Source organism: Microcaecilia unicolor, chromosome 2, assembly GCF_901765095.1.
Source record: "Microcaecilia unicolor chromosome 2, aMicUni1.1, whole genome shotgun sequence".
Lineage (NCBI taxonomy): Eukaryota > Metazoa > Chordata > Amphibia > Gymnophiona > Siphonopidae > Microcaecilia > Microcaecilia unicolor.
Window position 1 is genome coordinate 355,065,357 of NC_044032.1, and position 72,089 is coordinate 355,137,445.

Consider the following 72,089-nt stretch of genomic DNA (forward strand, 5'->3'; position numbering starts at 1 on the left):
GGAAGTACTTTAAACCTTTGTAGGGAACTACACTGACCACCCTTATATGCTAAATCCTTCCCTACTGAGTAATAACATTACCAATTATTATACCAACAGTATTTAGTACCAAAGAAATAAAAGTATATAATAGAAGACTAGGATAAGCAATTTCTTGTTTATAGAAACAAAAAAGCAAAGACCAGTGAGAAAACAAATGCAAAGTCAGCAGGTTAGATAGGGGAGACTGCTACTACCTGATTCCTCAGAGAAGATCTGACCCCCTTTCTGCTTATTTTTCAGTCATATTTATAGGTCAAACATCAGTCATACAGAAACATATGTACGTGACTTTTTGATATCATGGGCTTTCCCTTCCACCCCAGCTCTTGTCCTACCACATATGGTCTTCCTCCCTTTGTTTGCATATGTCAGCATCTTCTTACCATCTCTGCATGTTCAACTGCCACTTTCCAGAGTGTTCAAGAAAAACAGGTACATTTCACCCACTGTCTCAAAAATGTTCCCATCTGCTCACACCCCCTTGTCTGGTTCTTCACATCATCAATATAGTAACATAGTAACATAGTAGATGACGGCAGAAAAAGACCTGCACGGTCCATCCAGTCTGCCCAACAAGACAAACTCACATGTGCCACTTCCTGTGTATATCTTATCTTGATTTGTAACTGTCACCTTCAGGGCACAGACCATACAAGTCTGCCCAGCACCATCCCCGCCTCCCACCACCGGCTCTGGCACAGACCGTATAAGTCTGGCCAGCACTATCCCCGCCTCCCAACCACCAGCCCTGCCACCCAATCTTGGCTAAGCTCCTGAGGATCCATTTCTTCTGAACAGGATTCCTTTATGTCTATCCCACGCATGTTTGAATTCCGTTACCGTTTTCCTCTCCACCACCTCTCGCGGGAGGGCATTCCAAGCATCCACCACTCTCTCCGTGAAAAAATACTTTCTGCTTAATCTATTCCTCCCCAATGATCAGCAACCAACGTGCCAAATATTGCCCCGCTGGCTGCAGCAAACCTACACCAGCTTGCAGACCATTGGGGAGGAATGGTGAGCCTCGTCCAACATGCATTTGCATGCTAGCAGGCCCCCCATTCCCCCCCAATGCAGTAGCCTGCCCCCCACACCCCGCAAGAGCAGGAACCTCGAATCAACACTCCCCCAGCTACCTCCAGTCCCTCCGACCCCTACCCTGACACAGGTTCAGGGGAGGCTGGAGATCTGGTGGGTCTCCAGTCCCCCTAACCTCCTCGGCATCCCCTCCCATGAATGGAACCCTGGTAGACCAGTGGGTCACGAGTCTATCCCCTCCCCACCCCACCCCACCCTTGGTGGTCTTAGCAGCCCTTCCCCACCCTCTACTTTTTGACAGTGCAAGTCCATTACTACAGGCCTTCACTGGCTCTTGATAAAAAGCATGTATCGCTTTTAAGATACGCACAATAGTTTACCGAATCCTTTTTGGAAGTGCACTTGGAATACATGAGAGAGTTAGTCAATCTCCTTCTGAAGAATGCAAACTCAATAGTGTGAAATTACCTAACTCTCTAGTACCCAAACTGCCAAAAAATATTATACAAGCCAAGTTCTCTTACTAGGACTCGAAACTATGGAACTCCCTACCAAAAAAAACTAAGAGGCATCACCCAATATTTGAGCTTTAGAAACATCTAAAAGCATTCTTTTTTAGCAGACCCCATCATGAAATACTCCCTGACCAGAATTTATCCTCAATGCAAAATGAATCCACATAGAACAACCTCTACTTGGTAAACACAATCAATAAGAACCTCGATGACACAAGAACAGCTTAAATCGCAGCACAAATCACCACACCCTGAAACCCTTTCAAGATAAATTGAATCTCTCAAATTTCATTCGATTCTGGGACCTGCAACCCTAGATGCAGGCCCCTCTATAGAAAAAGCATGGTTATCATTCTTTGATGGGTAACAGAGAGAACACATCCAAGAAGACCAGAGGAGCCTCCACAGAGAGTCAAAGCAAAACAGCAAAAGTAGAGGCTGACAAATGTGCAAACCAATAGGGAGATAATATCAAAAAATGTTTATTCAGAATATTCATATCAAGGACCCGACATGGTCCGTGTTTTGGCGCCAAAGTGCCTGCCTCAGGGGTCACAAACAACTTTCTCTGAGAAGAAGCTGATTAGCTTGAATAATTCCTTTATGTCACATGGTGTTTGCCGATCGGTTGGCTGGTCTTTTGTTCTCTCTGTGGATTAACTTGTTTTTATAACCACGTGCATACATAAAGGAATTATTCAAGCCAATCAGCTTCTTCTCAGAGAAAGTTGTTTGTGACCCCTGAGGCAGGCACTTTGGCGCCGAAACACGGACCGTGTCGGGTCCTTGATATGAATATTCTGAATAAACTGTTTTTTTTATATTATCTCCTTATTGGTTTGTGCATTTGTCAGCCTCTACTTTTGCTGTTTTGCTTTAACAGAGAACACTTCATAATGAAAATATGTATTAACATTTATGGTTATCCTATCATGCCAGACACTATCAGGCTTATTTTCGAAAGAGAAGGGTGCCCATCTTTTGACACAAATCGCAAGATGGGCATCCTTCTCACAGGGTCGGCCAAATCAGCATAACTGAAAGCCGATTTTGGGCGTCCTCAACTGCTTTCCATCGCGGGGACGACCAAAGTTCCTGGGGGCATATCGGAGGCGTAGTGAAGGCGGGCCTAGAGCGTGCCTAACACATGGACGTCCTCGACCAATAATGGAAAAAAGAAGGGCGTTCCTGCCGAACACTTGGACGACTTTACCTGGTTCTTTTTTTCTTACGACCAAGCCACAAAAATGTGCCCTAAATGACCAGATGACCACTGGAGGGAATCGGGGATGACCTCCCCTTACTCCCCCAGTGGTCACCAACCCTCTCCCACCCTCTAAAAAATAGTTTAAAAATATTTTTTGCCAGCCTCAAATGTCAGACTCAGGTTCATCGCAGCAGTATGCAGGTCCCTGGAGCAGTTTTAGTGGGTGCAGTGCACTTCAGGCAGGCAGACCCAGGCCCCCCCCCCCCCCCACCAGCTGTTACACTTGTGATGGTAAATGTGAGTCCTCCAAAACCTACTGTACCCACATCTAGGTGCCACCTTCACCCGTTAGGGCTATGGTAGTGGTGCACAGTTGTGGGTAGTGGGTTTTGGGGGGCTCAGCACACAAGGTAAGAGAGCTATGTACCTGGAAGCTTTTTCTGAAGTCCACTGCAGTGCCCCCTAGTGTGCCTGGTTGGTGTCCTGGCATGTCAGAGGAACCAGTGCACTACGAATGCTGGGTCGTCCCATGACCAAAGGGCTTGGATTTGGTTGTTTCTGAGATGGGCGTCCTTAGTTTCCATTATCGCTGAAAATCTGAAACGACCAAGTCTAAAGACGACCATTTCTAGGGATGACCTAAATGTCAAGATTTGGGCATACCTGACTGTATTATCGAAACGAAAGATGGACGCCTATCTTGTTTCGATAATACTGCGAGGACGTCCTCAGGAAAACTTGGGCGCCCCTTTCGATTATGCCTCTCCACGTAGCTAAGTTACCAATAACTCATATAAGTCACTATATAATACTGTTTATAATTCAAATATGTAAGCCACTTTGAACCAATGTGTTTGGCAAAAACTGTGAGACACAAATATCACTATAAATAAATAAATCAGCAGCAATAATTGCCACTTAACAGGCAATTAGACACTAATTGGCTTTGTTTAATAGTAGTAGTAGTAATTAGAATTAGGCATATTCTATAAAGTGGTGCATGTAAATTCTAAGGCATGCAGCCAAAAGGGGGCCTGGCCACAGGCGTGGAATGGGCGTATTGTTGGCGTTGCAAAAAATTATGCATGTGGTTATTGAACACCCAGGCACTGCGCCTAACTTAGGTGCTGGTATTTACACCAGGTTTTACTTGGCGGAAATTCCCACAACTAAGTTTAGGTGCACGTAAGGTCTCCAGTCATATTCTATAAACCGCGCCTAAGTTAGGCGTGATTTATAGAATACACCTAGATAGAAATTTTTTTCATGCCAATTTTTCAGGCACCATATATAGAATCAAACCCTTGATATGCTATTGACCAAATTCTTTCATTGCACTCGAGTTGTCTTGACTATAGAACCCTTTGTGATTGCTGTTTAATAGTTTAAAAGACTTCAAATAACATCCATTTTGAGAAAACAGCTCTTTGCAAACCCGAAAAGTGAAGCACACATTGGTGTCTGTTTTCTGTGCCTTTAATATAAAGGTTTTTGTTTTTTTAAACTTGGAAGGCTTATATTTAAATGCAGGAAACAGGCTTAGGGGCTTGCATAGGCTTCCTTCTGCTTCCAAATTATACAAAACCCGGCAGATTTTAAAGACAGAATCAAGAGAAATCCTCTCGTCATACACCCCAACACTTGCTCTGAGCTGGCATTATTTTTTCAGCGGTAAGGCCGGGTTGGTTTTGTGTGTTCTCTGAGCATTGGGAGGGAAGAGGAAATGACCTCATTAACACCTGTTTCACTACATTGGCATGCTAGTTGCATTAATCTTTGGTGCGTTCTGTATGTCATGAACCATTGTCCTTACTGTGGTTCAGGGCTCAAGTCCTCCTAAAAGCTGACAGACCCTGTTTGTGTAATACTGGCCTGAGCTTCAGATCAGTACCAAGCCACATGATCAGTTGAGAAACCTAAATGCAAGCTAGAATGAGGAATGGGCGTAGGTGGACAGACAGATTAACATAGTGCAACATCATAGTGGGCACAGATGTTCTGCAGTTGCAGAACCTGATAACTCCAAAGGAAAGTGATTTTTGTATTCCTAGAAGAACCAATATTATTATTAGCATTTCTAGGTAAACTTATTATTAATCTTTCTGAGTACTAACCAACTTATTATCATATATCCAATAAGTGCTAACCACGATATTATCATAGCCAATAAGTGTGTTTATTGTCGTATTACCTATGAATAATTTGTTGTCACCATGAAGGTATAAGAGTGATTGTATTTCCTACTTCTACGGAGATCTGGATTGCGAATACCTTTGTATATCAACCGTTCTCACCAACGCAATTACCAATTGTATCTGTATTTGGTAAGTTACTAATAAAAGATTTGAATTGCTTGCTCAACTGCACGTAGCCTCGGGTGATTTATTTCCCACTAACAAATTACAAGTGGCTGGCCCATTGGTATTTGGGAGGAGGGATAAACTTCACCCTAAAAGTCAGTTCGTCTCCCACGCTAGAGTTTCTGCATTCACAACTGCGGGTGCTAGTTTGGGGCTAAACGCCTCTAGCGCCTGTGTTTGGTTCTGAGCATCGGCCCATCACATATGGGCTTGCAGACGTGGTTCTGGTAATTGGTAACCCATTGTTGAAATCTGCCTCTCTACTTGGACTGGAGGATAAGCCAATAGTCCACAAGGGGGAACCAGAGATGATCCAGTTGACTACAGATGTACGAGCCTGATTTTGATGCCAGGTAAAATGATGGAAGCTGTTGTTAAGAAGAAAATTACTGGTCGTAGAGAGAAACAAGGCTTATTGGAGAAGATATTAAATAAAGGCCTCACAAGCCTAGGGTACCAACTCAGTGGACACACCTATAGGGGCTTACATCATAGGCCAACCACCACCTCCAAAAAAACCTGCAGAATGTAATCACTGTGTCTGCAGTGAAAAATGGAGGGTGGTATAATAATAATAATAAATACCTATACAGTATGCACAAGTCATATCTTGAATATGTATTATCAGAACAATAATAAGACAAAAGGAAACTATATCGCGGGAACACCATTTGGGATAGTCTGAACTGCAAAACATGAAGTACTTAGCTGCATTCATGAAAATCATACGTTTCATCAGCTACGCTGTACAGTGATTGAGCACATACAGGACAATGGTAGACGAGGTGATATTTCCAGGGTCTTACACCAAAAAGAACAAAGATGGATATATCATTTACATACAACATTTCCCAATGGTCTGAATTGCACAATGGAATGGGAAGCATTTTACTAACATCTTAATTGATTGAGGATTAAGCACCTTTAATTGATTTGTCTCGCAATACAGATTTTGCAGGAAATGACGTCAATTCATTAAAATGTGCGTCCGTTGGAGCGTCTTTATAAGCAGTTGCCATTTTGACTTGTTTTGTATGCAATATGGAAGATAAATGTTTATGCATATCCTCTCCTGATGAAGCAACGAAACAGTGAGAATTCTACAACTGTCGAGAGTATCTTTACAACTATATTTCGTGGGAACTTTCTGAAGCTTCTTCGATATCATTCGAGATGCCGAACTATTTGTCTTTTGATTGAAGCTAAGTACTTTATCTTTTGCAGTTCAGACTAGCCCAAATGGTGTTCCCGCGATATAGTTTCCTTTTGTCTTATTATTGTTCTGATAATACATATTCAAGATATTACTTGTGCATACTGTATAGGTATTTATTATTATACCACCCTCCATTTTTCACTGCAGACACAGTGATTACATTCTGCAGGTTTTTTCGGAGGTGGTGGTTGGCCTATGATGTAAGCCCCTATAGGTGTGTCCACTGAGTTGGTACCCTAGGCTTGTGAGGCCCTTTATTTAATAACTTTTAAGATATAACCTTTTACATATGCACTAGTGATATTGTTTGTTATTTAGAGCATTTATTTACAAGTTTCTTGCTAATTTTTTGTTATTGGAGAAGAGCCAGCAGGGATTTAGCAAAGTGAAGTAATGCCTTGCCAGTTTCTGAGAATTCTTTGAAGTATGAATGAGCATGTGAATAAAGATGAACAGTGGATTGATGTAGTCTGGGTAATGCCAAAAGTCATACAGATGCATTTGCAGGGGTGTTTTCTGTGCAAAAAGGATTTACTTTTCTTTGGACAGCAGGTTTTGCAGCATCACTATCCTTTTTGAGAGGGGGGAGGAATTCCCTGCTGCAATCCTGTTTTGATAGGTTCTGTTGGAAAGAGAAGGGAAGAAAGCTGCCTGCAGCAGCTGAGGGCATTGTGCTACAGATTACCAAGATAGAGGGAGGGTGAACAGTAGACAGAGCATGAGAGTTTGAGAGGCCACATTTCACAATTTGCAAGGCATAAGGGAGAGACAGAAGTGGAGTACAGCTTTGGGAAGGGGCCTTTTTTTTTTTTTTTCAATTGGTTAGAGTGGAGGGTTAGCCTAGTGGCTATAACATAAAGCTCAAGACTGGGGAAGTCAGAGCTCAGACCCAGCTTCTCCTACCGACATCCCTGTGTCTTTGGGCAAGTTAATTCATCCATCTTTATCTTAGGTACAAATACACACACAGTGAGATGGGGTAATGTTATACACTTGGGGGTAGTTTCACCCTATCCCACTGTGTGTGTGAGACACAGGCAGGTGTAAATGTGTGTATATAGTCCTTATGAATATGTGCATATTTTTAAAGCACAATGATCATGATACATCATGATGTATCATGGGAGGGAGAAGTGGCCTAATGGTTAGTGCAGTGGGCTTTGACCCTGGCAACCTGGGTTCAATTCCCACTGCAGCTCTTTGTGACCTTGGGCAAGTCACCTAACCCTCCATTGTCCCAGGTACAAAGCTTAGACTGTGAGCCCTCTAGGGACAGAGAAAGTACCAGCATATAATGTGTACAGCACTGCGTACATTTAGTAGCACTATAGAAATGATTAGTAGTAGTAGATGATTCTACCCCAGCTTGGCCTCTGGGATTATCCACACCTATACATAGGCATGTTATTGTCTGTGAAATGACAAAAAACAAACACCTTTTTCATACGTTAAAATTCACAGAAAAGCCTTTAAGTGACCTTTTTGAGCTACTGGAGGCCATTATGCAAGTCTATTTTTAGAAAAAAATGTGGATATTTGCCTTTTTGAACATTTCACAGACTATTATAAAATTCTCTACAGTATGGATTTATATAAACAGAAAGAAAGAGAGACAGATGTAGAGCTACATCTACTGTGTTTGAGAGCGATAGCTTGTCCTTTCTTATAAACACACACAGTGATTGGCTTCAGCACTTCAAGATATTTTCAGGTTCTGCCTTCCTTGGGGTTTTTGGGAGAGCAAACTGGTCACTAGACCCTCTGTGCAGTAGACAGGACCTTGCCTCTAATAAAAGGGAATCACAGACAGGCTACACATTCAGTTCATCCAGCTGCAGTAGGTCCCTTGGTTACCAGTTTACTCCGGGCGACTTCCTGGTACACTTCTTTTCTATCACAATCACTTTGAACATCTTCCTTTCTCTGAGACCCAAACCAGGCTACTTTATTCCAGAGCCTCTTGACTCCTACACTTTAAAAGAACAGTCTTTGTTAGTGTCCTAGCTGTATGCAAACTAGGCCCTTGCCACATTCAAACCTTATGCCATAAATTCCCATATGCTTCTCTGACCAGCTCTGTGTGTGTGTCGGGGGGGGGGGGGGGGGGGTATTTTTCTATTGAAAAAAGGTTATGAATTCATAAAACACAGAGACTGAGCCCTTTTAATTAATAGGAACTCAGTTAACCAGCCTCCACACCCTGAACAGGACAAACTTCAACGTGATTAACAGCCTTTCCACAACCCCCCACTGTTAAGCTCAGTTCAAAACAAAAGTATAAAAAAAATTACAAGGAAACCTTATTCCAGTGTCCAAGGTAAGTACTTTGTCCCTCTGTGGACCTTCCACCCCCCCGGCTGAAGTTTCTCATGCCAGGCATTCCTTCCTTTTCCTCAGGCTGTGGTCTCCTCCTCCCTTCGCCATCTTGTCCCCTCTCTCTGTTTAAAGACCTCTAAACTCCAAACCCCTCACTGCTTATTAGGATTCCACCTCTCAGGGAGCTTGGGTCCTTCTCTTGCCAATTAGCACAACTGGCCTAGTCCGTCCTAGTCTCCACAAATATGGGCACTACTTCTTGTTGGAGTTGAGGGTTCCTTGCCCCCACTCTTCCCATTAACTTCCAGCTGGGACAGAACTTCCATAACTAGCCCTCTTTTTTCAGGAATCTTAAAATGCTGACTTGCCCAGGCTCTCTCAGAGCTATAGTTTCCCTCCCCTTTCTTTGCTTAAAGGGATCCTTTTGTCAATTTTGACTTAACCAGTAATCAGGGAGCTAGAGGCCCCGCCCCCCCCAATGACAGGTTTAAGATGTGAAAGCCCAGATTGTGCCCTAACACATATATACCAGAGGCGTAGCCACACCTCGATTTGAGAGGGGGCATATTTTGCCCCACCACTCTTGATCTCCACATACCTGCGCTGGTGACTCCCCAAGCCCTGCCAGAAGCAGCTTTCCCGCAACCGTATTCGCTGCCATGCTACCTGCCCTGCTTTCCCACCCCACCTCGCTTGCTTGTTTTTAATGAAATTGAGCGTGTGTAAAGCTCGTGAAAGCTAAATTTCACTAAAAAGGAGCATGCACATGGGGAGGGGAAAGTAGGGCTGGCAACCCAGCGGCAAATATCACCGCAGGGAAGCTTCTGCTGGTGGGGCTTGGGGACCCCCACCAACCAAACCAGCAGACCCTGGGATGTCCCAGGCCCCCACTGACATACACACTTATTTCTACGGAAAAGAAGCAGTACACCATAAAGATGTCTGGACACAACTTCTAAAAACATATTTATTTTACTTCATCAATGTATCCATTTCTGGCAATAAATAAAATCAAACTGTTAACATTCTAAAAAGAAGAAGAATTTCAAATCTGTGCATCATATAATATTTGTGTACAAGATTATACAAACAAGATCGCTTTGAAGATGAGGTTCTTTACAAACTCATCCATTTATAAATATTGCATTGCTCTTAGTTTATCGCCTAAAGCTCTTTCCTCATTTTATCTTGCAATTCTTCTCTAACTCAGTGAGGACAAACCTCAAAATCCATTTTCAGGGAACATTAGATCATTATTTCATTTTGTTTTTAAGCAGAGCACTTTGTTAATATTAAGAGAGGCTTGGATCATTAAAAACATTCCTAACTTAAAACTTAGGAGTTAATTCTATAACTTGGTGCCTCAATTAGGCACAACAACATGCGATGAACACCAAAGTCTTTAAAGGAAGTTAGGTGCATCTAGACGTTATAGAATAGCGTACACCCGCTTTGGCCCATCACAAGTCAGGCACGATTACTCATGCCAGGTCAATGGCTGGTGCAAGTGGGAACGCCTCCATGCGCCATCTGCAACCAATAGTATTTTCTAAGTTGCATGTGTCGCTTGGCGCCACACCTGTAACACACCCCATACGTTCGTCCCCTTTGCAATTACACGGCATAGCATGTGGTGCATATTGGTACATATGTGGCATAAATTTGAAAACTTTTCCTGTGCAGTTACACGGATAACACAAAGAAGAGGAAGAAATCTCTACAAATCAAGGCACAGAGTAGGGGAGGACCAGTATGGTTCCAACTCAAGGGTAAAAAGCTATTTTATTAGTCAGACTCGATGCAGATCTGCCTTTCAGTGCCTGCCTTAAGAGTCAACAAATCAATCCAAATGGATGTGGATATCAGTGTACACAAGGCCACGTTAAACAACAGTGTCCTTGGTAATCCAAATATCAGCTGTTGTTTTAACTCGCCTTGCAAAGTGAGTGAAGTTTGCATGCACTGGTATCCACACCCATCTGGTCTGATTTGTTGACTTCTGAGGCAGGCATCCTTGTGCCGAAACGCAGATCTATGCCGAGTCCGATTAATAAAATTGTTTTTTTTTTTTTTTTAAATCTTTGAGCTGGAACAGTATTGGTCCTCTTCTACTTTTGTATTTTTTGCTCTGTAACTGTATGTGAACATTTATAGAATTACCTCCTCTATGTTCTTAGGCAAGATTCCATCTGTCTCTAGACTGGACCATAGGTTTTTAAAAATCTGGCTGAGTACTTGAGATGTGTCACTGTCATACCAGTAACTGGTAAACATACTGTCCTCTGGTGGGTGATCTTAAAAAACAAACAAATGAATTGCAAATTCTCCCTTGGCACTACAGTGGTTGCGTCTGGAACTCAATCAAACTTCTTTTTCTAGATACTGACCCTGTTGTCTGAAGGCAAATATCTATAATGCTTTCCTTTGCAACTGGGAAAAAGTTCTCTTTGGAAAGGTTTCAAAAATATACCCCGTATGCACAACTTCAGTAGATAACTGTATTTATGCAGTTACAATGTCAAGATTGACAGGACATGTGTAGCTTCCGAACAGTTAACCTTTATATCAAGTTCCATCTCAAGACTGGATCTGTCTACTTTACTGGGATTCAGATAGTTCCAAAAACTTTTAATGCATTTATAGATCTTGCACATGAAGAACAATCAACATTTCAAAATCTATGTGACGACCATCAACAGATCACAGAAAAGAGGGGAAAAAAAAGGGAGAAAAGCAATGCAACAATAATCTAGTTCCTTCCTTCAGATATTGTGTCAAAGGTAGCCATAACAGCCCTTTACTGGGATTCTTGATGATCTTTACCAACATTAGAAAGGTAACTGTTATGCTCTTCTGAGCTTAGTAGCTTACCACTCAAATAAGACGAGATCTCATAAAGCTAAAAACACTTTGAAGCCAGGAGAGGCAAAGTTATAGAAGGTTCCTGAGTTTTAAGGTAATGAGCTTACCACTGAGTTCAACAGGAGACCTAAAAACCAAATCTATCTTTCTTGAAAAAGTAGAATTGTTCAGAAAAAAATTCACATGCCATAACTTATGTCACAAAAAGTTATCTGGCAATTGCAATCTTGCGAAAGTATACTCATTTTCTTGCCTTTGTGGATACTGCTAAACATTGGCCAAACTATAACTTTCAAAAATATGCCACCATGTTATTTTTGTATATAATGCTTATTTAAGATTAATCTGGGGATTACAGATAGAAAAATAAAATATACAAATTTTCAAAGCTGTGAGAATGGTCAATCATACACGAGAAAACTAACAGGCTAGTATGCAAAGGCAAGTACACATTCATCATAATTAATCTTTTTTTGTGAGACACAGTTACTAACCTGCCCGGAGAGCAGTATAAATTTTACAGCTGCTTGTATAATCTTTTTTTTTTTTAAGCACCCATCATTCTTAATCAGGACTTCTTTTTTAACTAAGCATTAAGGTGAACATGCCAAGATAAGCCCTCAATTTTTTAATTGATTTTATTAAAAAAGATTGGTCTATTAGAGTTACAAGTACTGCATCTTCTGAAACAAACCAATATTGGACCTAATTTTAGGGCAATTTTCAAAGCTATTTACCCAGGAGAATTAGCCATCTGAACAATGGCCATCCTTAATTCAACTAAAAATATACACCATGGTCTTTCACAGCATGTGCACTTCTAGTCAGGCTATCAGACGTGTTCCTGGAGGCATATTTAGATCACGGAAGGAAACTAACAAATGCAGTTTAAATTTTCAAATTTACAAGTGCTACTTCCTATTGATGTTTCTCCTGCCCAAAAAGCAGGTGCAAATTCTGAAGGTCTTTTCTATCCAACGCACTATTTTCAAAATACCAAAGTCTCCTAGGTGGGCAGTTTAAAATTTGAAAGGTGCAATTTTTAAAGGCAAAGCTTTTCTTTCCTACAAAATGGAAACAAGACTGGATATAGTGCAGGTAGGCTATAAGCCAGTATTCCACTAGAGGCCAGCTGTGGGGGTGGCTTTACAATCACAGCAAGGTTCATTTAAGACTCTGTGAAACCACAGAACATAATCGTATTTTGAGAGGGAAAAAAAAAGCGAGAGACCCTCACCACTGCATTATGCAAGTCAACCATCAAAATAAATATTTGTTTTTATAATGGAAAAGAGGAAGGATAGCAAAACACAAACAACTGTAAAACATTTTGAGCTATCACAATATTGCAACTCCAGTGTTCTATAACATGGGGCCCTATTACTAAGCTGCGTAGGTGCCTACATGTGCTAATCCGGAACTACTGCCCGACTACCGCGTGGTCCAGGTGGTAATTTCATTTTGTACGCACGTCCAGTAAGCGCGCTGGAAATTTTCCTGTGCGTGGCGCTAACCGGGCGGCAATTGGCATTGTACGCGTTCTGATGATTATCGCCCGGTTAACGCATGAGACCTTATCGCCAAGTGAATGGGTGGCAGTAAGGTCTCAGGCCCAAAATGGATGTGCATCAATTTTCATTTTGCCGCACATCCATTTTTGACCCATCCCCCCCCCCCTCCCAAAAAGGCCTTTTTTTTCAGGTGTGCTGAAAAATGGACCTGCACGTGTCCAATACACGCGTCGTCAACAGAGCAGAACATTTTTTGTCGCACCTTAGTATACAGGACCCCTAAAGTAGGTGTGGGATAAGAAAAAATACCATGTTATCCTGGAAGAATAAAAAGCCTTATGATGATTTGATGAGAAAAAAAATGAAAAAAGTATGCCAGTGCTCAGATTCTGCCCTCTGGTTAGAACTACGAGTAAAGCAAAGAGCAGAAATATCTGTGCATCAATTCATTTACTCATGGCCCATTTAGCGTTAACCTCTAATCACTACAAATTAATTCAAAACAGCGATTCCTAACCTGGTCCTTGAGGTTCACCCAATTGATTTGGACTTCAGAATAACTCTAAATCGATGTACATAAGCTGCATTCACACACAGAAAACAACCGTCTTTGACTCCCATTTGAAAGCAATATCTCAATTTTTCTTGGACTTTGATGTCTGTGTAGGTTTGTGCTCAGACTTAAGTTATCAACACACTTCAATCATCACTGAAAAGCTGCTACGAGTTTGTCTTTATTGCATTTACTTTGGAGAAAAACCACATCTAGAATAAATATAAATAAATAAAACATCCTTCCTACAGACCCTGTTCTGGTTTGCCAAGAACAGAAAAATTGAACCCAGGCACTTTGGGGAAATTGATTTTTTTTTCTCCCAAACTGTTAGCAGTCAGAACTTACATTTGGTAAAATGTTGTGAGACATTGCTAAAAGTGTATGAGTTAACAACCAGCCTTGCCTCTCAAAGCTAGGCCACATATAAAAAACAATGAGGTAAGAAATTTCTAGAAGGAAAATAAGTCCTGGAAAAAAAAATGCTTCTTTCAAAAAATTCTTCCACAGCTGCAAAGTCAGATCCTTTATTGCTAATTGTAAAGCAGGTTGTGTGTATTTTTGCTCAGTCATTGTGATGTGAGTCACTTATTGCAGTTCATTTCAATTTTTCCTGAATGGCTGCTACATGGCAGGTTTTTTTTTTTTTTTGGCAAGTGTCATAGTTTGTCTGCACTGCAAATATTTTTAGTGAACTTGGTGCTTTGTAAAAGACAACAGTTTTGACAGTGTCGGAAATGGCCACACTCCACATTAATTCACCGTATCCCTTTCAAATCTGTGGGGTATTAAAATCCTCAATTTGGGTTTTGAGATGTGCCAGTTCTGATGTGGAAACCTGTTTAGTTGGTAGGCCTCAACTGAGTTCAAGTAATGTCACGTGTCATTCGATGGCAACGGCTTTTGGTCATTACCAACCTGTGCCAAATCAGAGATGCCAACCTGTAGATCTGTGAACACCACTGCCATTCCATGAAGCCATGCCTACACAAGAACGATCTCTGAGCTGGAAGATTTCTCACTCGCACTGTCCATAAACTGGAGGTGAAAGGTTTGTATAGCTAAGTAACCCAAGTGCATTTCCTTTTACTGTAGTATTCAGCAGCTGGAAGAGGTTGCGATAGGGCTATGCAGGTAGGTGATGCTGCTTGGAGAAGCCACAGAGACAGGGAAGCTGAAGACAAAGGGTGAAGTAGGTGTAGAGGATTTGCTGTGTTCCCGCAGTTTGCCCGAGGGGCTGGCGGCCTCCACAGCACAGGAAGTGGTCAGGACCTGAGATTCAAACTGCAAGAGCTGGCCCATGAAGCTGAAATTGGGGGAGATGATGCTCCGGCGCTGCTTGACAAAGTCAAAGGCCTCCTCCAGCTTTACCCGTTTCTTCATCATTAGGTAGGCCAAACAGATCGTGGCGGAACGAGAAATACCAGCTTGGCAGTGCACAAGGACTCGTCCATGGCAGTCCTTAATGGAATCTATAAAAACAAAAAGCAAGAAAAGGGGTTCATATAATGTCAGCAGGCATGTAGAGATACCATTTTATGATTAACAGCCTAATTCACTAACTTTCTTGCTCTCATTCTGGGTCTGTGGTGGAAAAAGCTTATTAAACTAGAGCTGAAGTGTTGGTTAAAATTTAGATTACACCTGCACGTCAAATAGTGGAGATTATATTTGCCTGTCTTAAATTTAGAATTAACAGATATGATTCATATAGCTCATTAATTTTCAGTGGTATTATATGGAGACTGCAGCTTAAAATCTTCTCTAACTGTTCTGGAACTATCCCTAAGTGTCAGGGTGTTTTGCTCAGCTAGAGGGATAGCAGTGATATTCAGCCGCTGTCCACATAGCTAAACAGATCTTTTCCTAAAAATATCTTCAGGAATGCATATGAATTTGCCTGCATGTACAGTGGGAGCAGCCATTTTAGAAATACAAGTGGATAAAATGACTGTCATGAATTCTCAGCTTACACGTGGAAGTGGCAATTTTGTAACTTCCAGGTGTATGCGGTGGCACTTCCAGGGGCAGCTGCCTCATTTTACTAAACTGTGTGACTGCCGTCATTTACATAGTGAGGCTGCTAATTTAAATTTGTTTTCCTTTTTGGAGGCAAATAAACAACAGGGGATTGACTCCCTTAGGTGGTCTTTTACGAAGATGCACTAGAATTTTTAGCTCACGCTAAAAAATCAGCTGGTGCTAAACGCTGAAATGCCCATAGGAATATAATGGGCATCTCTGCGTTTAGCGCGAGCTAAAAACACTAGGTCACCTTAATAAAAGACCTCCTTAATCCCTTGTGTAAAGCTATGGCCGAAAAAAGCACTTTTTAAAAATCTGTGCATGGCTCTGAGCTGGTATAAAATTTAAATTGGGATATATTTCCCCACAGATGTGTACCCCCCTTTGTGCCTCACCTCACCACCACATTGCTGTTTGGTGTGGCTCTACATGTGTAAATAATGGCTTTCTAGCTTCACTGTTTACCCGTGTATGTGATCTATAGTCCACAGGGGAACAGGAAGATCAAAACAAAGTAGAGGGAGACATGACTCTCAGGCAGGGAGAATTCAAGTTGAAACTCTTTTAGGCACCAGAGCTGAAGAACCACATAGGCCAGTGTTTCGACAGAAAAAACGCCTGCATCAAGGGTCACAGGACTTAAGAGGAGATTATAACGCCGATTTTTAAAAAGGGTTCCAGAGGAGATCCGGGAAATTATAGACCGGTGAGTCTGACGTCAGTGCCGGGAAAAATGGTGGAGGCTATTATTAAGAATAAAATTACGGAGCACGTGCAAAAGCATGGGCTGCTGAGACAAAGTCAGCACGGATTTAGTGAAGGGAAGTCTTGCCTCACAAATCTACTGCATTTTTTCGAGGGGGTGAACAAGCATGTGGACAAAGGGGAGCCGGTGGATACTGTATATCTAGATTTTCAGAAGGCGTTTGACAAAGTGCCTCATGAAAGACTCCAAAGGAAACTGGAGAGTCATGGGATCGGAGGCAGTGTATTATTATGGATTAAGAGCTGGTTAAAAGACAGGAAGCAGAGAGTAGGGTTGAATGGTCAGTATTCTCGATGGAGAAGGGTAGTTAGTGGGGTCCCTCAGGGGTCTGTGCTGGGACCGCTGCTTTTTAACATATTTATAAATGACCTTGAGATGGGAGTAACTAGTGAGGTAATTAAATTCGCAGATGACACAAAGTTATCCAGGGTTGTCTCGTCGCGGGAGGAGTGTGAAAGATTACAAGAGGACCTCGTGAGACTGGGGGAATTGGGCGTTCAAATGGCAGATGAAGTTCAACGTTGACAAGTGCAAAGTGATGCACGTGGGAAGGAGGAACCCGAATTACGGCTATGTCATGCAAGGTTCCGCTTTAGGAGTTACGGACCGAGAAAGGGATCTGGGAGTCATCGTGGATAGAACGTTGAAATCTTCCGCTCAATGTGCTGCAGCGGCTAAGAAGGCGAACAGAATGTTGAGTATTATTAGAAAAGGGATGGAAAACAAGCATGAGGATGTTATAATGCCGTTATATCGCTCCATGGTGCGACCGCACCTGGAGTATTGTGTTCAGTTCTGGTCGCCTCATCTCAAAAAAGATATAAAGGATTTGGAGAAGGTGCAGAGAAGGGCGACGAAAATGATAAAAGGGATGGGACGACTACCTTATGAGGAGAGGTTAAGACGGCTAGGACTCTTTAGCCTGGAGAAAAGGCGGCTGAGGTCTACAAAATAATGAGTGGGGTAGAGCGGACAGATGTGAAGCGTTTGTTTACGCTTTCTAACAATAATAGAACTAGGGGACACAAGATGAAATTAGAATGTGGTAGGTTTAAAACAAATTGGAAAAAGTTTTTCTTTACTCAGCGTGTGGTTAGACTCTGGAACTCACTGCCGGAGAAGGTAGTGACGGCAGCTGGCCTTGCTGAGTTTAAAGGGGGTCTGGACAGATTCCTGAAGGAAAAGTCCATTGATCGTTATTAAATTTTGGGTTTTTGCCAGGTTCTTGGGGCCTGGATTGGCCACTGTCGGAGACAGAGTGCTGGGCTTGATGGACCTTTGGTCTTTTCCCAGCGTGGCAGTGCTTATGTACTTATGCTCGTCTCTGTATGGTACCTATAGGGTGTGTTCCTCTTAAATAAAGCCACAGTCTAAACCCATGTGAGTACCCCCCAAAAAACTATGTTTGAAAAAGCTGTCGTCACAATGAATTTCAACTGCCTGAGAGTCGTGTCTCCCTCTATTTTTGATCTTATGTGAAATATCTTAAGGGAAATATTCCGGAACCTAATACAGTCAATGGTACTAAGCCACGTAGACTACTGTAATGGAATCTATGCGGGATGCAAAGACCAAATCATAAAGAAACTTCAGACCGCCCAAAACACAGTAGCCAGGCTAATATTTGGAAAACCGCGTTGTGACAGTGCCAAACCACTCCGAGAAAAACTGCATTGGCTACCAATCAAAGAACGTATCACTTTCAAAATCTGCATGACCGTTCATAAAATATTTTACGGTGAAGCACAGGGATACATGACAGACCTCATCGACCTGCCAACCAGAAACACTACAAAATCCACACGATCATTCCTAAACCTCCACTACCCAAGTAACAAGGGACTCAAGTATAAATCCACCTATGCATCCAGCTTTTCCTACTTAAGTGCACAAATATGGAATGCATTGCCAAAAGAAGTAAAAACTACGTTCGGCCATCTAAACTTCTGGAAAGCACTAAAGATGGAACTGTTCAGAAGAGCATACCCCGCCAACCTAACATAAAAAACCTGGACAATTGCGACACAATGTAACCAAAGACTGCGATGAACAGTACTTGTACCTCATTGCACCACATTATCACTTTGTATTCATTCATACCATGTGTTTGTTCAGACTGGAATCGGCTAACGCCGCTAACGGTAATATGTAAGCCACATTGAGCCTGCAAATGGGTGGAAAAATGTGGGATACAAAAGCAACAAATAATAATAATGTGATCTATAGCACATGTGTAAATTTAGGTGCCATTCCTACATGGGGATGCTTTTAAAACAGAGGCTATGGGGACAATACTAATAAAAATCACCAAAAGTTAGGCTTCAAGATGTAGAGTAGTAAGTGCAAATTCCATAACAGGCATCTGGACGCCCAGATTTTATTATCCAATACTAGCGCAAGTCAGTATTTATGAGCCAACATTTAGGCAGACCCACTTAACACCATGTCAAGAGCAGCCATCATCGTCATCCTGTCTTGCGAGTACTTTGAAGATTTATACTCCTACGCATACAACGCAATCACAGAATCGGAATTTATTTGACCATCTTTTCGTCAAGTGAGATTAGATACATATAGGGAAAAAGATTTTTATGATTGCAGCGCCTAAATTGTGGAATGGTCTACCACAGCAATCGAGTCATGCTCAATTAGTCCTTCTTTCCTTTTAGGAAGCAGCTAAAAGCCTTCTTCTTTTTTTTTCCCTTCCCAATAAGCTTTTTGATGCTGGATGATTTTGATCTGTAATGATTTGTAAGGACTGTTTTGTGTATTACTGGAGTGTTGGTTTTAGTCATTATGTAGATTTTATTATGAATGTTATTCTTGTAAACCGCCTAGAAAAGTAGATGGTGTGGGTTATAAATTTTTTAAATAAATACAGGTGCCTAAATGTGGCACTTTAGCGCATAACATAGGCCCCGATGTTTAGAACCAAACGAGGGCGCCTGAATTTGCTAACGCAGAATGCAAAAGCAGCTCCAGCATTGGGAAGAACGTGTCGACAGATACCGCAAATAGCAAGTGGATGCCATTTAAATTAAGTGATTTGGTGTTCCCTCTGATGCTCAACGAACAGCGCCCTGAACAAGGCGTTAGGTGCCTGAAGAAGCAATGCCTCTTTAAAGAGGTGGCTCCAGCATACGGCACAGCATTTCGCTTTGATACAGCAGTGTCAGCATTTTCATGAGTGCTCCCTTGTGTGATGGACACTGGTGTGGCCACATCAGGAAAAAAAAAAAAGGGTACATACGACCACTAATCCAAGAAAAACCTCAAGCATTTGTGGCAGATAAAGGGGAGAGAGCCACACGAGCTCATAAAAAGCATGCAGAGGTTCACTTGTTCATCCGCACTTCCTGGCAGCCAGCAGCTCTTCCCCCTCCTTCCCCTCTGGCATACGCACAGCTCTTCAGTGCATGCCCAGGCACAATCCTCCTGCAGAATTCCCTAATGTGCAATGCTAACATGCCTAAATTTGCATGTCATTAGAATCGAGCATTAAGGAGTTCCTTCCCTGCGCTGTTGTGGCAGTATTTTTCCAGCGCTGTACTTGAGCATCTAGGTGATGGTATTCTGTAAGATATACGCATAAATGTGGGACTGCCCATGCCACATGCATAAATTTAGAATTAACAGATATGATTCATATAGCTCATTAATTTTCAGAGGCATTATATGGAGACTGCAGCTTAAAATCTTCTCTAACTGTTCTGGAACTATCCCTAAAAGTGTCAGGGTAGAGCTAAGGGTGTTTTGCTCAGCTAGAGGGATAGCAGTGACATTTAGCCGCTGCCCACGTAGCTAAACAGATCTTTTCCTAAAAATATCTTCAGGAATGCATTACGCGCTTAAGGCTAGATTCAGTAAATGACGCTCAAATTTAGGTGCGGGAAAAAATCCGCACAGCGGGCTAGTCTATAAAAAGGTGCCTTTAACCAAACAAGCAAAAAGCAGCCTGTATCTACAATTATGTTAAAGGACACTGATGTAGAAAACGACTGCAGAAATGATTAGCGACTGGTTGGAGTGGGACGAAAATAAATACGGAATTTCTGACAGATGAGGACATTATAAAGACTGTTCAACCACATCAAACAACCAAAGTGACAACGAGGATGATGTGCAGACTATGAAAATTACGTCTGCTGAAGCAGTAGCTGCTCAGATTTATAGAGGAACGTGCTGCTGAACCTTTAGAAATCATGCATCTAAGCGAATGGGTGATTTTGCAAGGAAAAAAAAATATCAGTAACCTAAAACAGCTAAAGATTACCAACTTCTTATTTTGTGTTTTGTTGATGATGGCTGCAGAAATACTGTAAATACACGCAGTGCTGTAAATAAAATTTTTCACATTTGGTCTTTGACACAATAGTATTTCACAACTGTTCCAGTAATAAGCACACTGATAGTACGCGGTTACATAGCCATGACTCCTGAACACCGTGTACTAATGGCGCGCCATCTCTCTTGTCATCCCTCTTCTCCTCCACTGCTAACTCCAGGCTTCGCTCTTTTTCTCTCGCGGCACCTTATGCCTGGAATAGACTTCCTGGACCTATACGTCTAGCTCCATCTCTACCTGTTTTCAAATCTATGCTGAAAACCCACCTTGTCACTGCTGCTTTTAGCTCCTAGCCACAATTGCCCTCCCCTTGTCCCTTTCTTCCTTCTCACCAATTACTTCCCTCACCCGTAACTGTCTTGTCTGTCTGTATTATTTAGATTGTAAGCTCTTTTGAGCAGGGACTGTCTCTTTGTATCAGGTGTTCAGCGCTGCGTGCGTCTGGTAGCGTTATACAAATGCTAATAATAATAATAATAATAGAGTGGATTCCCATGTCCAACTTTGGATGTGTGGACTTACGCCAGCTGAAACCTGGTATAAAATTCTCCAGAACTCCAACTGCTTGTCAACACAAGGGGCAGCTTTCAAACTGTACTGTCTGTGGGTAGTTTTCACTTAAGTGAATGTCTGCACACAGACCTACTCTATCAATGCAGATACATTTGGAAATAGAAGAGTAAATGCATAAGTCAGTCCTACTGCCATAACTGCTTACCCTACCCTATTGTGCAGATAAATTTATATATGTAGTTATTCTATGCACACAGTTTACCAGCATCAAAAAGGGTGCTCATGGGTATGCTTCCCTTTGCATGCAAAAGTGCAGAGAAATGAGGGCACTCATGCTCATAAGTGCCCTAAGCATTATTCTATAAGGGCACGCCTAAGCGCTAGAGTGCATAACTGCAGGGGTCATACACATGGGCGGAATATGGGAAGGACACTAAATTATATGCGCAACTTAATCTGAGTCATGCATGCCCTTGCTGCATTTAAGAGCTCACAGTTAAGTACATAAGAATAGCCATACTGGGTCAGACCAATGGTCCATCTAGCCCAGTATCCTGCTTCCAGAAGTGGTCAATCCAGGTTACAAGTACCTGGCAGAAACCCAAATAGTAGCAACATTCCAAAACCTCAAAAGAATAACAAGATTCCGGAATCATAACGAATAGCAAGATTCCATAAGAACCTCAAAGAGCAGCAAGATTCCAGAACCCCATGCTACCAATTTCAGGGAAAGCAGTGGCTGCCCCTGTGTCCATCTCAATAACAGACTATGGACTATTCCTCCAGGAACTTGTCCAAACCTTTTTTTAAACCCAGGTACGCTAACTGCTGTTACTACATCCTCCAGCAACGAGTTCCAGTGCTTAACTATTCATTGAGTGAATACATATTTCCTCCTATTTGTTTTCAAAGTATGTCCATGTAATTTCATTGAGTGTCCAGTTATGAGTTGGCGGTGTACACCTAAGGTAAGCTAGCATTCTATAACAGCAACTTGGTGCTCAGATACCATTCTAAAATAGGCGGTCACCTTGCTACATCACAGACCCTAACAGGACGTGTCCAGTTATAGGGTGCATGTTTTTGAAAAAAAAAATCCCCTTCCGCGCATAAATCCGTTACACAAAAAAATACCTTTCAAAATTGCTTTTGTAGAAAAAAAAAATGATGAAAATTCTGTTTGGTTCTCTTTTGGCAGGTGCGATATTGAAATTTCAATAAGGAACTGAAATGCCGGCATAAGATCAGAAATTCATCAACACAGACTCTATAGTGTGATTTGTTTACCTCGCAGAAACAACTTCAAATCAGGGTTCATGTTGAACATATGGTTCTCCATGTGCTTAAGTTGGAAACAAGTTTCATGTTATTGCGCTGGACTATGCCAAGCTGATTACAACTGAACGGTTTGAGCTTTTGGGGATTCTATACTGGTGAACGAAGAAAGCATTGTTACCTACCTGTAGCAGACTGTTTTCAGTAGACAGCAGACTTGATCAGGCACAAAGGTGTGTGACCTTGTAAGTGAGCCACCAGGATAGAATTAGCACTTCCAGAGCTCAGTGTGAAGTTGAGAAAGTGTGGCCCTTCCTGTGCAAAGCAGCCTCCTCAGGCCCTTCAGTTAGTTCCACAGCTTAAGGAGTGAAAACTCTCAGGAAGGACGTCTGACCAAGTCTGCTGTCTACAGGAAACATCCGATACAAGAAAGAAACGATTTTTTTCTGCTCACAAGCAGGATGGACTCAAACACACAAGTGTGTGTCTCGCAGGCTCAGGGCTGCTCATCTCGTCATGAATGGTCCACTGCTCAGGAGCAGCCTAACGGTCAAGCACATGTAAGCGTTGCTAATGTAGACAGATAGATTGGCAGCACAGTCTTGCCCCTGACTGTAGACTGGTCCAAGCAATAGAATGAAGGTATGAAGCAAGGTCAAGTTGCTACTTGGCCTATAGAATCCAGTAGATTTTAGCGGTGCCTCAATGGCTGCAGTGATGAAATTTTACGTTATGGTTAATGGAGCACCAGTCTGTAAAACAATTGGATGTAGAACGGTAACCAATTTGCTTAGGTACTGAGATGCCAACTCTGTTTGGGGGGGTCATAGAAGACAACCCAATTGCATAGATTTTCTGGATTTCCTGAAAAATAGGAGATATTGTGCGAGGAAGAATGGAATAGTATTTTATTTATTACATTTGTATCCCACATTTTCCCGCATAGCAGTAGCCTCAATGTGGCTTACAGGTTCCGGAGAGGAAAGTACCAACAGGGTGCAGTATTATGTGATAGATATTTCCTCTGTCATTGCAAATGAATGCCCATCCTTAGCGGTCAGTGGTTGGAAAGTAGAGTGAAGAGGTAGGTATTTCCTATTCCCTTCCCCTGCAGAAAGAGACGGTATCTCTAGTGAGCCAGAAAAAAAAGTAACCAATGGCCAGCAGATCAAGCTAAATATATATTAGAAATGTCGGGTCGGTATTCAAAAGCACTTATCCAAATAACAGCACCCCCCAAATGACAACAGATAAAGACCAAACAGTGCATCAGGGAAAGAGTACGCACTCTTTCTGAAAGACTTCTCTTTGAAAGGAAGGCACACTATTTCACAAGAGTTCACACTGTTATCAATATTGCCCCTGAAATGAAAATGAAGATTAACAGGCGTCATGATGACTGGGATGTGAGCAGACTGAACCCGCTGGAGCTCCCTCCATTCATAGCAGCAAATTAAGCCCAGTTGCAATTTTTTTGACTGTAAATTCTGCGATTAAATAGCCTAGCAGTAAGCAGACCGACCAAGGAGTGATCTCTGTACTCAGAGCTGAGGGTGTATCCAGTGAATTGTACAAGGGGTCTGCTGAGATAATGAAGGCAGTGGACTCCAAGATGACAGCGGAAAAGGAACATCCGGTTATCATCATGTTGAAGAAAGTAACCCGCCACCCACACACTGTGTGACCATGGTCCTGGAGGACAAGATGTCACAATTACAGTCAATTCCTCAATGAATCTTTTTACCATATATGTGTGCAGTAGAAAATTTCCATAACAATTATATGGTCTTACAGTGCAAATATTTCTCTCTGATCTGTGTTCGTTCTATCTCAAATTAAACACAGTAAGAATCATAAGAGACTGTCATTGTAAGAGGGGAGGTCTCCAGATGAAGCAACAGCAAAACGGGTCCCCGTAGGGACCTCTACCCGGGACTTACAGCGTTCATAACACTCAAGATACAAGAGAGCAGCTGACAATCACTTCAAGCTATCCAAAAGCTAAGTAATAATTCTCTACATCCAGTTGTTGAATGATAAAATTATTGTTAAATAAAACATTTTTTGTTTTGTTCAACAATGGCAGAAAGGAGGTTTTTAGACCAGTGATGACTTGTTTGACCAACCACACACACAGGAGACACATTGTTCCAAAAATGTGGTTTAAAGTCTAAATGAGGTATTTTCCTCCTATTTTTCATTTTTTTTCCACTTTACTATATTGAGATACAACGAACACAGGTCATAGAGAAAGATTTGCAGTATGAGACCATATAATTGTTATACAATTACAGTCAACCCTGCATGAGTTGAGTCTTTGGCAGTACAAGCCATTAAATTAATGAAAACAGCACAGGAAATGGCGACAGGGAACTTGCAGGACCAAGTCAAATCAACTCAAGAGGCAAAATGCAAAGCTGAAAGAACGAATTGACGACCAGGAAAATAGGAGCTGCAGGTAACAATTTAAGGGTTCCTGGCCTTCCCAAAAGTATCAGGGATAAAGACTTGCTGGTAATTTGCAAGTCAGAGGTACCAGAAGGAGAGGTGGAGCTAATTTCAAGTGGAGCAGGTACACAGGCAGGGTTCTTAGACATTGGAAGGAGGCAGGACCAGGGAAATAGTTGCTATCTGAACTTTGCAGACAAAGCAACCATCATAGGAGCACAGTGGGCTGCAAAGAACTAGGTGGGAGAAGTATTAGCGTTTAATGGCTGACAGAGGGGTGTGTTTATTTTGGTGCAGAAAGGCTTAGGCTGGTGAATCTTTAGGGCTGGGGGAGATCATGGGGAAAAGATGTTTTTACTCTGTAGCCTATACACATCCCTGCACTATGGAATTCCCTTCCGCAGTATCTCTGGTTAGATAACTCTTATGCTTTTTTTCATAAGGTGTTAACTTTTTTTTTTTTAGCCTTCGGGGACTGCAGATAGTTTTATTCATTGTATAGAGCTTGGCTGATGCATATTTGTTTTGCATGAGTGGTACGACTGGTTTAGAACACTGTGGTATAGGGGTGAATGTTCTGTGTGTTTGTTCTTTCCTATTTTAAACTATGGCATTACTTGCTATTATTTGATGAATTTTTACTGTATATGTAAACCGCCTCAATTTGCTTGCAAGGTAGGCGATACATTAAATTAATAAACGAGAAACGATTATAAAATTCTTCCCTCTGGGGCCAGTGTTATATATGCTGGTGCCCAGGGCACAAATTTGTGAGGGGACCCCAAAAGCATAGTGACAGGCTGAATTTTCTTCAGCTCTGAGCAGAGTTTGGGGGGGGGGGGGGGGGGGGGTTCTTGTGGTCTAGGAGCCCAGGACAGTTGTCCTGTTTGCATCCCCTATTGCCGGCCCTGCTTCTCTCAGGTTGTGGCTTTGGTGTGTCAATACGGGAACTATCAACCATAACAGGCGAGGATTCTAATATTACTATCAACCCCTTGCTTGATTGCCATCCTCCAAACCCTTTACCTGCGGGATACAAGAGGAGGGGGGGTGGTTAAACTTTATGCTGCAGAATCTTGGCCTGATAGATACTTGGCACACCTTGCATCCTACGAAGGTGGTATTTACTTATCAATCCAATGCGTACAAAGCTGTATGCCAGATGACCACATTTTAGCGCCTGTGCTTATATTTTTGGATATTTGTCAGGCAGATATCGAATCCACAACTGTTCCAGACCACACTACGGTAGAGACAGAGGTGCAGCTGTCCCTTTAGCAAAAGCTAAGCTTTGCAAGTTTAATCCTATACTGTATCAAAATTAAAAGTTCCTCAGCTTCTTTTGCACGCTTGTATGGATTACAATGATAATGGGCAGCCTAGTGCGATTGCACTGTGGAAAACTACAAAAGCGGTCATGCACAGAGATGATATTTCCTACACTAACCACGACCAAAAGGAACACTGTAATTACGCCAAAGCATGAACAAACTAGCAGTTTTGTTAAGGAAATATCAGGCTACTTTAACGCGAGCGGTTTCCTATCTGCTACAAAAAGCGTGGGCTCACACAGATCAATGAGCAGCATAGAGTATTCTTGCAATCCAGAGGTGGCCGGTTCAAATCCCACTGCTGCTCCTTGTGATCTTGGGCAAGTCACTTAACCCTCCAATGCCTCAGGTACAAACCAAGATTGTGAGCCCTCCTGGGACAGAGAAATATCCAGTGTACCTGAATGTAACTCACCTTGAGCTACTACTGAAAAAGGTGTGAGCAAAATCTAAATAAATAAATAGTTGGGGGGCACAAGACAGGCATATTGGCGAATTTAGTTTGCCTCAGCAAAAGGGAAACAAGTAATCGCTAGGTTACAAGTTGTGGGAAAGACAGTGGAGGATCCACAGGCCATTACACAGACCTTTCTGGAGTTTAACACATTATACTCCTAACAGTGGAGGGGGCCTGTGAGGAATCTGTTTGGGGACTGAAGATACCTAGGAATACTGAGGCAGAAATGGCTTTGTTGGATGCCTCAATTAGGGAAGGGAGAATAGAACAGCTATTAAGGGAATAAAAATGGCCATGACATCTGGCTCCATTGGCTACAGTGAGAAATGTTATAAAATGCTTTAGATTTGGTATCCCCCATATTGTATGGGATACTTCAAGAATACCTAGAAGAGGAACAACTAAGCAGGTATCAAAACAGAGACCATGTCATGGTGATCCCAATGCCTGGAAAAGATCTGGAATGGGTGGGGTCTTATTGACCAATTTCTCTAATCAACCAGGGCCAGAACCTCTTGACCACTATCTTGGCTGCCAGGCTTAAGGTACTTCCAAAACTGACCCATGCAGACCAGACAGGATTTGTGCCTGACAAACATGCAGCAGTAAATATTACAGGGGTCTTTCACAAAAGTGCGCTAGCGTTTTCAGTGCACGCTAAGTTTTAGTACAGAGAGGCGAAGTTATCAACATGGGCTAACAAAGTAAATGACGGCCTATAAGGTCCATCCAGACTACCCAACAAGATAAACTCATTTTACATGGTGTGTGATACCTTATATGTACACCCGAGGTTTTTTTTGTCCTTGCTTTTCTCAGGGCACAGACCATAGAAGTCTGCCTAGCACTGTTTTTGTACTAAATTCTGAAGCTAACAGCGAAGCCCCTTAAAATTTTACACTCCAGTTAAAATTTACACTCCAGCCCATCCCAATCAATTCAGTCACTATCAGGGCGTAGACCATAGAAGTCTGCCCAGCTACCGTTTTGTTTCCCAATTACCAGCGTCGCCACCCAATCTCCACTAAGATTCCATGGAACCATTCCTTGTAAACAGGATTATGTTTATTTATTTAGGTGCATTTGTACCCCACATTTTCCCACAGGAGCGGGCGCAATGTGGCTTACAATAATTCAAGAGGAAAAAATACAATGCAAAGATGACTCAGGTACAGAATGAGACAGGCAAGGAATGGAACAGAGGAAAACACAGGGTGAAAGACAGGGGCAAAGCAACCGGCAGATAACCATGCACAGTCAGGAAGGGAGAGAGGTTAAACATAGGAGTTGCCATTGGAATAAGCTTTGGCGAATAAGAATGTTTTTAAAGACTTTTTGAACTCTGTTCCTCCTGAAGAAGCCAGGTGACAAAATATGGATCTATATTAAGGACAGACTTTAATCCGAGAATTTTAATGCTGGTAACAGAAGATTTGGTGAAACGTTTAATCTTTAGAGGTTGAAAGAGGAGGGGGTGGTATCCCTCATGAGCACTTCTCATACAGTCCTGATAAGAAGGTTTGATTTTTGATATCCCTATACAAATGATAATATTTTGGCTCATTTCAAGCTACTTCAAGACACCAAGTTCTGAAGCACAAACAAGTTTGATATTCACCGATTTGAGAACATTTCTGTGGACTTTGATATTGTTGTTATAGACTGTGGTTAGGTCTCAGGGATTGATTTTTGAGATTATCTTTAGTGCATCAGATTCCCTCATTTCCTCTCCTTAGTTTGATAATGGATTTTAAATGCTTATAGCAGTTTGAATAAAAGATTTTGCATATTCTGTGAATGTATTACCAGTAACAAACATTTTTTGAGTTATAGTTTATGGTTCTGGTACCTATATTTTGATTTACCCCTATATTTTTAGTTCTAATGGAGAATATTTCACCAATGTTAGAAAGACGGTGTTCATCCTGTATCCAATATTTCAATATACATTTCTTGGTGAAAACTAACATTTTATATACCAACAGATTACCTTTAGTGAAATTGCCATAAATGCCCTTCACATACAGCAGCAAAAATCAGGGGTAAAAGCGGTATGTAGAAAAGGTACAGAGAAGGGCGAGGAAAATGAGGAAAAGCTGAAATGGCTTGAGCTCTTCAGCCTGGAGAAAAGACGGCTGAGGGGAGATATGATAGAGGTATATAAAATACTGAGTGGAGTGGAATGGGTAGACGTGAATCGCTTGTTTACTCTTTCTAAAAACACTAGACTAGGGGACACACAATGAAGCTACAAAGTAGTACATTTAAAACGAGTCGTAGAAAATATTTTTTCACTCAACATGTAATTAAGCACTGGAATTCGCTTCCAGAGAATGTGGAAACAGCTTAGCAGGGGTTTAAAAAAAAGATCTGGATAGCTTCCTAAAAGAAACGTCCATAAGCCATTATTAAAATGGACTTGGAAAAATCCACTGCTTATTTCTGGGATAAGCAGCATAAAATGTATTGTATTGTTTTGGGATCTTGCCAGTTAATTGTGACCTGGATTGGTCACTATTGGAAACAGAATACTAGGCTTGATGGACCTTCGGTCTGTCCCAGTATGCATTTCACTTATGTACTTCTGTTTGACCTATCAAATCCATCAAATAATGTACAGCTTTGTATGGATGGCCCTACATTTCCAAAGAGCCTGTATGTAAGTGTTTTGATCTACTTTATATTTGGAACCCAGTGTACCATCGCTCACCTACCTTATAGGAGATGCACAAGACAGCACTAATGTCTGCTCACTTAGGAATAGTCTCACACACGCATTACGGTACTCCAACATGTTGGCACTATTCCACTCCTGCACTGTCCTGATGCAAACGTACCTATGTATTCTATCGCTTCCATGAACCAGGAGCTGATGTCAGCCTTGTGGTTATCTTCTACTGGAATGCATTTGTACTGAAAGTGCCCTTCAAAGTGATTTGGACAGTCTGGCGAGACATTCAAGAGGGCTGTAATCCGCAGCGTGTCCAGCATGTCTCTCCTAGCAGCGTGGTATGCACTGCCCAGGAAGAGGAACGGAAGGATTTCCACAGGGCCAGCCTGTTCCAGAGAGAAAACAAGAAACCCAAGAGCTAGCATTAAGATTGAGGAGATTAATAATGCATCACGTCTATCTTTATCTCATCGTTCCTTCTGTCCAGGGCATAAGAGGAAGAAATGATCCAGTTCCACCTTCCAGAATTCATCATTTTCCTTGAATATATTAATTGAACCATTCATACTATATTTCAATATAACTAAATATTTCACAGAAATATAAAATATGATCTTAAAATATAAAAAATTCAGACTTCTCAGATGTTGTTTTGTTTCACAAAATATTTGTATACTCTGCCCAAAGTAGCCCGATATTCAAAGGATTTATGCTCCTAACAGAGTTATGCTCATAAAATCGGCCTCTTTGAGTAAAAATGTATGCACTCAGAACTAGTAAATTTTCAAAATTTCACTAAACTCTTAAATTTAGGCTACAACAGGGGGCAAATTTTAGAGCAGGAAAAAGAAGTTAGGAGTTTAGTCCTAATTTCCAACACCAGGCTCATAAATTTAGGCAACAACTTTTAAACTCCTAAATTGTGGTGAATTTTCAGCTGCAAACGTATGCTGAAAATAAGGCATAAATTTACGAGCTCTGCATTTTCCGAATATTGGGCTTAAGGCATTTAATAGCTTCACATATGGATAAAATGACAATATTGCCATTCACCAACTGAATGTCACCTTTCTGAGGAAACTTTTACACCCTGATCACTTCTTTCCAATACATTCCCTAGAATCTATTGTTTGTGGTGTACATTTATCTTGACAAGATTGTAAGCTCTCCTGAGCAGGGACATTCCCTTATATGCATCTGTGCCAAGGTTATGTACACTAGGTAGGGCTTTAGAATCCATAAGCAGTAGTAGTAATTAGTAGCAGCAGTTGCTTGGTAGGAAGGCAACTGTAAAAAAAAAAAAAAAAAAAAAGGATTCCTGCTGCTTTGCTTATTTCCTGTTTACAACAACAAGACACCTTCCTCACCTCTGTACACAGAAAGATATGAGAAAGGAGGAGGAGTCTGTGTTGTATGTAGGTGTACATTTCAAAAGAAGCAAAGTGCAAAATACCACAAGCTCTCAGAGCGAAACCCCTGAGCCTGTGCTTAAAACAGTGTGCCCCACGCCTGTTTGAACTGAATTTCACTCCATTTTGCAGCTCAGCAGTGTTAAGAGTCAGGTTTGAAACCCTGAACTTTTGGGGCGGAGGGAGAGAGTGCTTGCTGCAGCATGACCACCTCTTCCCCGAATTAAATGTTTCATCCTGTACTTCTCCAGTGTCGGCTGTACAAGCTTCCTTTTAAAGCCAAACCACTAAGAAGTATTTCCACACTGCAAATATGTTCTGGACATTTACCATTTCACCAGCCCCATGTAAATGCAAATTAGTTTTTTCCCCGTAATCTTTTTATCATAGTACCATAGTAACTGACGGCAGATAAAGACCTGAACGGTCCATCCAGTCTGCCCAGCAAGATAAACTCATTTTACATGGTATGTGATACTTTATATGTATACCCGAGTTTGATTTGTCCTTGTCATTCTCAGGGCACAGACCGTAGAAGTCTGCCCAGCACTCTTCTTGTACTAAAGTTGTCCAATATGGAAAATTACTACTACTACTTAGCATTTCTATAGCGCTGCCAGGGTTACGCAGCGCTGTACAAGTTTAAACATGGGGAAGGACAGTCCCTTCTCAAGAGAGCTTACAATCTAAAGGTAAAAAACTATGTAGTCAGTGTAGGTATCATGAATGGGGAAGGTGGTTAGGCGCCAAAAGCAAGGGAGAAGAGATGGGCTTTGAGTAAGGACTTGAAAATGGGCAGGGAGGGCGCATGGCGTATGGGCTCGGGAAGTCTGGACAACTGCATCCCAAAGCGCTTTCTTACATGCTTGGCCTTCTCCTGCACAAACCCGCATCTATTGTAACTCTTGCCGAGCACCCCAGAAAGAACAATGGCACGGAAGACAATAAACTAATGCTATCACCTAAGGGACCGGGTTGCAAGAAAAAGGTATATGCATAAAACTGTGTCTCTAGTCCACTTAGAATGCCTCACCAACAGCAATAAGGTAAAATGGCCAAGGACGTGCTGGAAAGGAGGTTCTAGAACAGTGCTTCCCAAACTGTAGGTCATGACCCTAAATAAGGTCACATCACGAACAGATGGGACTGCAGAAACAAAACTGCTCCCCTTGTCTCTGGACCCCTACCGTGGGGCACCAGGATGTACGTGAGCTAATAAAAATTCACAGTTCCTGGGCCCTTCTCCTGTGTGTGCTTCCTCTTAGAACGGAAACCTCTTCACAGTACTGGAGTCTGTGACACATTAGGTCCTGTGCTGACAGCTGCTGTTCAAGTCGTCATGCTTTGGATATAAGTTGAGAGAGACAGAGAGTAGCGGAATGGACATTTATTTTGCTTTCATCATTATCTGGGATCATGTGAATTTTTAAGAATTAAAATGTGGTCATATTGGATAAGTTTGATGAGCACTGATCTAGAACAAGGATTCATGGCAGGAGGCAGAAGGGGGGGGGGAGGGTCAAATCACACGGAATACTAGTTCATAGAAACATGATAGAATAATCTCTCGGTGGATGCAGCACAGGAACCATCAGATACGGATATGCCTATATGTTGGTGTGCATTCAGTTTGTCAATTTGCCTTAAAAAAATGTAGTGTGCACTAAATCGATTTAAAGTGTTTTAAGTTGATTAGTGTGCATTAAAAAGTCTTAAATGTGCATTAATAAAGCTTTACTCAAATGCATGAAAAGAACCACAAACACCTGAAAAATCAGGGAAACGGACAAAGAAATGAACATTTTTGCCTTGTGCACATCCCTAGTATCAGAAGTCAAGAGCGTACCGGAGGAGCAAAGAAAAATCATTTGTTGCAGGAAAAAAAAACCCGAAGCTAAAGCAGGAGAATGAATAATGTTTGCGGTACAGCATCAGGAAAGTGAAATGGGCAGAGTAATCATTATCAGTTATACTTTAGCTCTTCACTAGTAATCTACTACGGAAATTAACAGATATTGCAAAGGGTTTACCTGGTCGTGCAGAGGAGTCCCACAGGAACTGCAGCCCATTTCCACAGGCTCCACAACAACTGGCGTGGAAATGCTACTGCTCAGGGATTTGGTTTTCGCACAGAATTCTGGATACTCAGAATAAAACCTCTCATAGCCTCCTGTAATTCAGAAAGAAAGGATTCTAAAGAGCTGAATTCTCTGAGAAGACGTTCATTTCAGAAGCGTGCACAGATAGGTCTTTACACAGCGTTGTTCAGATGCACACATTTTTATGGTTATTAACACGTCACAGGAGCAGCAAAATCACTGAATTACATGGAGCAGAGGTGCCAGTGGAAAATGGATGTCTTACTGCCTCTTTGAATCCCAAGGTTTCAACCTTGCACAGCTGAGAGTGTATTATTGCAGCATTCTCTTAACATACCACCACGGGCCTTAGCTGTGGTATTTATTTATTTGTTTATGTATTTATACCCCACATTATCCCCACAGACATGCAGGCTCAATGTGGCTTACATAAACCAGAGAGAGAGAGAGAGCGAGAACTCCGGATGATATCTGATACAAATGAGAATAGTAGAGTAGAAGGTATTGAAAGAAATATTATCCCCATGCACATATGTTAATTACCATACATTATCTCTGTGAAACGTAAAGGATTTTTTTCTCTTCTGTTAGTAAGCAAGTGGGAAAATACACAGTGGTACATTTCTCATTGGCATAATAGGAGAGCAATGGCCCAGATGCTTGCTTGCTTCTGCTACTATCCTATTGAAAGTGCTGTGGGACGGGAGATGGGGCACCGGGGCAATGGCAGCAGAATCACCGACTCCTGCTGCTCCTCCAAAGCCTCAGATGCCCGACATGCAGCACAGACTCTTGAGTAAAGAGCTATGGCCATGCACGCCCCTGTGCAAACGAATGGAAAAATTCAAACATAGGAACCCTTGCCAAAAAAAAAAAGCAGTACCACAGCATTTGTGGAGTGCGGACCATGAACAGTAGGGCTAAAATCACTTTGGTATTCTAAACAAAGGCCTGGCAGGGTGGTAACCTACGCAGAGTGGCATATAACCCAAATCACCTTACCAGGGGCTGGGCCACTATGGCCTTTTATCAGCCATCATTTACTTTGTTGCTAAGAACATATGATCTGATTTCTGACTTTTCTCAACTTCTAGTTCAGTGCTTCCTAAATTAACCCCAATTTAACAAGTGAAACAGTCATGCGATCTTAGCTCTATCCCCATGTCCATGCTTCACTCCATGCCGACTGCTGTGGTCAACTTACAAGGCTGCTACGGGCCAGGCCCGGTCTCCCATCAACCTGCACAGGCTCAATTATGGTTCTGTTGGCCTAATGGGCTGATAACACTACTCTCCTGATTATCGTTTGCAGCTGTGATCGTGACCCCGAATGAAGCTTTGCGGTCCCATTTCAGGTCATGACCCATAGGTTGGGACCCTCTGCTCTAGCCTCACTTCATGAATAATATAAAAAGTGTAAAGCTTTGGGGCTGCAAGCAGAAAGAAGTACTGTGATAAGGCATCAGTCAAGGGCCAGCCTTCTGCTGCCCTTGGCAAACTGTGACGGCTGCCCCTTCTTCATTCCCTTCTCCCTTGGTTTCTAAGTTGGTTGCATAATGAGAACATTTTCAAATAAACTGCCATATTTCTCATTAGATCACGGATTATCAGTGGACTCTGTGCCTATGAGTAGGGCTGTACTGAATATTTATATTTGATTCGGCCGAATCATTATTTAAATTTGAATACAAATAATCCAGGGCTCTACTGTGATAAATCCTACTGAAATAAATGTTTGATCTCTGATTTCACATTGCTTCTTTTATTATTTGTTATGTTAAAGCTCAATGCCCATTACTTATATTCAGACGAACAATAAAATATGGTATTGAGTACAGATGTACCTATGAGGCTTTAAGTTTCCAAATGTTGTAATATAGTTTTTAAGATCTCTAAACCCTTAAGAAAAAAGACGAACTATTTGACAATAGAGAAGACCTAGTGGGTTCAAATCCCGCTGCTGCTCCTTGTGTTCTTGGCCAAGTCACTTAACCCTCCCTTGTCTCTACACACACACACATACATTACATATATATATATGTACACACACAGTTGGCCAGCTGACTCAAAGCTGTTTTTGATGTATGAAGTAAATGTGAAGCAAAAGTCTAAACATGCCAAACACAAGTTATTCAAAAAGAAGCAGATTGAGGGAGGCTATTAGAAAACTAAAATGTGTCTGAATATCTCTCAGGACATTAATCAGGTCCATCATTTTCAAAGTGGAAACGTTGTCAGGCCATCCCTCCAAAAATCAATAGTGTGGGTCAAGGAACCTGCTGAGGAAGATTGTTGTGGCCTAAGATTGTTTTAGAAGAATTACACTGATAATTAGCTAAGACTGAGGAAAATGTTGAATATTGAACAATTTGATTACTCCACCAACCTGAGCTGTTTGGGAGAATGGCAAGAAGGAAGGCACTGCTGAAGAAAAGATATACGATGTGCCACAGTGTTTGCAAAGAAACACCTAGGGAAGAGTACTTGCATATGGGAGAAGGTTTTGTGGCCTAATGAGAACACAAACATCTGCTTTGGTCTCAACGCTATGCTATGTGTGGCACAAAACAAACACAGCAAGTCACCCTACCAACACCATCCCTACAATGAAGCATGGTGGTGGCAGCAGCTTATGTTGAGAGGAAGTTTGCAGCAAAGAGGATGGAGAAGGCATAAGACCTTAAAATTGTTTAGAAGCTTAAAAATTCTCGGACGAGTCACCAAGGGGCCCTTTTACTAATTGGCAGTAAGCCCACTATGGTCTTACCTCATGCCTATCTGGAGCTACCGCTGGCCCAACGCAAGGCCGGTGGTAGTTCCACCCCCAGTGTGCAGCATTTCCAGTGCTAGCGGAAATATTCAAAAAATATTTCCACAGGGGGTTACCCGGCGGTAATCGGGGAGTGCTGTGTGTTACCCGGTTACTGCCGAGTTAACGGGGAGCCCTTACCGCCATCTCAATAGGTGGCAGTAGGTGCTCCCCACGCCATGTGGGTGCCATGTGGTAAGAGAAAAATGTTAGCACATGGCCATGTTTTTTTTTTTTCAGCCTTTTTACCCGCTGCAATAACAAGGGCCTCAACTTGTGGCAAAAACGGTCCCCGTTGCTAGCGCAGGGCCCTTTTTTTTTTTTACCACAGCTTAGTAAAAGGGCCCCCAAATGAACAGTCACAGTGTGGTATTACAAAATATTTATTTTGGTGTAGCACAATTGTTAAAGATTCTAGCCAGCAAAGAAGTGTATAGTCCCCTATTCCTGGAAACCCAATTGCTAAATTCATTAAGGACTTCTCAGTTGGCTGCTCATTCCTGGGAGTTCCCTGATCAAGATGTCCATTGTTCTGACTTCATCAGCCAACTCGCTGCAGACGTGGCCCCTTGCAACATCTGTGAATAGTTGCTTTGCTTTGGAAGATAATCCTGTGAAAATCACAGGAAACATGGATAGTGCTAAATACGGGCAGGGGGGAGGGGGACGATGACGACCACACCAATTTATTCTGGTCTGCCACAGACTTTAGGCTACTAGGGAGAGGATTTACAATGATCCTAAGGACAAAGCAAAAAAAACAATGAAGTAGCTCAGCAGGAGAAAAGGGAAGGACCTTAATTGGCCCAGATAAAAGGGCAGACCTGACTCCAACAGAAAATCAAGACCTTAGTAAAGGATGGCAAATAAAAACAAGCATAGCCCATTCAGTCTGCCCAGAAAGGTGACTAGGTTCGTACCTGCTGCTCCATCACCCTTTTCACATATAGGACCCTGTTTACAAAGGCACGCTAGCATTCTTTAGCACGTGCTAAAAATTAGTGCGCACTGTGCAGGTGCTCCTAGAAATATTGTGGACGTCTACACAACTAGAATGCGCTAAAGAACGCTAGCGTGCCTTTGTAAACAGGGCCCTTATGGTTTTAACTGCCACTCCGTGCATTGTTTTTAAAGTATGAAAGTCATTTAACTATATACTTCTATTTCATCCTCTTGATATTTATTTATCATCTCATTTATACCTCACATTTCCCCAACTGAATCAGGCTCAATGTGGCTTACATCGCACCGCAGAGGCAAACGCCAATGCAGTAAATTAATCTAATACAATAATAGATCTACAATTGAAATAATAGGGAGGAAGGGGAAGGAATGAAAAGAACAGGGGAACCAGGGGGAGGGATGGTATGTACAAAGTTGTCAGTAGATTGAAGTGTATCAGGCAGTGGAGACATATGTTGAGTCCTTGGAGCAGGCTTTTCTGAATAATATAGTCTTAAGAGATTTCCTGAAACTCAGATGGTTGTGGATGATTTTTATAGTTTTTGGTAAAGAATTCCATAAATGTGCGCTTATAAAGGAGAAGGATGAAGCATATGTGGATTTATACTTAAGCCCGTGGCAGTTTGGGTAATGAAGATTTAGATATGAACAGGATAGTCTCAATGCATTCCTTGGTGGTAGGTTGATTAGGTTAATCATGTAGTCAGGGACTTCTCCATAGAGAATTTTGTGTACAAGGGAACAAATTTTAAAGGTGATTCAATCTTTGACAGGAAGCCAATGTAGTATCTCACGGAGGGGTTTTGCACTTTCATATTATATATACACTAGTAAGAAATGCCCATTTCGGAAAAAATGAAATGGGTGCTAGCAAGGTAATCTCCCCCCCATCCTCCCTCCCGAGTTCCAGACCCCCCCTCTGTCCCTCCCTTCCGAGTTCCACACCCCCTCTCCCTCCCTCCCTCACTCACTTGGTTGCGAGTTTCTGAGGAAAGTTCGCAGCGCTCTCCCCGCTGCTGTCACTGAATCTCTGGAACTCGTGCGTTGTGCCTTCGCCGCCCCGCCCTCGACGTCATTCGCCGCGAGGGCGGAGCTACAGTGACTGCAGGCCAAACCGGATATCTCGGGCACCTCATCGGAACATTGGAGGTGCCTTTTATATATATATATATAGATAGATATATAGGATCCTCTCAGCTTATTCTATGCCTTCTTGAATTCTGTCACAGTTTTTGTCTCCATCACCTCCTTATACAGCTTGAACTATTCTGCCAAGAAGAATGGGCAAAACAGTGCACCCATCCTGCTTTGCAAAGTCAGTAAACATTGATCCTAAAGGACTCATGGTTGGGCAGAGTAGAGGCAGTGGGCAGGAAACAGTGGGGATCTTTCCTGCCCTCAAAACATGCCACTGGACCGCATGTGCCCTTTAAGGTGGGACGAACCTCTGGGCCCTCGGACACTGCCTGGTTGCCCATACAGTTAATTCATTTACAGCCCGCCAATACCAATAAGACAGTTCATAGCACATTGCAACCAAGAAACCAGAACCAAATACGTTTAGGAAATATAACTAAATCCACTATAACAATATCAAATTTTACAAAATAGGAACCTAATTCCGATAATATTCCTTATGATCTAGTTCCTCATCACATATTTATTAAAAAGAAGTGTCTTCAGTCCTTTCCTGAAGTGACTGTAAATAGTCAAATGCCTCAAATGCTATTCCTCTGGGACTAGGATGACCCTCCTGTACAGTAGAATTGGTCAGTCCGCCCCTGACCACTGAAATAAAAGTTCATCCTTCCTTTCTGCCCCACCTGTATAGCTCCTGTCCCCCTCCCCCACCGCTGTCCTTACAAAAGGAAAAGGCCCCTCTCCTCACTGTAAAGTACCACCTCAAGGCACTTACTTGTTCAGGTTCCATTAGTTTTCCTAAAGCCCACTCTCCTCTGTAACTATCACTGTCCTCATTTCCCTGTTATTCCACATACTCCTTCAGGCTGGGAACTCTCCATTTCCTGTAATGTCTACCTTGCATTTAAACATTCACTGCACCCATGTGTTCTCTACATTCATTTTATACAACTAAATCAAAATATAAACACCCGTGGCTACTTATGAGCTTGAGAGTGATAATTCAGCAGCATCCTAATCAGCTTTGCAAATAAAGCAGGAAGACATTAAACCCATGCTTTTGGAAGGATAATTCGGGCTAAAAATTTTATTCTTCACACAAACTAGCAGCAAAAGTACAACCGGCTAACAGTTTTATGCGAAATTAAGCGGCCTACAAAAGGGAGAAAAAAAAAAAAGACAATATTTTCAAAGATTTGTTTTTACAGCTTAAGGTTTTAAATAAAAATAAAATGCACCAGACACTCTTAAAACAAACGCAGTCTTTTACTAAAGCGCGTGCTAACGATTAGGACACGCTAAATGCTAGAATTGCCGTGGGAATATATGGGTGTCTCTAGCTTTTAGCGCATCCTAATTATTAGTGCGCCTTAGTAAAAGGCCTCCAAAATGAAACGTCTGCGTTAACATGGCCAAAATGACATTATCACGAAATATATATGTAAGCACTTTGTGACTGCCAGTATCAAAATGGAAAACTGGTATATGGACAGAGGCATGTGTTTTATAAAGCAATATGCTGTAGAAAATGCTCGTACCGGTCACAGAACTGAACAATTAGCTGGAAATAGATAACTGTTATTTATCAAAATGAATAACAATTATTTCTGAACCGGAAAACATACCTTCAGGCTTTAACATCCCACACGGATTTCAAACAGACTGGACAGCTATCATATAAGAATTAACTCCTGCTCTAAATGTATATTACAACCAGGGGACAACCTGAAAATAAAAGGACTACTGCTATCTGCAACAATAAAACCAAAAGGACACATTTCCCTCCTGAGCTCAACATGCCCTTCTCCCAATCAAAGTGTACATTTATTTCATACTATTCCTTTGGTGCCATGGTACCTTGAAATCAATTTAAAAGAAGTCTTTTTTTCTTGTTTATTTAATAACAACAATGGAGGCTTCAATTTTGCAGAATGTTAGCGCTGAGTGAATGGCAAAATGTGTAGAGGTATGTGATGCCTGGCATTTTAGTCTCTTTTTTGAAAAAAGAAACAGAAAAAGATGTTATTGCTTCCTCTAAGGATATTAGGGTTGCCCTGTTCCTATGTCTCATAAGCTCTTTATTTCAAAAATACGGAAATGAACATTATCTCAAGGAGACACACAGATCCACACAATTTAGAGCGACTAACATAACCTAGATTAACTCCAAAGAGTTCCAGTATGGCCTGCTACATTATTTCATAGTTGACTATTTTGATTTTGTATTTAAAGACTAGTCTTTGAGCAGGGACTGTCTTTTTTGTGTATGGTGTACAGCGCTGCGTATGCCTTGTAGCACTATAGAAATAATAAATAGTAGTAGTAGTAGCTTAGGGATCGGGTATCAGCAGCAGAACAAAAAGCCAGGGCATAAATATATCATGAAGAAAATATGTTTGTGAACAAACACACAAAAGAATGATGACGAGGGCCATCAACCACTACAGGATGAAAAATATGTATTCCTATTTCCAAATGGAAATTATTTTAAAACTGTAACGTGTGGGGAAATAATTCATTAAAATGTGCGATCCAAGCCCTTAAATATTTTCATTTAGTAATGCCAAACCTAGGACTGCAGTAAAAGCACACACTCTTATTACATAACCCAGATGAACGGTTATCCTCTTTACTGCTTAGCATTCTTTGCACCCACAAAATATTAAACAGCTCCTAAAGATTTTCCTCAATCCTCTTTCAACACCACTTGTTCCCGTAATTATGGCTTTACCAAATGTGACAGCTGCCTGAATACACAGCGGGATTAGCCTGAATGAAGAGAATCCCAATCAAGTAATTTCACATGCATTCTGCAAACATACTCAAATACGTTCATCAGTAAACAGGGAAGAACTTTGAAATTTCCTTTTAATTTTTCTACAATGGATATTTCGACCAAACAAAAAACCTACACAAAAGGGGAAAGATATGCATTTTGCCTATGCAGTTCAATCAAAGGTCATCTTCAGTTCTACAACAGCTGACCGGCCTGGAAGCAAATAATCCACAGATCGTCCTATGGACCAGAGAAAAGCGCATAAAATGATAATAAAACGGTTTTATTATTAAGTGCAGAAATGGCTAGTTTAAAAATATAAAAGCTAAACAATTATTTTGATGTGCCAAAAAAAAAAAAAAAAACCAATTAAACCGCTCAGCTATGCAGCTGGAAGAATGAATGGTATGTGAATGGAGAGGGAGGGAGATAATAGATTACAACCAGAGAAAGCAGCACAATGAATTCTGGAAAGCCCATTCTGTTTTCATGTCATTGGAAATTGCTGGGTTGGTGGGAAACAGGAACTGCCCGCCAAACAAAAGCAATTCACAACCGTGTGGTATGATGTTTCTCTGAATAGAAAATTTAAGATACAATTCCGAAGATAATATTAATAATTCCGATTTACACATTTCTCAATATAATGGCTCCTTCGGGTACAACAGGAAAAATAGCCCGATCTAAATGAAAATGGAAGCCAAGTATTGTCAACTTTAAAAAAAATATATATATTTATGTTTCAATCATTTTTATTAAGTTGACATAATCAACTGTAACATTTCACATTACACAAGTAAGTTCCATAACAGCAGTTGGCATATCTTCACATTTTGTATTTTTATTAATATTAGTAGCTTCCCCCCCCCCCTAAACTACTCCCCCTCCCCGTTCAAAAATATATATTCATTTTACGGAAACAGGAGCTAATCTCACCCTAGCGTCTCTCATTCTCTCCATCACAGCAGCTCGAATATATTTATACAAACTGGACAGTACGAATGCAATACGAGGAGTTGACCATGTGCTCCCACAGATACACGCACAAACTCGTTTATTTCTAGGAACTGGAAGGAGGCTGCAAACTTTTCGAACTGCTATTAAAGACTAGCTAATTATTATTGTTATAACCATAAAAAAAAATTGCAGGAAGGGGGCTTTGGGGTCGGGCACAGCCGCGAACCCCTAGATGTGCGCGCCCATTGCTAGGAAGTTCCATCCATCCATCCCCCTCACCTTTCAGCAGGCAGATGTCCGTTTCGTCGCTGTCCCGGCGCAGCGCCCGCACCACCAGCGACACGGTGCTGTCCTCCCGCAGACACTCCGCCCGCGCACTCCTCTCGTCGTACACGATCACCGCCGAGTAGTGGCCGGCGCGCAGCCGGCTCCACACCTCCTCCTGCGCGGGCAAGATCTGCTCCAGGCTCACCGAGCCCTTAGCCCGCCGCCGCACGATGGTGTTGCAACGCACGTTGACCGAGCCGCGGATGGAGCCGGCACTGTGAGCCAGGAAGGGTCTGCAGTCTAGTAGTAGGCACCTTCCGGACCGAGGCCCCCCCGCCGCCGCCGCGCACTGCCCGGGGACCCCGCACTCGCCGCTCCTGCCGCCCTCCAGGTTCAGCAGCCTCTTCAAGACGCAGCAGTCCATCTCCCCCAGCTCCTCGATGGTCACCATAATAATCGTGTGCGGGCCAGGGATCCAGCAGCGCTTCACTCGAAGCGTGCACTTTAAAAGCGACGATGAAAAAGAAGCAGAATAAGAAAAATACGGAGGCGATCCCTTTAATCTCTCTTTCCAATAATAATAATAAAGAATCTGCTTCAACAAAGACGTGAACAAACGACAATTCGCGCCTTGTGATTTCCTGGTTTATTAAAAACAAACAAACAGATTCTCTTGTTGGGGCTTATGAATTGAGTTCCCCCAACCTACCGACCACTGCACTGCCTCTGCTCTCTGTCCTGGTGGTGGTTCGGTTGGAGAGGGCAGATTATTATTTATTTATTTTTTTACTACAGCGACGCAAGACTCCGCCCCTACTCGGCTCCTCGCTTCCCTGCTGTCTCTCTCCATTCTTGCCTCTATTTTTTTTTTTAATTCTCATTTTCTCTCTTTTGCTCTTTCCTGAATGGAAGGCCGGGAGTCACGCGTTCCATAAAAGGAGCATGACGTAACGATCGGGGAGGTAAAGGTTCTGTGGCCGCCGCTTCCATTCATAAAATGAAAAGCGAAGACCTGTGCGCGCGAGCCGGAGAGGAGCTTGGCTCGGGCTTTGTGAATGGAATGGAACTGGCGCGGCTTCGGCCTTGCAGAGCTGGCTGGTGGGGGGAGGGGAAGGACTGCGGTAGCTTCTGGCTCGCGCCGCTACAGCGCAGCCGCGCGTCCCGTTCATAGAAACAGAGACAAAGGAAACGAGAGAGAGCAAGCGGGGGGACAAGAGAAGGGGCTTCTTTGCTCATACAGGCTGATTGCATTGCAGGACAAAAGAAGGAGTGGGTTTCTATATTGAACATTTATGTTGCAGGTGCTTTCTGACATGGGATTACTATTTGATTTTAGCACAGGCAACTGCGTTCAAAATGTACTCAGGTGAAAGTGGCAAAGAGAAATAAAAGAATGAGTGGGGTGGTTTCTCCGGTCCATGACCCTACACAATGCAGCATGGGGAAGGGGCTGGAGATTGGTTTGTTAGGCCCCCGCCAACCAAAAATCTGTTCTGCTGCTCTTGACCTGATTCGAGCTTATTTGACAATGAAAAAAAATGGCCTGATATTTGAGGGTGGATCTGGAAGTTTAAGGCCACCTCATCCCGGAAGAAATATGCCCCATACCACACCCTGTTTGTCACCTGCGGTCTGTCTTTAAAACGTTGGGTAGTCGGTAGAATTACTCTTTAAATCTAGTTTATGTTTGAAAACAAAAATCGAGTTGATAATCCCCACCTCGTTTTTCTTCTGAATGCCCCATCCCCCATTAAACTTAGCTCATTCCTCCTTTCCTATGTATTTATTTATTTATTGGGATTTATTAACCATCGTTATGAAGAGATTCATACAAGGCTGTGTACAGTAGGTACAGTGTAACATAAAGCATAATTTTTGTTAACAGCATAATAGTAAAATAATCAAGAATAAACATAAATACAATTATGACCTAAACTTGAAAACAGTAAATTGAAACCTAATTATAGAACTATTGTGAAACAGTATCAAAAATATACACATTTAATAGCACTGGAATGCAAATACCAGAGATACAATACAATGTTAGCATAATACTAATGATAATACTTATGGCCCTGAAGGGTATCTGCTGTTATGAACTGTGCTGTTTGGCTGATTTTGGTTTTATTCCAATACAGTTATTTTGAAGCCCAAACGGTTACATTTTATTGTTTTTCTTTAAAGTAAGAAATATTTATTTATTAATGTATTTATACCCCACATTTTCCCCACAGACATGCAGGCTCAATGTGGCTTACATAAACCAGAGAGAGAGAGAGAAAGAGAGAGATCTCCGGGTGATATCAGATACAAATGAGAATAATAGAATAGAAGGGCAAGAAAGAAAGAATACTAGGACTAAACAGGATCCGCATATGCCAGCTGGCAGAGGCCAGAGTCCTACATTGTTCCCGGTGAAAATGCTCTGGTAAACAGATGCGTTTTCAGCGCCTTGCAAAAGGTAAGGTAGTCTCTCAGACTGGTGATGTCTCTAGGAAGTGCATTCCATAGTTACGTGCTGATGAAGGGAAAGCTTGACGCCTGAATAGATCCATGCTTATTTTCCAACTGGGGTAGTGCAAGGTGAGATATAATCTTGAGGACGGGTCAGCATTTCTGGCTGGCAAGTCAACCACGTTCAGCATGTAACTTGGGACAACCCTGTGGAGGATTTTGTGAATATGGTGCAAACCTTGAATTCAATGCGCTCTTTGATCGGAATCCAGTGAAGTTTTACAAGAAGGGGCTTCGCGCTATCGAACCGGGCTTTATTGAAGACAAGCCGCGCTGCCGTGTTTTGGACAGTCTGCAGTTTTCGCAAGACAAAGCCCTTACACCCTGCCAATGTACCATTGCAGTAGTTCGTATGACAAAGCATCAATGATTGTACCATATTTCTAAAGAGTGGTCTCTAAAGAGGTGGCGAACTCGCTTGAGCTAGTATAGAAAAATGGCATACTAAGCCTGACAGCCTAATTACAGTCAAGAAGTGCTTCTGTTTTGAAAAACTTGAGTCTAAATTATTATTTGTCATGTTCAAATACAGCCACAAGCCACAGCATTGGGTGGGAAAGTGACTCGCCCAGGGTCACACAAAACCAGCAGCACCCTTTTGTTTTATTTATATATATATATATATATTTTTTTTTTTTGGACTGTCAGAAATACAGTTGTTACTTCCATTTGTCACTGCTATATATTAAGGAGAGCAATGCTGCAATTGTCATTGGTCCACTTTTATCTCTTATTTAAATTTACTCATCTAACCTTTGTATTTATTTATTATTTAGATTTTGCTCACACCTTTTTTCAGTAGTAGCTCAAGGTGAGTTACATTCAGGTACACTGGATAGTTCTCTGTCCCAGGAGGGCTCACAATCTAAGTTTGTACCTGAGGCAACGGAAGGTTAAGTGACTTGCCCAAGATCACAGGAAGCAGCAGTGGGGTTTCAACTGGCCACCTCTGGATTGCAAGACCAGTGCTCAAACCACTAGGCCATTACAACTCTTATTCTGAAGACATTTGTCAAACAATCAAAAATGGCATGTAGTTTTTTTTTTTTTTTCAATAGACTCACTGCCAACATGGCCAGTGTTTTGTAATGTGAGGCACTCTATGTGAAAGCTTGTTACTTGTCATTGGACTACTACCCTGAAGGTGGAAGCGAAACTCTGGCCATGTTGGCAGTGAGTCCGTTGAAAACAAGCTAAGTGCCATTTTTGATTGTTTGACAAATGTCTTCGGAATAAGAGTTGTAATAAGAAGATGAGTAAATTTAAATAAGAGATCAAAATGGACCAATGACAATTGCAGTGACAAATGGAAGTAACAATGCTATTTCTGACGGTCCAAATATATCTATATATATAAAAGGCACCACCAACGTTCTATGAAGCCTCCAGCCGGAAGTGTGAAGCGCCAGAGATATCCGGTTTCCCCAGGAGTGAAGGAAAACAGCACAGCACGAAATCCCTCTCTCTGTAACAGTGAAGGACTCAGAGGGGGAGGGGAGAGAGATGCCCTCACTCTCTCTGTAACACAAACACAGAACAGCAGGAAACTTAACACTGAAGGACTGGTCTCAGAGGGGGGAGGGAGAGAGGGCAGAGGGCAGGGACACACACACTCCCACATGCACACTCTGAAGAAAACCTTGCTAGCCCCCATTTCATTTGCATCAGAAACGGGGCTTTTTTACTAGTATATAAATAAATAAAACAAAGGATGCGTAAAGATTTTGAAAGGCTGGGAGTTGGTTCATATCATATTTTGGTTTCCGTGCATATATTGTATGTGCGCCCATTTAATTAGGTTTCTACTCCTTCGGCAGCTCCACATCTCTCTCAGCAGCAGCTCTCACATAGACAAGGCTCCTGGACGGTTTCTTTTTCTTCTCATTCTAAAGAATTGAATATGCTTCCACAAACACCTGCAACTTCACCAGGCTCTCAGGGACTTTCCAGTCCTCAATCTCCAGGTCCTCAAAGGTCAGACCAACAAACCAAACCACCTTCTGTTGAAGAATCTCCACAAAAGGAGGCCCAGTTCTTTCTCGTCGAAGCATCATACTGCAAATTTCTGGTCAAATTGGCTCACACTCTTCCTTCCCAGGCCACACAAGCCAATGAGAAAGGTCATTCACTAAATATTTGAATACTACAAAAGAGGCTGTTGCTTTGCCTCTTACTCAGGTTCTCCAGGACCATCATAAAAAGCTCTGGATGACTCCATATTCTACTCGACCCACACTGAGCATTAGAGAATAAATACAAGGTGGAAGCTGTTCATGGACACGGGAAGCAACAACCATATCATGCATCCTTTGTAAAATCTGCAATGTGTAAAAATAAGATGCAGAAAGATTTCATTAATTATCCACCACCAAAAGATCTTAAATGTATGGATGTTATGGCATGCAGATATTTTCAATCTGCTATGCTTTCTGCTGTATATCAGTACATATTTTCCATTATGTGGAGTACCTTTGTACAATAAAGGATATTCCTGCAAAATTATAGGATGTTATCCCTCCAGACAATACTCATCTTTTCCATAACTTTATGGCTAATCTGGAGGACTGCTCAAAACAGATGATTCAGGCAGCCCATGACAACTATGATACTTCTGTCAGAGGAGCAGCTAATGCTATTGCCACAAGATGACTTACCTGGTTGCTTTCATCAGGTTTCAGTGAGGAAGTCTTTGAAAAGGTGGCAGATGCCCTGTGTTCAGGAGACTCCTTATTTGGCGATAAAGTTAAAGAGTTAATTCAAGGACAACGAGAAGACAGCACTACTTTGGATACATTAGAGCAAGATAAGCATCAAATTGCTAAATCCAGCTACAAAAAGGTTCCTTATTCTTCACATCCTTGTTTTCAACAGCTAAAGACTCATTGTAATCCACAATCATCGTATGCTTCCAAAACAGGTCAACCACTACCACAATACCAATCGAGTCAACAGAGACAAGTGAGGTCAGAAGCCTCTGGCTCAGAATCAGGTCAAACTGCCCTCTGTTTTTTGACACTATTCGACTTCTCGATGTTCTTGTGGGAGGCAGAATTCAGAGATTGTATGCTGCTTGGCTAAAAATTACAACAGACAACTGAATTTTGAAAAACATTCACATGGGTTACAAGCTAAATGTTTTCTATTGACCACCTCTCAGACCACCACACTGTTCCAATTTACATCTCACCAGAACCATTTGTTTCAACAGGAGGTTCTCGGGTTGCTACAAGCCCATGCCCTTGTTGACAGTGTGTTTTAAAATAAAGACAAATCAAGCAAAACTTGTACAGAAACACTAATTTTTTTTTTGTTACATTTGTACCCCACACTTTCCCACTGTAGCAGGCTCAATGTGGCTTACATGGGGCAATGGAGGGTTAAGTGACTTGCCTAGAGTCACAAGGAGCTACCTGTGCCTGAAGTGGGAATTGAACTCAGTTCCTCAGGACCAAAGTCCACCACTATAACCACTAGGCCACTCCTCCACTAATTCAAATAAGCATCATTGTATCATAGGGAACCTAGTATTAAAGCAATGAAAATAATCAGAAATTATTCAGTTCAAGTCCACTATAATTAGGTGTTCCAATTCTCATAACATAGAAGAGAATAGAAAGAAAATATTAATTAACTAAGAAAAGATCCAGGTATGTGGGCAAAGTACTTTAAAATTCCCCCATTACTGTAAAAATTGACACACGTATGTACATTTGATGATTAATTTAATTTTAGTTTGTCATAATATCAGATAGAGTTTGTGAAATAAAGTTTTGAAGGCCAACACACTCTGCACTGCAAAACACTTAAGCACAAACTCGTGCAGAAACACACTCAGAACCTTACTGTACCATAACAGCACTAACTCCCAGGACGCAAAGAGAAAACAACCTTACTGTGAAAAGGCAGCCCTGTAAATATTACACAATACCCTAAAACCCCAATACACTAGTGAGAAAAAAAAAGAACAGCTACAGATCTCTACACAAAAAACACATGCTAGCCTAGCAGAATAACACACCTTACTCACACATGTGAAACACAGATAGAGTATCAACAAATATGAAACAAGGAATCACAGACCAGTAATAGAGATACAACGGCAAAAATCTGAACTGGAAAACGAGTCAGACTCTGCATATACAGCAATACTAGAGAAACAGAAATGGAAATACAAAATATCAGAGATGCATATTTTCCAAAGCTGATATGTTCCAACTGATAAATTCAAAAATAAATAATTTTTTTTCTACCTTTGTAGTCTGAGCATTTTATTTTTACATTTGATTTGGTCTGTGTCTCTTCTACTTTTCCTGGATCCCCTGGCCATTTTGCATTTCTTCTCTCTCCATTTCTGCCATCCATCTTCTCTCTGTGTCTCATCTGTCCTGTCCAGCATCTCTCCTCTGTGTTCTTGTTCTTCTGCCTTCTTAGCATCCCTATCCACCCTTTTCCAGCATTGCCATGTGTCCCTTATTCTTATTCCATGCTCAGTTCGTCCCCTTCCTCCCATACCCCACTGGTTCTCTCTCTATCCCCTGACCCTTGTGGTCTGGCATAATTCCTTCTCTCCGTCTGTGGGTCCAGCACCTCTCCTGTTTCACTCCACACCCCCCAATCCAGTTTCTGTCTCTTCCTTCCCCCAGTCAGGTCTCTGCCCTCTTGTGCTTCCCTTTCTGGCAGGTCCAACCACACCCCCACCCGTCCAGCTCATCTCCAACTCCCTCCTGGCCCTGCACATCTCTATCTCCCTCTAATTCTCCCCCTCCTGGTCTAGCACATCTCCATCTCCCTCCTGGCTCCACACATGTCCATCTCCCCACAATGGCCCCCCTACTCCTGGTCCAGCACATGTCCATTTCCTTGCAATGCCCCCTCCTCCTGATCCAGCACACATCCATCTCCCTCCAGCCCAGCGCACATTCATCTCCAGCCCCCTCCCCAGCCCAGCACACTTCCATCTCCCTCCAGCCCCGTCCCCAGCCCAGTGCACATCCAACTCCCTCCAGCCCCATCCCCAGCCCAGCACACGTCCACCTCCTTTCAGCCCAGCGCACGTCCATCTCCCTCCAGCCCCCCCAGCCCAGCACACGTCCATCTCCCTCCAGCCCCAGCCCAGCACACATCCATCTCCCTCTAGCCCAGCACACAGCCATCTCTCTCCAGCCCCCTCCCATCTAGCACACGTCCATCTCCCTCCAGCCCCCTCCCCAGCCCAGCACTCATCCATCTCCCTCCAGCCCAGCGCATGTCCATCTCCCTCCAGCCCCCAGCCCAGCACACATTCATCTCCCTCCAGCCCAGCACACGTCCCTCTCCCTCCAGCCCAGCACACGTCCATCTCCCTCCAGCCTCCTCCCCAGCCCAGCACATGTCCACCTCCTTCTAGCAGTCCTTCACTCCTCAACGGGTACAACATATTTCTCCCTTCTCCCCCCCCCCATGGGCCTTGCTTCTCACCTAAAATCCAGTGTCTCTTCCTCCCTCCCTCCCTCCCAGATCCACTAAAATTGCTTCATCCCCTTCTCCAGCGCCGACTGCGATTAAGACAAGCTGCTGTGGCTGGCATCGGAGCCTTCCCTCTGCTGGTCTCACCTTGGCACCTTCTGGTTGAGGTAACTTCCTGTTTCTGCATGGGCAGGACCAGCAGAGGGAAAACTCTGATGCCAGCAATAGCAACGTGTCTTAATTGCAGCCGTTGGCTTTGGGGGAGAGAATGAAGCAACTTTAGTGGATCCGGGAGGAAGGGAGAGATGCTGGATTTCAGGTGAGGCAAAAGAAAGAGGGACATGCCAAGGCCAGCGTGGCACCAGGCCCCTAGGAGTGCGAGGCCCTGTGCGACCACCCCTGTCGCCCCTGCCTAAGAGTGGCCCTGTGGCTTTTCTTACGTGCTTATGACCATAATATCAAGACCTGGTACAGCAAGAGATACATCAATAATACATGTTTAAAAAAATATTCTAGTTCATACTATTTGAGCAACTTTTGTATATGTTTCTGTAATAAAAATGTTTGAACTTCCACTGGAGTGCACTAACTGGTTGGAAGTATTTTTCTTTAATGGGGTTTTGCAAGAGGGGCAGAGTTTCATAAAAATGTATTTTGTTGGATTTTTATGTGCTATGTATATCCTCTGACCAGTCATTTCTGTCAGAAGCAAACATGAATCTTTCACAAAATATGACAAAAGTTTGCAGGTTTTAGACTATTTCTCTGCAGGCAAACAGTCATCCTTTCCAACATAATCTTTTATATACAAATTAGAAAATGACTGTTGCCAATGTTCTTTCTCCTTGTGCCTCACATTCAATGAGCTTTCCCTAGCTTTGTGCAAAGTGACACAATCACCTGCAATGTATCACAGGAGTCTGAGTCATTTGTCAACTCAAAGAGCTGCTCTCTCATTACCATTCTGTCTATTTTAAATGGTATATTTTCAAAACAAAACAGCATCAGAAATGTATTAAAATATTTGTCAGACCTGAAATGCTGCATGTCCTATTTTATACCTATGGGCCACATGACTAAACTTTAGTTAAAAGGGCCCTTTAAAGAGGTCTCCCAAACCACAGAACTTGGAAATGAAAAAAAAACCCTGCCCTGCATTTCAGGTCTGACAAATATTTTCCTACATTGGCACGCAGATGTGGAATGCATTGCCACTTGATCTGAAGTCTATTCACGACCTAATCAACTTTCGAAAATCATTAAAGACTTACCTTTTCAACAAGACTTACCGTAATAATCAGTAATAGGATTTCTAACACATCGCTAGTCACTTGATATTCTGACTGTTTTCTTGTTTACTGAATTGATTATATGTATTGTTACACTTACTCTGTATGTATGTAATTAACTGTGTATCTACTCTTGAACGATGCTTGACATGATGTAATATTGTAAGCCACATTGAGCCTGCAAATAGGTGGGAAAATGTGGGATACAAATGCAACCAATAAATAAGTAAATAAATAACACAGCAACAGGGTCATTTACTAACAGTACACACTAACATTTGTTATTTGCCAAGATTCATTACATAAAATGGGCCTTGCAGCAAATAACATGGGTTAATGGGGTTAGTGCACACTGATAGCAGATTACCCCTAAATGACGGCAGAAAAATCCTAAAATGACTGCTCCAGTCTTCCCAGCAGTGATCTGTCTTACTTTGCATACAACTCCGTATGGAATGCAACATCCACACCTCCTCTTTCCCTTACCTAAAGTATTAAAGAGCTACCACTGCCTTTTAGAATTGTAGTGTTCACAATGAATAAGTTAAGAACTTAAGAACATAACAATAACTATACTGGGTCAGACCAATGGTCCATCTAGCCCAGTATTCTGCTTCCGACAGTGGCAAATCCAGGTCACATGAACGTGGCAGAAATGCAAATAGTAGCAACATTCCGTGATTACCACAGTATGTTCTCATAGATCTTTGATCTTCATCTCGTATGATTTGTGTACAAACTCCATACCATATTGCCTTCCATTCTCTGGACCAACCGTAGTCTATTTCTTTCCTTTTTGAGATATGGCATCCAGAACTGAATATAGGGTTCTAAATATTACTTCCATTCAATTCTAAAAATGATATGATATAAGCAGCAGTAAATTTCATAGAAAAAGAAAAAAGGTACTGGGTTGGAGCTAAACGCAGTCTTTACCTTCTAGTCTAGCTGCAAGGGAGAAAAGGAAGCAAGTTCAAAAAAGCTCCAGGTTGGTAGCCTCAAAGAACATCACTAGCGGTTGTAGGGAAGCCATACTGAGAGTTTCACCCACTGCTCAGAAACACTGTCATATGGGTCCTGTAACACCAGTTAGTTTTCCCATTTATTCAGTCCCCACTACGAGCAAACACTGTTCATTACAGAGAATTATTTGTCCTCACAAGTCCATCAAGTTAACTCCTATGAACTCTGCAGTAGGCCATAGGGAGCTAGCCATGCAGCCCTGTCCAGCATACATTGGCCCTTAAAGGCCTAGATTATTGCAATGCTATGTATCATGGGCTGCTTTTAGTTGCAGTCAGAGCATTACAGATAGTCCAGAGGGCTGCAGCACAGCTTTTAATTGGTTACAGACTGAGGGAACACATATTTTCTAAACTTAAAATATAACATTGACGTCCAAGTTGTTTAAAGTGTTCAGTTTAAAAGCTACATGGTAGTTTCGAAAGCGTTGTATGGCTTTAGTCCATGTTATTTTTGCTTTGAGGACACTAGGGTTCTTAGTTGAGCTGGAAGAAATCAACTAACAATCCTGATGGTACATGAGACTGTCAAGTACTCTTAAGACTTCCCTTTCGTACTTTGGACTACAAGTGTGGAATGCCTTATCTCAGAAACACAGAAAATAATGGTCGATAAAGACCATATAGCCTATCCAGTCTGCTCATTCCTACCAACTATTAAGCTCTACAAACCCTTCCTCTGCCTTAGAGATCCTCTGTGCTTGTCCCATGCTTTCTTGAATTCAATCTTCATTTCTACCACCCTTTCCACAAATATGTCCTTAGATTACTTCTGAGTTCCACCTGTTCACCCTTATTCTGTGATCCCTGCTTTCAACTGAAAGAAGGCAATCTCATGTGCATTAATACGATGGAGGTATTGAAGTGTTTCTATCATATCTCATTTCTCCCGCCTTCTTTCCAAAGTACAGTGGTGGAAATAAGTATTTGATCCCTTGCTGATTTTGTAAGTTTGCCCACTGACAAAGACATGAGCAGCCCATAATTGAAGGGTAGGTTATTGGTAACAGTGAGAGATAGCACATCACAAATTAAATCCGGAAAATCACATTGTGGAAAGTATATGAATTTATTTGCATTCTGCAGAGGGAAATAAGTATTTAATCCCTCTGGCAAACAAGACCTAATACTTGGTGGCAAAACCCTTGTTGGCAAGCACAGCGGTCAGACGTCTTCTGTAGTTGATGATGAGGTTTGCACACATGTCAGGAGGAATTTTGGTCCACTCCTCTTTGCAGATCATCTCTAAATCATTAAGAGTTCTGGGCTGTCGCTTGGCAACTCGCAGCTTCAGCTCCCTCCATAAGTTTTCAATGGGATTAAGGTCTGGTGACTGGCTAGGCCACTCCATGACCCTAATGTGCTTCTTCCTGAGCCACTCCTTTGTTGCCTTGGCTGTATGTTTTGGGTCATTGTCGTGCTGGAAGACCCAGCCACGACCCATTTTTAAGGCCCTGGCGGAGGGAAGGAGGTTGTCACTCAGAATACTTATTTCCCCCACTGTATATTAATAAATACCTATACAGTATGCACAAGTAATATCTTGAATATGTATTATCGGAACAATAATAAGACAAAAGGAAACTATATCGCGGGAACATCATTTGGGCTAGTCTGAACTGCAAAATATAAAGTACTTAGCTTCAATCAAAAGACAAATAGTTCGGCATCTCGAATGATATCGAAGAAGCTTCAGAAAGTTCCCACGAAATATAGTTGTAAAGATACTCTCAATCACTCTCGACAGTTGTAGAATTCTCACTGTTTCGTTGCTTCATCAGGAGAGGATATGCATAAACATTTATCTTCCATATTGCATACAAAACAAGTCAAAATGGCAACTGCTTATAAAGACGCTCCAACGGACGCACATTTTAATGAATTGACGTCATTTCCTGCAAAATCTGTATTGCGAGACAAATCAATTAAAGGTGCTTAATCCTCAATCAATTAAGATGTTAGTAAAATGCTTCCCATTCCATTGGGCAATTCAGACCATTGGGAAATGTTGTATGTAAATGATATATCCAACTTTGTTCTTTTTGGTGTAAGACCCTGGAAATATCACCTCGTCTACCATTGTCCTGTATGTGTTCAATCACTGTACAGCGTAGCTGATGAAACATGATTTTCATGAATGCAGCTAAGTACTTCATGTTTTGCAGTTCAGACTATCCCAAATGGTGTTCCCGCGATATAGTTTCCTTTTGTCTTATTATTGTTCCGATAATACATATTCAAGATATGACTTGTGCATACTCTATATTTATTATTATTATTATTATACCACCCTCCATTTTTCACTGCAGACACAGTGATTACATTCTGCAGGTTTTTTTTGGAGGTGGTGGTTGGCCTATTTGATCCCTTGCTGATTTTGTAAGTTTGCCCACTGACAAAGACATGAGCAGCCCATAATTGAAGGGTAGGTTATTGGTAACAGTGAGAGATAGCACATCACAAATTAAATCCGGAAAATCACATTGTGGAAAGTATATGAATTTATTTGCATTCTGCAGAGGGAAATAAGTATTTGATCCCCCACCAACCAGTAAGAGATCTGGCCCCTACAGACCAGGTAGATGCTCCAAATCAACTCGTTACCTGCATGACAGACAGCTGTCGGCAATGGTCACCTGTATGATAGACACCTGTCCACAGACTCAGTGAATCAGTCAGACTCTAACCTCTACAAAATGGCCAAGAGCAAGGAGCTGTCTAAGGATGTCAGGGACAAGATCATACACCTGCACAAGGCTGGAATGGGCTACAAAACCATCAGTAAGACGCTGGGCGAGAAGGAGACAACTGTTGGTGCCATAGTAAGAAAATGGAAGAAGTACAAAATGACTGTCAATCGACAAAGATCTGGGGCTCCACGCAAAATCTCACCTCGTGGGGTATCCTTGATCATGAGGAAGGTTAGAAATCAGCCTACAACTACAAGGGGGGAACTTGTCAATGATCTCAAGGCAGCTGGGACCACTGTCACCACGAAAACCATTGGTAACACATTACGACATAACGGATTGCAATCCTGCAGTGCCCGCAAGGTCCCCCTGCTCCGGAAGGCACATGTGACGGCCCGTCTGAAGTTTGCCAGTGAACACCTGGATGATGCCGAGAGTGATTGGGAGAAGGTGCTGTGGTCAGATGAGACAAAAATTGAGCTCTTTGGCATGAACTCAACTCGCCGTGTTTGGAGGAAGAGAAATGCTGCCTATGACCCAAAGAACACCATCCCCACTGTCAAGCATGGAGGTGGAAATGTTATGTTTTGGGGGTGTTTCTCTGCTAAGGGCACAGGACTACTTCACCGCATCAATGGGAGAATGGATGGGGCCATGTACCGTACAATTCTGAGTGACAACCTCCTTCCCTCCGCCAGGGCCTTAAAAATGGGTCGTGGCTGGGTCTTCCAGCACGACAATGACCCAAAACATACAGCCAAGGCAACAAAGGAGTGGCTCAGGAAGAAGCACATTAGGGTCATGGAGTGGCCTAGCCAGTCACCAGACCTTAATCCCATTGAAAACTTATGGAAGGAGCTGAAGCTGCGAGTTGCCAAGCGACAGCCCAGAACTCTTAATGATTTAGAGATGATCTGCAAAGAGGAGTGGACCAAAATTCCTCCTGACATGTGTGCAAACCTCATCATCAACTACAGAAGACGTCTGACCGCTGTGCTTGCCAACAAGGGTTTTGCCACCAAGTATTAGGTCTTGTTTGCCAGAGGGATTAAATACTTATTTCCCTCTGCAGAATGCAAATAAATTCATATACTTTCCACAATGTGATTTTCCGGATTTAATTTGTGATGTGCTATCTCTCACTGTTACCAATAACCTACCCTTCAATTATGGGCTGCTCATGTCTTTGTCAGTGGGCAAACTTACAAAATCAGCAAGGGATCAAATACTTATTTCCACCACTGTATATATATTGAGATATTTAAATCTGTTCCCATATGATTTGTGACAAAGACCACTGACTATTTTAGTAGATGGCCTCTGAACCAACTCCATCCATAAGCACTGCCACGCTGGGAAAAGACCAAAGGTTCATCAAGCCCAGCACTCTGTCTCCGACAGCGGCCAATTCAGGCCCCAAGAACCTGGCAAAAACCCCAAATTTAATAACGATCATGGACTTTTCCTTCAGGAATCTGTCCAGACCCCCTTTAAACTCAGCAAGGCCAGCTGCTGTCACTACCTTCTCCGGCAATGAGTTCCAGAGTCTAACTACGCGCTGAGTAAAGAAAAACTTTCTCCGATTTGTTTTAAACCTACCACATTCTAATTTCATCTTGTGTCCCCTGGTTCTATTATTGTTAGAAAGCGCTTCACATCTGTCCGCTCTACCCCACTCATTATTTTGTAGACCTCTACCCATATCACCCCTCAGCCACCTTTTCTCCTGTTTATACTTTTGAAGGTGCTGTCTCCACAGTATATGCCTGTCTTATCTGATCTTGACTTATCTGCCTGTCTTGTTTATCAGAAGGACTGTAGCTGATAAAGAATGTTCAGGAATTTATGCAACAAGTTAAGCCTTTCAGCAGCCACGTGGTTAGATTTTTAAGAGTTTTCCCTCAGGGTTTGTGCTTTTATAGTTTGTTGAGATAGAAATATTTTTGTTACTTTTTGTATGTTAAGCTTGTTATTAATTATGCGTGTGAATTAGTGATCCACCTAGATAAGCTTTTACTGGATTGTGTGGCATATAAATATACATACATAAATGCTCATCTGAATAATGATACAAATTTCATAATGAAAGGTGTTTCTCTGCTGAAGACAATAATTACTTATGGATAGGAGTGAATCATACAAATCTCTTCCAGGTAATTCAGACAGAAAAATGTTTGTGTATGGTGTGTGATGCATGCCTGTTTTCTTCTTTGAAATCTAAAGATGAGGAGGAGAAAGGTGGATCCTATTTCACATGGCAAAACACGACTGAAAATGCTTACACGTTGGCAGGCCTGTTCTGTGTTAGATAACTCTATGAGAGCATTCAGTGGTTCTTTCATTCATGTTTATTGATTTTTCTTTTCTTTCTTTCTTTTTTTACAAGAATGCACACCTACTACCGGGTGAAACAAAAGAGAATTCAAGCATATTCTTAAGAGATTCTTGCTTTGTTCTCTCCAACCATTGAGATATATTGTAAAAAATATTAGCAGGAACTGAGGGAAATACAATTACACATGTAACATACTGGGAATAAAAGAGAGGAGACTGGATAGAAAGCAACATTATCCACATGAACTGGTGTTTTCTGTAGAGAGTAGGATTGATAAGGTACAGAAATGGGTGATCTCTTTCAGTGGTGCCAGGGTGGAACTGTTCTCCCAGAGGTTGGAACTTAAGTACAACGTTCTGGCAAAAATGATTCTTCCCTTGTACAGTGGTCTCCTCAGCTCTTCAATTAGTTCCCAAACTCAACACAGTTAGACGTCTCTTGTATGCTTACAGAAAATGTCTGTTATAGGTGAACAACATTGCTTTTTCCATTGATAAGCAGGATTAGTCAGGCATGCAAGTGGATATCTCCAAAGCTTAGGGCTGCTCAGCAATGTATTGTTTTAGTTCTTAGATCAGCCTGAACAGTCAAGTGCAAGAAGGGTTAGTTGACAAATATAGGTTGGCCAGCACTGCTTAACTGAAGACACTGTCTTTTGCTGAAGCCTGGTCCAAAGAGTAGTGTGCAGTGAAAGTGTGAAAAGAGGACCAGGAAGCTTCCTTGTACATTGTAGTCAATGATGCAGATTTCAAGTGGGCCACTGTAGTTGCTTTAAGAACTTAAGCGTTTGCCATACTGGGATAGACCGAAGGTCCATCAAGCCCAGCATCCTGTTTCCAACAGTGGCCAACCCAGGTCACAAGTACATGGTAAGATCCCAAAACAGTAGAATACATTTTATGGTGCTTATCTTAGAAATAAGCAGTTGACTTTCCCCCAAGGCCATGTTAATAATGGCTTATGGACTTTTCTTGTAGGAACTTATCCAAACCTTTTTTAAACCCTGCTAACTGTTTTTACAATATTCTCTGGCAATGAATTCCAGAATTTAATTACACATTGAGTAAAGAAATATTTTCTACAATTTGTTTTAAAATTACTACTTTGTAACTTCATTGCGTGCCCCCTAGTCCTAGTATTTTTTGAAAGAGTAAACAAGTGATTCACGTCTACCCGTTCCACTCCACTCATTGATTTATCATATTTCCTCTCAGCCATCTTTTCTCCAAGCTGAACAGCCCTAGCTGCTTTAGCCTTTCCTCATAGGGAAGTCGTCCCATCCCCTTTATCGCCCTTCTCTGTACCTTTTCTAATTCCATTATAACTTTTATTTGAGATGCAGTGACCAGAATTGCACACACCATGGAGCGTTATAAAGACATTATAACATCCTCATTTTTGTTTTCCATTCTTTTCCTAATAATATTTAACATTTTTTTTAACATTTGTACCCTGCACTTTCCCACTCATGGCAGGCTCAATGCAGCTTACATATTGTATACAGGTACTTATTTGTACCTGGGGCAATGGAGGGTTAAGTGACTTGCCCAGAGTCACAAGGAGCCGCCTGTGCCTGAAGTGGGAATCGAACTCAGTTCCTCAGGGCCAAAGTCCACCACCCTAACCACTAGGCTACTCCTCTATTTGCTTTCTTAGCCGCTGCTACACACCGAGCTTAGGGTTTCAACGTATCATCAACGATGACACCGAGATTCTTTTCCTGATCGGTGACTCTTAATAGGGAACCTTGCATCACATGGCTATAATTCAGGTTCCTCTTTCCCACATGCATCACTTTGCTCTTGCTCACATTAAATGTCATCTGCCATTTGGATGCCCAGTCTCCCAGTCTGGTAACGTCCTCTTGCAAGGTTTTACAATCCTCTTGCGATTTAACAACTTTGAATAATTTTGTGTCGTCAGCAAATTTAATTACCTCACTAGTTACTTCCATCTCTACATCATTTATAAATATGTTAAAAAGCAGCGGTCCTAGTACAGACCCCTGCGGGACTCCAGTATCTACCTTCTCCATTGGGAATATTGACCATTTAGCCCTGCTCTCTGTTTTCTATCTTTTAACCAGTTTTTAATCCACGATAGGACACTACCTCCTATCCCATGACTTTCCAATTTCCTCTGGAGTCTTTCATGAGGTGCTTTGTCAAATGCCTTTTGAAAATCCAGATACACAATCAACCAGCTCACCTTTATCCACATGTTTGTTCACCCCTTCAAAGAAATATAATAGATTTGTGAGGCAAAATTTCCCTTCATAAATCCATATTGGCTTTGTCTTATTAATCCATGCTTATGTACAGTATATGCTCTGCAATTTAGTTTTTTATAATAGTCTCTACCATTATGCCAGGCACTGACGTTAGACTCACCGGTCTATAATTTCTGGGATCACCTCTAGAACCCTTTTTAAAAATCAGTGTTACATTGGCCACCCTCCAATCTTCTGGTACCATGCTTGATTTTAAAGATAAATTACATATTACTAACGATAGTTCTGCTAGTTCATTTTTCAATTCTGTCAGTGCTCTGGGTTGTATACCATCCAGTCCAGATGATTTGCTACTCTTCAGTTTCTCAAATTGCCCCATTACATCTTCCAGGTTTACAGAGATTTCATTCATTTTCTCTGATTCATCAGCTTTGAATACCATTTCTGGCACTGGTATCTCTCCCACATCTTCCTCGATGAAGACCGAAGCAAAGAATTTATTTAATCTCTCCGCTATGGCTTTGTGTTCTCTGAGTGTTACTTTTACCCCTCGGTCATCATCGCACTCCAACTGATTCTTTTGTCGGCATCTTGCTTTCAATATACCTAAAAAGGTTTTTACTATGAGTTTTGTCTCCAATGCAATCTTCTTTTCAAAGTCTCTCTTTGCCTTCCTTATCACGGCTTTGCATTTTACTTGCCATTCTTTATGTTGTTTCCTATTATTTTCATTCAGATCCTTTTTTTTTTTTTACCTCTAATAGCTTCCTTCACCTCACTTTCTAACCATGCTGAATGTCGTTTGGCCTTTCTTCCTCCTTTTTTAATACATGGAATATATTTGGCTTGGGCTTCAAGGATAGTATTTTTGAACAACATCCACTCCTGATGTAAATTTTTGACCTTTGCAGCTGCTCCTCTAAGTTTTTTTTTTTTAACCATTCTTCTTATTTTATCATAGTTGTCCTTCTGAAAGTTGAATGCTAAAGTATTGGATTTCCTTTGCACACTTCTTCCAGAGCTTATATCAAATCTAATCATGTTATGATCATCGTTATCAAGTGGCCCCAACACCATTACTTCCTGCATCAGGTCATGCACTTGGATCTATGTGCATAAATTGCTCCACTAAGGACAAGATCTAGAATTTTTCCTCCTCTTGTTGGCTCCTGAACCAGCTGCTCCATAAAGCAGTCCTTGATTTCATCAAGGAATTTTAACTCCCTAGCATGCCACAATGTTACGTTTACCCAGTCAATAATTTAATGAGTTTTGACCTTGGAGAGATTGGGGGAGTGCATGCAGGAAAGCCCCGCACTACTGATACCACAGGCCACCTTTAGTGCAGCTTAGTAAAAGGGCCCTGTAGATTGTAAGCTCTTTGAGGAAGGTACCTGGAATTCTTCTGTTAAGTTCTTTGTTTGCTGCAGCTCCACTGTGCTATTGGTTTATGTTTTCTGTGGTTTTCTTTTCTCTTTCTCTGTCTGGGATTGTTTTTCCTCTGTTGAGAAGATAGGAATCTGCTGACTGCTGCTGTCTGCAGCTCAGCAGCTAAAGGTTAGACCAGACCACAAATTCCTTTGCAAAGTTCTGGTTAACTCTTAGGGTGGTATAGGGTAGCAACACTGTATAGTTTTAATATAGGTTAGATTTAGATAAAAACTAGTGGCCTGATGTTCAAAGTCAGATTTTTAGAATGTGTATGGATAGTATTGGACTGAAAATCATATTTGAAGAGCCCAATATATCTACAAGAGTGGAGGGAGGGTGGAATAAGGTTAGCTGAAGTGAAAAGCCATCTGAATAGTGGTGATATTCAGCTACTATCTGGATATCTTAAAGGTTTAATTTCAATCTGCCACACAGCAAGCCCAAAGTAAATGGCTAGTGCTGACATGGTGACCGCACTGCCTGGATATTCAGCGCTATTATCTATATGGATTTATCCAAGGATGTGCTGGTAAATTTTTAACAACAGGCTCTTTCTCTGGGCAAAGCCATACCTGCAATTTGAAGGGGGAGGGGCAGGGTTGGGCTGGTGGGGGCAATTCAAGCCTCTCCCCCCCCTCGTGCGGGCACTCTACCCATACCTTTGCTGGCAGGAATGCTGAGCCCCACCAGCCAATAAATGGACTGCAACCAACCCCGCTGCTGTTTTGTGGCTCTGAGCAGCATGCTGGGGTTTCTCTTGCATGCACGAGAAGTCCCAGCCTGCTACTCAGAGTTGGAAACAAGGAGCGGGGAGCAGCAGCAGTCTATTTACTTGGCTGACGGGGCTCAGCATCCCTGCCAGCAGAATAAAAGAGAATTAAGGAGGGGGCCCAAGCCCACATTTTGGGAGTCAGTTGTAAAATTAGCCATGGAGGGGACCTACTTTAACAACCATCTCTCGCGAGCCTGTGAGAGTCCGCTCCTGCACACCACTGGATATATCTGGATTAAGTAGAGCACCAGCATTTACCATAAAGTGGTCACTACACCAACTCAAAATCCGCCCCTAGACTGATTGCATTGTAATGCAGCTCTTGTTTCTTATGGGTGGGTGGGTGGGGGGTGCAGTGAGGTAAGATGCTGAGTCCTGGTGGACACGAAGCAGCACAGAGAGGGTTCAAAGCACAAGCCGCAAGCCAAAATGAACAAAGAAAAGCACTGAGAGCCTCCAAAATTGGGACAAAACCTTTAATTCAACAGCAAAAATCCATGTAGTACATCAGTCTCCTGTAGCATTGACCCGGCACGGGCCGTGTTTCGGCACACAGCGCCTGCCTCAGTGGTCGTTGCTTGAGTTGTATCTAATAATAATTCTGCAGAATTTTGGTTAGTTTTGGCTCCAGTCACGTAGGGACAAACTCTACAATTGTTAATGCTCATAAAAAGTCTTCCAAGGTCTAAATAGATCAACTACATTATGCTCAACAAAATGTAACCATTGCACCCAAATTAGGAGCCTGTTTACTAAAGCTTAGTGTCAGCAGAATGGTAGACAAACTCATCCAGATCTATAAAGGGACCTGTAGCACTGAATTCCACAGGTTTCACACATATCTGAGTGTATTTTTTGTGGCCGACAAGCAGAGGCGTAGCCAGAAAACAGATTTTGGGTGGGCCTAGGCAAGAAGTGGGTGGGCACCAAGTGTTCTCCCCCCCCTCCCACCAAAAAATATCTCAGCTGGTGGGAAAACGCTTCTTTCCACCTTGGCAGTCTGCAGCAGGCTTGTGCTGAAAATTTAGCGTGTGCAGGTGCCGGTATCATGGAGAATAGTGTTTTTATTACCATCAGGGGGAAGTCTTCAGCTGGCAGAGCTTGGGATCCCCACCAGCTACCGCTAAATGTGTGCTACTGTTGGGTGGGCCTGAGCCCTAAGTGGGTGGGCCCCAGCCCACCCAGGCCCACCTGTGGCTACGCCACTGCTGACAAGTGCGGACACATTGCTCTCTACAGTTGTCAAGTTACTAGTGTCTCAATATTTGTTTCTTCCTATTATGTTTGAAACATATAGACATTCATAACAGAGGCTTGACTCCTGAGGCAGGCAATTTAATTGCCAAAACATAGACTATGTCAAGTCTATTGTATCTGGTTTGTCAATACATTTTGCTGCAATCAACCTCTGGAGATTTGCCTGTTTGGTTGGCCTAGTATGGCAATACTTATGTTCTTATGTTCTCAAGGTCTCAAGATAATTGGTAAAAGTTGCAAAGAATATATCCACTTAGGTAAAACAATCATCTTCAATAAGTGGATCTTATCCTACAAGGAGCCTGAGAGGGGAAATTATTTGTTACAAAGGTCTTGGGGTTTCTGTTAACAATGTTTACATTAAGGGATACAATCTAGTTAAATGGTTCAGAATTTGCAACCCCAAATATTTTATTGAGTTTCCAGACCACCTCAGAGGAAATGGGCCCATCCATCAGGCCCTCCTTCAAACTTACAGCCTCTGACTTGTCTGCATTGATCCAAAGGCTTGAAATATTGTTAAACGTGGCCACTGCAAAGTCTGTTGTACAGATACCTATGGCAGTGGCATACCTAACTTATTTGGTACCCGGGGCCGATCTCCCCTCCTTTATATGAAAAAATTATTTTTAGTAAAAACCCAAAAGTCACACAACAAGGATGCACCTAGGAAAAGGCAGAATTTTAAACATTGCAGTGAGCACTAGAACATCAATACACACTTTGTAAAAATAAACAAGCCAAATCAGTACAGATTGATCTTGCAGAGTCAATGGCAACAGAATGCTTTATTTCAGTTGCAGGTGCAGAACATGGACAGACCCTCATGTGAATCAAAATAGGGAACCACAAGAAACATGCAGAGAAAAACTGAAATAGAGACCCCCAAGAAAGCCAGACTTTATAAGCAGTACAAATACTGGTAAAAGAGAAACAGCAATGTATTTTCTCCTGTACTGTGTGAAATACAAAAATAAGAAAAAAAAAGTACAGTTCACAAAGGAAGCACATCTCAGTCCTTAAAAAGTGTTAAATAAAAATACATTTTTTTTCTTTTCTACCTTTGTTGTCTGAGCATTTTATTTTTCTAATTGGGCTGGTCCCAATCGCTTCCACTTTCCATGTGTCTGTCTTCTCCTAAACTCTTTTCCAGCTTGGCTTTTCCATTTCATCTCTCGCTTTGCCTTCCTCATTTCCTTCTCTACATCTGTCTGGCACTGATCTTTTATGTTTTTTTTCCCCTACTTTTAACTTCTCTATGTTTATCTCCTTTTCTCTCACTCTTTAGTCGTTAGTCTCCATTTCATTTCTCATCTACCTGGCTTTTACTCTCTCCCTCTCATTCCCTTTCCGGCACTCCCATTACCCTCTCTGTTTCTCCCTTCCCTAGTCTCCTAAACCCCTCCCCCAACTTTCATGCCCATCCTCTGTACTCACCCTTTTAGTGCTCATTTACCCTCCAGTGTATCTTATCATTCTATCAGTCCTAGCTCCATCCCACTCTCTCCTTCCTTCCCTTGCCTCCAAGGCCATTCTTATATCTCTTTCCCTATACCCCATGTCCTGTTGCCTCTCTTTTACCATCTTTTTAACCCCATTTCCACCCTCACTCAACTCCTTCAGAGACTCATCCCTTTCCTCCCATTCCCTTCCTCAGTGACCCCATGCTTTTTTAATGTCTGTCATCCTCTCTCTGGTTTTCCAGGTCATTCACATTATGGCTCAATCTTTCCCCACATCATTCCCTTTTCTTGCCCGTCTTCTCTTATCCCTCATTTCCCCACTCATAACCAAATCCCTTTTTACCTATGTGCCTTAGAATTGAGGCGCAGTGTGTTACAGAATACGTTTGCAAGTTGTGCGCGTAAATTCTAATTATTGCCAATTAGTGCTCATTATTGCTTATTAAGTGCTGTTAACAATGCTGATTGGCTTATTAAGCCAATTAAGTTACGTGCGTTGTTACAGAATACACTTGGATTTCAGCGAGGAATGCTAGGCGCACTATATAGAATCTGGGGCACGCATTAATATTCAGCGAAGACAACCGGCTATCTTGCTCTGAATATTGATGCCTAACTGGTTAAGTGCTATTTAACCAGCCAGGTGCCATTCCTGACCAGTTAAATAGAGCTGAATATCAGCCGGTTTAGCATATAAGTGCTGGTATTTCTAGTCATTTAGATGCTCAAGGGGAGCATAAATGTGGGTACCTAGATTGTAGAAGTTCCCTTTAATTATTAAAATCCCTTTCAATATGTAAACATAAATTAGAAATTTACTTAATCTGTGCCAGTCCACAATAATAGGGGCAGAGAGGTATAGGAGTTCTGAATTCACGGATATACCAAAATCCCACCTATGTAGCATTTAACTAAGTTAAAAAAGGTAATGCATGAGATCTAAGAGAACAAATTATTTGCAAGGACCTGGAGAATTAACGGGCGAGGGTAAGGCAGATGATGAAGTTGCAACTGCTTCCAGGCACCATCTTAGTACTCAGAAATGCAATCAAGTGTGAGGAATCATAGAACATATACCAGATAGGCTGATATTTAGCTGTGTATTTGCATGGAAAGTTGAGTAAAAAGAGTACTTTTTCTATAAGGGCTTTAGGCCTTAAAAGATTTTTTTTTTTCTGTTTGTACTTCTAGTTACATCTGGACATACTTTCATTTTAAAGTTTAGGAACCGAGGGGGTCTTTTACTAAAGGTTAACTCAAGTTATCAACAGCAGGTCCTATTATATTCCTATGGGCCCTGCTGCAGTTAACTCAAGCTAATCTTTAGTAAAAGACCCCCTGAGTTTCAAAAAAACAGTTGGAGGACTCAGTCCTTATCTGGATTTAATACACAGTTAAGAATTAAAATAATAGGGGATCTTTTTCTTTTCCTGGACTGTCCTGCCTCAATGTTCCAGGACATCTCCAAGGATACCCACAAAAATGGACCCTATTTCTTCTTTTGAAGCCAAAAGTCATGTGATTATATAGTTTTTTCTTTCCTGAGGTTTCAATGCTAAGAGATAAATGAAAACAACATAACAAAAATCAATCCCGTTAAAGAATATAAATATGTATATCGCTTAATAAGCAACCTAGGACCTATACCACCAAATATATATCTGTGCTAAATTAATATATATAAAGAGAATCTGGAAGAGGAACAGGAAAATTCAGTATAGGCTGTGGAACAAAGCCGAGCTTAATTTCAGTGAGAATTGCTGTAGATACGGCTCACTTAAGAAGCTCTATACATCATTAGAACTCCTGTCATTATTCCCCTCCCATTTCTCTATTTATTTTAATTTATCAAAAATAATTGTTTGCTTGTTTTATTATGTAAAAAGACTAGCAGGTCCACAAGCGTTATATCACAATGTCCATAAACTGGAAAAACAATCACTAGTTCAAAATGTTTTTCGTATATACCAGCACCGGAATTTCAAAAGGAAGCAGTTAGAATCAAAACTTGTCTCAATCTCCGATATTTGAAACTTTCATCATTTTGTCATAAGCTGTTCCAAGACGTCCAACAGAGCACTCCATTTCAGAACTCCTTCGTGCTATACACTGCCATCCCTGATGAAGGAGTTCTGAAACTGAGTGCTCTGTTGGACAAAATTAAATATCAGAGCATCCAAGGCTGGTTTTAGACAAGTGGGGCCCAGGGCAGAAATTAAGGAGGGGACCCCTGATCTCTGACCCCCCTGATCTCCCCACCTCCCTTGCTACTACATGGTCTGGGCTTCCCCTTCCCCCACTACAGTCTGTCTCCCTCCCTTCCCCTCACCTTGCGGTCTTCTTAAAAGTTTTATTTCCCTTCTCTGAGAGGCCCTGGTGCGGCAGCCATCCTCACAAGCTGTCTCCAGCTGTCTTGAAGCTTCCCCCTCTCTGCCACCATACACCCAGCCAGAAACAGGAAATTGCATCAGAGGGGAGAGGATTGCAGCAGAGAGGGAAAGTTTCAGGGCAGCCGCAGGCAGCTTATGAGAGTGGCTGCCGTGCCAGGGCCCCCCTGAGAAGGGAAATACATTTTTAAAGAAGACCAGGAATGGAGAAAGAGGAGATGGACTGTGGTGGGGAGAAGGGGAAGAGATGCCTGGCCCACAGGGCCCCTTGGAGCTGTGGGACCCAGGGCAGCTGCCCTGTTTCCCCCCCCCCCCCCCCCCCCCAACACCAGCCCTGATAGCATCAGATATATGTAAAAAACAAAAAAAATTTTCAATCCTTTACAGGTTTTTTTTGTTTTGTTTCATTTGTACACTGTGCTTTCCCATTCATGGCAGGCTCAATGTGGCTTACATGGGGCAATGGAGGGTTAAGTGACTTGCCCAGAGTCACAAGGAGCTGCCTGTGCCTGAAGTGGGAATTGAACTCAGTTCCCCAGGACCAAAGTCCATCACCCTAACCACTAGGCCACTCCTCCACTCCAGTTGATTGTCTTCCACAGAATCTTGGGTATTCAAGTGGAGGGGGGGGGGGGGGGGGAAGTGTTGTCTATTGTTGAATCTTATTTTAGCATCTCTTTTCAGGGTTTGAGGGAGGATAAATTATTGATATTGACGGTCGATATTCATAAGCAGTTATTCAGTGGGTGCTGACTGCTTATTTGCTTTTATTTTATGGATGGGTAGTGCATAACATTTTGCTGTTTAACAAGTCTTTCTATGTCCAAATGTTATGCAATTTAAATTGGGCATGTTTTAGAGCAGGCTGGAGGCCAAGTGAAAACTTATACCGTAGTGGCAATATTTAGCCACTATTACTACTGGGGGAATTCTGTGCAAAAAAATATAAAATTCTGTGCAAAATTTTTAAAATTCTACTCACAATATTCTGCCAAATTCTGCTTGATTTGTAATATTTTTGTGCTGAGTTCCCCATCAGAAGGTTTGGATCCTCCCCTGAGGCCTGACCCCACCCCAACTTTCTCTCTCCTCAAGCTCAACCTTCTTCAGCTCTCTCTCCCTTTATATAGGTTGTTCCAAGACACATATGAGGAGGTTACAGATTTTACAAAATGCAGCAAAGCTAATTTCAGTAAACAGAGATCTGACCGGGCTATGCCTCTGCTAAGATGCCTTCACTGCATTCCTATGGAGGCCCATTGTCAGTTTAAGCTCTGCACCGTAGTTCACAAGATATTGTATGGGTATTCCCCGGAGTATTCAGTTGAACTTGTTATGATAAGAGTTACAGATCGATCTCTTCATATATTGCAATACCCAACTCTGAGGAGGGTGAAATGTAAGTCCATTTATTCATTGTGCTTTGCTTATCGAGCAGTACAATATTAGAATTTGCTTCCTTTGGATCTCAGATTGACCTTTTGTTGATTATTATTTTTGTGGTTCAGTTACTTAATCTGAAATATGTAATTTATGTTGTCTTAAGATGTTATATTTTCTAGTGGTGGACTAGCTTGTTATCTATTGTGATCCGCACTGACCCTAAAAATGACTTGTAGCGGAATATAAATCTAACTATAATTAAATCTCATTCTATGCTTGATCTCCCTTCCTCTTCAGCTTTCTCTCTGTGTCCACTAGTTCTTCCCTCCTTAGCCTCTCAGCTTTCTATCTCCCTACTCTTCAGTAAGACCCCTAGCTCTCTCCTTGCCCTCTGCAGTTCTTTCTCCTCACCCTCTAGCAGGACCTTTCCCCTCCCTGCCCCTCCCCTAGTTCTCTTAACTCTTAGCAAGACCTCCCAGTTCTGTTTCCCCAAGATCTCTTTCCCCTCCCCTTCCCTCCCCACTCAGTATCTTCTCCTTCTTCAGGAACACCCCTCCAGCTTGCCCTCCAGTGCAAATCTCCTCAGCACCATATTTGTTTCCCCTCCCAGCAAAGCCTTTCCCTGTGATCTTTATCCCCTGGCCCTGCACCAGAAAAAACCCTCAGTTTACTTTGCATGCTCTCTCACTCCCCAGAAACAACCCCCAGCTTACTAAGTCCCCCCCCATCATCCCTTCCAACTTGTTCTGTTCTCCTCACAGCAAACCCTTTTGGGGTGCTCTCTGTACCCTTCCCTATCCCCAGCAAAACCACTCAGCATGCTCTCTCCCTCCCCAAGAATATCCCCTTCTAGCTTGTTCTGTCTCCCCCTTCCTCAGACACCCTCTCCAGTGCTCTGGTTCCCCTCTCCATAGCAAACCCCTTCAGTGTTCTCCATTTCCCCCTAAACACCACCCCCCCACTGTTCTCTCTCTCCTCCCCACCCCACCAGAAATATACATTCGGCATACTCTCTCCACCCCAAGGCAGTTGCTCCTGCTCATGCTCCACACAGTTAGCAATGCATGAAAAGGAAGAGGAGAAGAGCAGCTGATTTTTTTAAATTAGGATTTATTTATCATCTTTTTGAAGGAATTTATTCAAGGTGGTGTACAGCAAGAATACATCAAATATAAGCAATAGACAATTACAGCAATAAAAATATTCCAATAACAATGCAAACTGTTCAGCAAACTGTTCAGCAGAACCTCATCGCCACCATGAACACTGACCTGTGGGGTACCACAAGGATCGATACGGTCAATATCTACCTTAACTCACTAGCTGAACTGATTCAGTCAATGGACACTCATTCCTACATCTATTCAGCTACTCAAACCCATTGAATCTGACTTACCCACAGCCCTGAATAAACAGACTACTTGTCTAGCATCTATTCAAGAATGGGCTAAAAGCAACAATCTTTGTCTGAACCCAAGTAAAACTGAGCTTCTATGGGTCCCTAACACAAATGGGCACATACCTGGCATCAAAACTCTTTTAGGAAATATGAACTCCCTCTCAAATCACAAGTCAGGAACCTCAGAATACATCTAGATTTATAAGAATATAAGCATTGCCATACTGGGACAGACCAAATGTCTATCAACCTCAATATATTTGGGATGCTGGGGTTATGGTTCCTATACACAATATGCTGTAATTCAAATGTTTGGAGCTTGTGCAGAGCTGGTAACATGCTTTTGAGACTGGACTGATGGGGTTTTACAGAAAGATCTGCTGAGGCAAGGGAATTGTGTGTTGAGGATAATTCTCTGCATGGACACGTTAAAGTTAATACAATATTATGTGAGCGATGCATGCTGCAGCTGTTCAGTCCGCTCTAGGGTCCTAGTGTATTTCTCACACCAGAATTGGTGATCGCCATCACGGTACTATGTAAGCCACATTGAGCCTGCAAATAGGTGGGAAAATGTGGGATACAAATGTAACAAATAAATAAATAAATCCTGTTTCCAACAGTAGTCAGTCCAGGTCACAAGTACCAGGCAAGATGCCAGAAGGATAAAACAGATTCATTGACTTGATCAGCTGTTTATGACGCAGCCTTAAGAGGCGGAGCCTATTCCGCTATAATTAAGACATCAGCGCCATGTTAAAGTGGCGCCATACCGCTAGCAGTTGATGATATTGTAAGTCCTGTTGCCAGGTGTACTCAGCAAGTTAATGTTAACTAAGCTGTTTTTATAACTATGTTTTTGTCTCCGTTCTGTAGAGATTCATGCCCTTGACAAAGCTAGAGACCGCGAAACAGGGTCCTGTCGGGCGTACAACAGTATCGGAGTTGTTAAAACAGTTTCGCCGTGTCATGGTGAAACCTGACGCGCTCCAACAGTAGAAGACAATATAGAAAGCTTGGAGCCCGCAAGTTAAGTAATCTTGGTGCATTATTTGCTTATATATTGCAATAATGTTTAATTTTTGAATCATTTGAGCAGTAGTAAACATTGAGATTTTGGTGCCTATATAGTTACGCATATATGCAATGATTGTAAGTGAATGAAGTACTTAATTGCATCTATATGCGCACCATTTGTTACTACTGGTTGGCTGGAGGTAATCAATGATTACAAACACGCATAGTCCCCTGAGCCACAATAATAGTTGGCGCACATAGACAATTGGGACGATATGAGATATCCTCTTTAGTCAACAAGTTTAGTATTGCAATATATTTTTTACTTTGTCCAAATACAGTTGTGTTATCTCACAAAGTGCGAGGGGACAAGGCTTAGCCATTTACCTTTGTTTTTTGTATATCCTAGAAATAAGCAGTGGATTTTCCCAAGTCCATCTTAATATGGTTTATGGATTTTTCTTTTAGGAAATTATTCAAACCTTTTTTTAAACCCTGATAAGCTAACTGTTTTTTACCACATTCTCTGGCAATGAATTCTAGAGTTTTATTACATGCTCAGTGAAGAAATATTTTCTCTTTCTTGTTTTAAATTTACTACTTTCTGGCTTCATTGCATGCCCCCTAGTCCTAGTATTTCTGGAAAGAGTAAACAAGCAGTTCACATCTATGCATTAAGTATTGTATAGACGTCTATCATATCTCTCCTTAGTTGTTTCTTCTCCCTGCTGAAGACCCCTAGCCTCTTTAGCCTTTCTTCATAGGGAAGTCATCCTACTCCATTTATCATTTTCGTCACCCTTCTCTGTACCTTTTCTAATTCCACTCAGGGGCGTAGCCAGACACCCAAGTTTGGGTTGGCCTGGACCCAAGGTGGGTGGGCAGCACTCCGCCTTGTCCTACAAGTGATTTGGTTTCGCCCTCTCTTGCCTGCATGCCATATGGTCTTTCAAACATCCTCTCTCCCCCGTATACCTTTTAAATACCAGATTTTCACCGGCAGCAAACAGTTGTTGGGAGTTTTTGGTTGGTGGGGCTTGGGGTCCCTGCCAGCCACATTATAGGTGTGCTGCTACTTGGTGGGCCTGAACCACCCTTGGCTACGCCACTGATTCCACTATATCTTTTTTGAGATGCGATGACCCGAATTGCACACAGTATTCGAGGTGTGGTTGCACAATGTAGTGAAACAAATGCATTATTTATTTATTTATTTGTTTGTTGCATTTGTACCCCACATTTTCCCACCTATTTGCAGGCTCAATGTGGCTTACATAGTACCGTCAGAGGCGTTTGCCCAGTCGGTGGATAACAAATACAAAGTTGTATAGTGATCGTATGCAGTATAAGTGGAGGGTCGGAATGGATGAAGATTGCGTGTTGTCCTGTTCGATCATAGTCATGCTGTGTTTGTAGGTGAAGAGGGTTATATTCTCAGTTCTGTTTTCCATTCCTTTCCTAATAATTCCTAACATTCTATTTGTTTTCTTAGGCACCGCTGCACACTGGGCAGAGGGTTTCAATGTATCTTCAACAATGACCCCTAGGTCCTTTTCCTGGGCGGTGACTCCTAGTGTGGTACCT

The 72,089-nt window shown here is 42.1% G+C and overlaps 1 protein-coding gene across 1 annotated transcript; it reads right to left on the reverse strand.

Moving 5' to 3' along the window:
- Positions 1-13,930: 13,930 nt before the first annotated feature.
- DUSP4 (dual specificity phosphatase 4) lies at positions 13,931-42,609 on the reverse strand. Its single transcript, XM_030194490.1, has 4 exons — positions 41,884-42,609; positions 32,891-33,030; positions 29,618-29,837; positions 13,931-15,092 (listed from the first exon to the last, which is right to left on the reverse strand). Exons 1-4 carry the CDS (start codon positions 42,320-42,322, stop codon positions 14,719-14,721), a joined length of 1,173 nt encoding a protein of 390 aa, XP_030050350.1. The 5' UTR covers positions 42,323-42,609; the 3' UTR covers positions 13,931-14,718.
- Positions 42,610-72,089: the final 29,480 nt, after the last annotated feature.

Excerpts from the sequence above, each read along its gene's own strand:
- DUSP4 (XM_030194490.1), bottom strand. The coding sequence starts at position 42,322 with ATGGTGACCATCGAGGAGCTGGGGGAGATGGACTGCTGCGTCTTGAAG. Across the intron at positions 33,031-41,883 it reads GGACATCTGCCTGCTGAAAG|GAGGCTATGAGAGGTTTTAT; the intron begins GTGAGGGGGATG and ends TCTGAATTACAG. Across the intron at positions 29,838-32,890 it reads GGACTCCTCTGCACGACCAG|GCTGGCCCTGTGGAAATCCT; the intron begins GTAAACCCTTTG and ends TCTCTGGAACAG.